General features: G+C 51.6%; 1 non-coding gene and 1 pseudogene across 1 annotated transcript; both read right to left on the bottom strand.

Annotated features, from left to right (window-relative positions):
• Positions 1-21,471: 21,471 nt before the first annotated feature.
• LOC144115310 (uncharacterized) lies at positions 21,472-65,598 on the bottom strand (annotated as a pseudogene).
• On the bottom strand, positions 27,977-28,076 carry LOC144116858 (U6 spliceosomal RNA). The gene has a single exon (XR_013311980.1). It is a non-coding gene; the product is annotated as a U6 spliceosomal RNA (small nuclear RNA).
• Positions 65,599-72,089: the final 6,491 nt, after the last annotated feature.

Raw genomic sequence — 72,089 nt, 5'->3', positions numbered from 1 at the left:
TCTTATATGCGGTAGCTGTTGCGTAAACAGGTTTGCACGTGCTGTGTACTCGTAGCTATCAGGCCTCCGGGGCTACCAAGGAAGAAATGCTCGCCTCGTATCGACAGCAGGAAGCAAGTCGCCGGAAATCCCCCGGTGCAGTCATATTTATATACCAAGTCAAGGCAAGGGTAAAACAGCCAAAGGCCTGGCGGGCCCGCTATGAGAGAGAGAGAGAGAGAGAAAATTCAGCCGTGCATGACGCGTTGGCTCGCGCCGCATTTATTGCATAGTAAGTTTGCGCCTCTTGCGTGATGAAAACAAAAAAGGAACACAAAGCATTTAGATGCATACCACCTCCTACAAAAGTTCCAGGCCAATTGTGTACGGATGCACCCCATGATTGGTGAAATAGCTGTGCTAATCCATTCGCGTGAACCAAATATTTAGCTGGCGTTCGTGGCGGCCGCGGTTTCCGTGCTCCTGCAGCTTAATTATGACGGAGCAAAGTTGCGAAAATATCAGATCTAAGCTCTGGCTCACTAAGCCCGTGCTTAATATTGAGTTTTCCGCAAGCTTGCTTCGTCGCAGAGCGCAGGAGCGCAGAAAAAAGCGGCCGTCGCGCACGCTAGCTAAATATTTGGCCTGCTGTACTCTTTGCTGTGCTGCTAAACTTTCGCGTCACACAACCCGTGTTGTTCCCTCCACGGTGACCGTCAGCCTTAAGAAACATGCGTCAGCTTTCTTAGCGAGGTTTTAAGAATACTGCGTTTATGGTATAACAGGGACCGGCCAAGTCTTTCCCCTTTTGTTCTTTCTTTATGGAGCCGAAATGCTTCTTTATCGACGACACGGACCGACAGTAAAGAAGTGAAACGTCTCTTTCCAATGCGGGCTGCTTCTTAGCTGCAATGCTTTTCTGTAGGGAAGCATTAGCGATTACGTGCAGGCGACTAAATATTGATACTTGGAAGTGGAAACATATATCCTTAATGTTTCAATAATATTTGGAAGGAGAAACATATATGCTTATGCGCGTAAATTTCCGTTTTCGCCAAGCATTCGTTTTTAGTTCCGCTGTTCCCCTTAACTGCATTTGACTTGTACATTTGAATTTTGACTCCTGCTCCTCCTTAGCCTTACTCAACTTTTTACATGACCTCTGGTCCATTATGCACAGCTTCGATACTATCATTTGCTCGTGACCCCGTTTTCTGCCTTTATGTTCCAGAATATAATCGACTACACACTATCTCTCAAGTTTTTTTTTTTTTTTTTGCAGCGGTGTGAAGACTGTGGCGATCTTAACCAATCAGAATGCCATGCACTTCAAAATGTTTTCTTCCGTGCCTCTCTTCCCGCGACTTGTGCCTCCATCCAGGGGAAGGAAAAAAAAAACACCAGTGTCCAGCTGCTGCGCAGGACACTCGGCCACCGACTCAGCTATAGAGAACTAGAATACTGTCCTAGTGGCGCGAACGGAAGGGTGTGGGCGTGCTCTTTGGCGTAGAAGCCACCAGATGGCGCCACTGCAACTTTTTCTAGCGGCGCCGTCGCTGCTGCTTCAGGAGCTTGTGTATGTTTCTCCGCATCGTTGTAACAATGGGGTGCATAATACGCTCCTAGTTAAGAAACCTGCATGCCACTGGCTTCAACAACAACGTAACCTCCTAGGCACCTTTTTTCTCTTCGTGCTTCTTTGAGTTTTTTGGCGATGATGAAAAATCGCGTCGCTCTATGTCGTCTGCTACCGACAAAGGGCAATGCGAAATGCTCACAGTTTTGCTGGCGGATGTAATTTGTGTAGGTGCATGTCTTACTGAGCTGATTTTGTTTACATGCGAGTATTGAGCTACCCTAGTGATTCATCTGTGAGGGCACTGTACGAGTGATCTCCTAAATAACTTTTCCACTTTTCCTGAAGCGGTTCATCGGCCTCAGAAACGCATTTTATTCACAAAACGTTACACACGATTAAAAACATTTTCACCCCAGTTCTAGGCAAGGCTTGCATTGTAAGTGCAAATATTTGTAAAATAGAAATTAGAGCAAATCTTGGCTTCCTGGCAGATGCATTCTTCGAGCAACCAGCCGAAATTATGTGAAATGGAATTTCACCCTAACAGGTCCTTTACAGGTCTAAGCGCACTGACTAATTTTCTGGTACTCTGAATCTTTTTATTTCCGGTTGTTCAAAAATGGAAGGCGGTTTTGTTACGTAAAAAGTATAGTGATAGCTAGGCACTACAGCAGTGAGCTCGGCTGCCGAGTTTTCAAAGTAGCCATAGAGCCAGATATCTCTGTTTTTGCCTTAAACACCTGTACAATATCAGGGGTACTGTCTGCATGTAGCTTTATAGGAGGCTAAAGCATGTCATGTAAGTATTTTCCAGGTCAGCTACAATTTGTAGAGGGGGCCCTGGAGAGGTACGACGGTCACCCTTGTCGTTCATGCGAGTGAACTCGGCTGGCTTGAGTTCGCTGTCACTTCTTTGGTCATTAGAAGCAAATTCAGACAGCCTTCACAGCCTGTCTTCAAGACGCCATCTTTTTTTTGCTACATCACTGTCCAGCTAACAATACGAAACAGCGCTAACAATACGAGCGCGCATAGACGAGACGTACACATGAGCGCTCGTGTGTGCAATCGATCGCGATGGAAAGAAACGCGAACAACCCGGCGCCTACGCGCTCCACTTTTGCAATTCATTTTGATCGCGCTTTTACCTTTATGATAGGAAAAAGACGTTAGAGTCATCCTAGAAAGCATTACGGACGACTCTGCATGGCGTCCTTTAGCTACCGCCGAAGTAAAAGCGCGATGAAAAGAAATGCGAACAGCGGAGCGCCTATAGGCTCCGCTCTGTTTGCGTTTCTTTCGATCGCCACTCAAAATAACATAGTTTGGCAAAGCCGAAGAAAGCCTCACTTGTATAAAAGTGCGCAGGAAAGGGTCGCGTTGATCTTGAAGAAACATAAATCTTGACACCACCTGCCTCAGGTACAAGTGTGGCAAAGAAAGACCCCCTTTTCTCGAACGCAGAAATCAATTATCATGTTTAGTCCTCTCCCATGAGGACTGTCAAACAAAAACGGCGAAGAGACGATGAAACTCTTGAATGTCAAGTCGAGAGCACGAAAGGACCTGAGACAAATAGCACAGTTTTGAAACCAGATACACACTACATATGTTTGCGCGCGCGAATATAGACAGCTTTTTTCCCGACCATTTCTTTGTACGCGTGGACAGTTCTTGAATTTTCTCCTTCCAAAAGTGATCGTTATCTCGATACTTGTCAAGAGGAACACCTAGGTACTTGGAAGGGACATGTGACCATTTTACACTTGCATGAAACAAAGGCGCTGTTATCCAGTTCCCATGCCAAAGGCCCGCACATTTGTCCAGATTAACAACGCTATTGGTTACATCACAATACCTGCGAACAACCCACGTCGCATGTTCTATGCTGCTGTGATCGCTACAAAAAAATTGCCACATCGTCGTCATCAGCCACGACTTGTCAATTTTTAACCATCAATAAAGGCGCATCTCTTCCGATGCAGAAGTCTCCGCGCTTTCACTACGTACATCCTGGCCTAACAGAGCTAGGTCATCAGCAATTTTTTATTTGTTTTTGCGTTTGGAGGTTTGAATTAAAAGGCATATGCTTCCGCCTGCTAGAACACTCTCTCGCGGGGCGTTCTCATGACGGTCGTCCTGCCTGGACCAAGCAGTGGTGCGCCAAGGTTTCTTCACAATGCACCAAAGCTACGCAGCGCAGCATCTTGGCTTCTAAGGGGCATCAGGCGCCCGTCGGCACCCACTCGTCTCCAGCCGTCGTCCGCTGCACGAGCCGCAGGAACCCTGGCTAGAAGCCCGATCATAACAGGACACTAACCAAAATTGTTTACTTTTGACCACATGGGCCGTAAACGTGGGGATATGTGGCAGGACGATTAGGCGATCGAACGCAGCCATATTTATAAGGAACCAAGTTGGAGAGGATGAGGAACTATGGAAATAGAATATAAGGGCACATATATACACAAAACGCACGACAATACAGAAAATAAGGTTTCAATAAAGGGGCGGGAGACCGTCCTCCGGGATGTGCGTTGCTCGCTGTAACTTTTAAAGGTGAAGGGAGGAGTGTATAATCGCAGCGCTGTGCTCGAAGGCCACTCCTTATGGGACGAGGACCAGCTCGGCTACTTCCATTTCCGCTTTCTAGCCTGTCCTGTAATGACCGTAGAAATTTTCGGGAATTCCTTTACAACAACATGCGTACATAGGGGATTGTGTGACTAGAGATCTGGGAGTGGTCGGAAGCAATCAATGGAAGGGTCACTGCCACTATAGCTGGAAGAAATCCAAGGCAGCAGCACTCGAAGCCCAAATGAACCTGAATGGGTCAGGGCTCTGTATCCAAGGCTAGGCAGCAAATTAAAGGAATACTAGTCAGGCCGCCATGATAACAGCATTTTCCCTTCATCTCTGCACATTTTCCCGAGAAAGCACATTTAGAACACCGGTCTTTAGCGAAACCAAAATTTCCCACGTTTTCAATGGGTTAGTAAACAAAATTCCCTTTTTTCCCTCAGTGGCTTGATTTTTCCACGATATGGGAAATTTCCCACGATTCGGCAACACTGCTCCAGACCACCAGAGCCGGTATTCGTACACTACTGCGCATTCCTTCAGCACCACCGGCTCAACCGACACATGTACCCCTCGCCACACAAACACTTGACGCGGAATCGAGGAAGGTGGCGGTGAAAACTATAATGGATACAGGGGAGTTTAGGACACGCAGGTCTTTGGGCCCCCTCGTCACCACTGCACGCGAGGAAGCGGTTGCATGGAAACTGATCCACACCAAAGCCTACCGCTTTCTTAGGCTCCCCAGCTGACAGCAAAGACCGTAGGAGCTCTGCAGCTAGGGAGGGTTTCTCCCCGCACAGGGGGCAAAAAAAAAAAGTTCATCACAGCTGCCATCACTCCCTCTTTAAGCCATTCCCTGAAGGCGCGATTGAGGTGTCCACAGAGAGTGAGTCAGTTGGCGCTTTCAATCGGAATTAATTTTGCCTTAGCGCACACCAACAAGAGGGGACGCTCTTTGACAGCTCGCGGTTATATGTGTCGTTTTGTTGTTATTTTCGAGATGCGTTGATAAATAGGATAAATGAATTAAAATTTATACGCAAGTTAAGTAAGTAAATGTTACCTGTGTGTAGTTGAGTCATTTTACGCGACTACAAAGATGAATTTAGGCGTAGCTTAAGAAACGTAACAAGCCTCTGAAAGGTTGTTCAGAATGGCCTGAAGCGATGTTTTAACAAGCCGGCATCGGCAAAATTGGACAGTGGATGTCATATAGGTGACGGTGGCACACACGTTTCTTTGTTGTACAAGACGGTCGACTGGATATACCGGCGCTATGATATTAGCCACGCTGGACCCCCTCCCCCTTTTTTTCCGACTATAGTTGTTTTCTTCAGGATGTGTGTTTATTTTTGTGAGGGAAACACCCTGGGAATGTTCCCCCCCCCCCCTTTGAATGTCCCTCACCGCGCCCTGTCTCGTTGGCCTCGGGAGGGCCGATTCTTCTTTTGATTTTTTGATTTTATTTGTGATGCATTTGTGAAGTGTACAGTGTGTTTAAAATAAGGTTATGTTTTTTTTTTTTGGGGGGGGGAGGTGGCCACCCACTCTGTATGTTTTTTTGTTGAGCCCTCAGTCATGAGTGCATATGCATCGGTCGTTTTGTTTGTTTACACTGTGCAATAAACTTCTCTTTGTGTGTCCATGTTATATGTTTAGAAGTAATAAACAACGCTTTGTGTGTGTCCATGGATGACAGTCCGTGCTATGGTGCGTGCGCGAATAGCGCATTTGCTTCTGTGTTATAACAGAATTCAGGCCTGCAGGCCCCTGGGTCCCCGTACGACCCAGATAGCGCTTAAATGTTTGCTACCTGCTTCAGTCCGCAATGCTGGATGCCTTTGGTACCTTTGTCACATTGTAAAAACCGCCCCTTCGTGACGTAACACGTGTGCTGACAACAGATTTTACTGGTTTGGCTCGTGCTGTTGATGGACAACCACGGGAGAGGCGGTTTTGCCTTCCCAAATTTGGACTTCGCTTCCTCGTTGTTAGCTTTGAAGGGTATTTTACACAAGCAGCGTAAACCCAGCGTCCCTCTCGTCCCATGTCAGTCTTAAAAAAATAAGAACGTGGATTATCTCAGCTAAATGCTGTCGGAGTTCATTGTGTTCATTGCCTTTGGCGTTGACAACGCTCTAGACGGCGATGATTTTTGGGTAATGAACCGCGCATAACTGGCTACCTGACTCAGTGGACGCTTCATTCGCGGTTTGAGGTACGTGGCGTAGGGGTACTGAGAGAGAAAACGAATGGTTTTTCCAGAAAGGAAATGGCCCAATCACTCGCACATATCTCGGTGGACACCCGAACCGCGCCGTAAGGGAAGGGATAAAGGAGAGACAAAGAGAAGAAAGGAATAAAGAGGTGCCGTAATGGAGGGCTCGGGAATAAGTTCGACCACCCGGGGATCTTTAACGGCCCGCCGCGGTGGCTCAGTGGTTAGGGCGCTCGACTACTGATCTGGAGTTCCCGGGCTCGAACCCGACCACGGTGGCTGCGTTTTTATGGAGGAAAAACGCTAAGGCGCCCGTGTGCTATGCGATGTCAGTGCACGTTAAAGATCCCCAGGTGGTCGAAATTATTCCGGAGCCCTCCACTATGGCACCTTTTTCTTCCCTTCTTCTTTCACTCGCTCCTTTATCCCTTCCCTTGCGGCGCGGTTCAGGTGTCCAACGATATATGAGACAGATACTGCGCCATTTCCTTTCCCCAAAAACCAATTATTATTATTATTATTATCTTTAACGTGCACTGACATCGCACAGCACGCGGGCAACTTTAGCGTTTCGCCTCCATCGAAACTAGGCTGCCGCGGTCAGGTTCGAACCCGGGTACTGAGAGAGAGAGAGAGAGAGATGTGTGCTGCATGCATTAGCGCTGACAAGGTTGTGGCAGTCACGCGGTACTCCAGAAATAGCGTGCAGCGTTCATTGCGGACCCAACCTTTCGCACACACCTGCTGGTGTATGCGGAACGCAAAATTGAAAATTGGTTTTTGAGGAAAGGCTCGCATATATCGGTGGACACCCGAACCGCACCGTACGGCAAGGGAAATGAAATGAAAATTGGTTTTAAGGAAAGGAAATGACGCCTGTCTCGCATATCTCGGTGGACACCCGAACCGCGCTGTAAGGGAATGGTGATGAAATAACTTTAATTGCACCCGTCAAGGAATCACGGGGCGGTGAAGTCTTGAGTCTTGACCGCCGTCATGTTCCTCCCCTTTCAGCAGGCTGTCAGCAGTGTCCAGGTCCAGACGGATGACTTTTTAACGCGACAGCGTTAGGGTCGTCGTAATAATGATAATAATTGGTTTGGGGGGGAAAGGAAATGGCGCAGTATCTATCGTTTTTAAGCGCCTGGCGGATCCGCCTCGTCCGGCGAACGGATAGAAAGTTGAATAAAAAATAATTGGTTTTTGGTGGAAAGGAAATGGCGCAGTATCTGTCTCATATATCGTTGGACACCTGAACCGCGCCGTAAGGGAAGGGATAGAGGAGGGAGTGAAATAATAAAGAGAGAAATAGGTGCCGTAGTGGAGGGCTCCGGAATAATTTCGACCACGTGGGGATCTTTAACGTGCACTGACATCGCACAGCACACGGGCGCCTTAGCATTTTTCCTCCATAAAAACGCACCCGCCGCGGTCGGGATCGAACCCGGTAACTCCGGATCAGTAGTCGATAGAAACTTGGTCAACTTCAGCTTTCGGATGGGCGAGCGGGTCCAGCCGGCGACCGGATTGCAGCTATTGGCTGCTTTTTCCGTGACGTCAGTGACGTCTCGAGCCCCTCCGCCTCGGTCTGCCGTGCCAGGGCAAGATAGCCGGCCGTCGACTGAACTGGCGAGCGAGGCCTGGACAGTGGCAGCGATGTCGCGAAGCGTATTATATTGGCCACATCTTGATATTACGAGTGTTGAGAGTGACTGCGAACTTCGCCGCGTGCAGCAGTGGCGAGCGACAGTTTCCCTTGTTGAATTCTGTAATCATCTACGATGATGGAGTTGACAGAGCGCCTCTTCAAACCGACGCAAGACCTACGCGTTGGCGGTGTCACGAAGTGTTTATATTGAGCTGTTTGTGGTTGTTGCAAGCGTTCCTAATTCCTGCGAGGATCATCACGGACAGTGGCGAGTAACAGCTGCTTACGGTGAATTTCTTGTGCGTGCATGAGCTGCATGAGCTGCATAGCACAGTGACAAGTGTCCGCGTAGCGAACGTGATTGCTATCGGAGCGAGCGCTTTTACGTCAAGGCAGCGAAATGTGCACCTGCGAAAGCTCACGACGGACGCCGTGCTTTCCGAATGCTGAAATTATCGTGGCGTTGCGCAGCTAATCGCATTCGTGGCGATGGTTGCAGTGATCGCGACCACACGACGTTATTTCTGCTACGTATCCATTACCATTTTGATTGCGATTCGTGCGGGCACTGTGCTCGAGTACTGCCGTGTGTGCGACGTAACACGATCTTGGCTGCACGGCCGTCGGACTGTTTTCTGCGGCGACAAAAGCAACGCCTCAATCCCTTTGCGTCTTGGTGCTCCATTCAGTACATTTTGTGATTATGGGTGCTCGGGTAACGAGTGGCCGGCGGCACTGTGTGACTTGTGTGAAAACATGGGTGTGCAGTGCTGATGTATGTTCGGGGGCGTCATTTCTTTTTATTTCCTGCCCACTGTGCGGACATTCGTCTGCAATAAATATTTGCGCGATGAATGAGTGACTGAACACTTCCTCAAGCCATTTTGGTTTAGGTTATGCACGACAACATTGTATTACGCGATTACGAACAAGAATCATTGCCGCATTTAAATCACGGCTAGTTCACAGTTTATAATCTCTAATATGTGTTAACTCATGAGTCTACTTTTCAATGAGCATTCCACTCTATGTTACGCAAAAAAAAAATTAACTGTGGCAGCAGCTTATGCGGTAAAAACTGTCCACAGAACAAGTTCCGCATAACGAGTCTTGATGAATATATATATATATATATATATATATATATATATATATATATATATATATATATATATATATATATATATATATATATATATATATATAGAAAATCTTTCCCATTGCTTTCTTTCTCTTTTTGCTTTGACAAATTCTTGGCAAGGAATCTTAGTTTCCATTGTAATCAGAAAAATTCGGTGATCTTGAAGCGCATCATGAACCGTGACACTGTTTGTTGTTGATTTCACTCACGGTCGCTTTCGATCAGATCAGCGGTACGAAAGTGGATGTGTGCACAATGCTACTGTTGCAGAGCAGCTTATGAACTCTGCTTTACTGGTGTTAAGTGGTTATTCAGCAGCACTCCCTGGGACAGCCGCACCGGTTTGTTTAACAACACAATTTCGAAGCCTTAAGAAGGAGATGTCATGAATGCACATGCACCCTGCTACCTTCATTTGCCTGTGACTGCTTGCTACGGACATGATTACTTTTCTGCTGAGTGACGGCGATGGCGAGCACAATCAGCTGTGTATCGACAGTGTAGAACGCTTCCCAGATTTCCTTAATCCTCCTTACATTTTACACTAACAAAAATTTATTTGCTGACATATAGACGCATATTTGCACCTTCCTCTGTGATCGGCTGTTTCCTGGCCCACTTATCCTTTCAAATTTGTGTGGTCACGACAGTACCATTCCTGGACAGATTCAAAGCTACAATAACAAGGCTTATTTCAGTTCTTTGAAATGTGCTAAGCATTGTTGCATGGTGGTTGGTCATTCAATACCGATGTTGCCCTGTTTCTGAGAGTCCTGTAGTATCAATGGAACCGCTGACCTGCCAAGGCAAAGACCACATTTAATTTGAACCCATTTTTTTACTTGAATGAAATGGCTGTTGCAGCTAGTTCTTTGAAATGTGCTAAGCATTGTTGCATGGTGGTTGGTTCTGCAATACCGATGTCGCCCTGTTTCTGAGAGTCCTGTAGTATCAATGGAACCGTTGACCTGTCAAGGCAGAGACGACATTTAATTTGAACCCGCTCCTTTACTTGAATGAAATGGCTGTTGCTGCGCTTGCATTAGCAGATTCCCCGCTTTGCACCGGCGCCTAGTTCTGTTCTTGCCCGCTTCGCATGCCTGAATCAGGAGTGTTGCATTTTTCTTTTTTTTCTGTGGTGTACTCAGTACAAAAAGTGCTAACCTAGCATTGCGGGCTGCGGGTAGGCATATGTGAGGGTAGGCATATAAGCAAGCGATTCTGTTGTTTTTATTTTAAGCAGGTTATTTCATTTTGTGCAATGAGCAATACAAGCCAGGATGTGAGCCGCCGAACCCTGACAGTGATTTTTACACTAGAAAGAGAAGTGCTTTGACAACCAGAAAGTGTTGAGCTGGTTAGAAGTCAGTGTGCCTGGCAGTCCACAGGTTAGCATAACAGTCTGTGCAGACAGTGGGGCAAGCATTGTGATGGCAGTTCCAGTGTGCAAGAAAGGTATATGATTCAGGCAGCGTTCGATTTGTCTGCTCAAATCCAGTTTTAAGTCTTTTCCCTCTGCACATTAACGGGACAAGAACACATGCGACAATGGGCCGTACGCATTTTCACTCTGTACACTCTGATCAGCAAGTTTCTATGTTACCCAGTTGAAAAATACACCAGGATGTTTTGGTGTGGTCTGGTGTTTTCTGGTGTGAACACCAGACAGTTTTAGTGTGTTCTACTGTTTACACCAGACTGGTTTGGTGTGTGCTGGTGTGCACATCCTAGTGTGTTAGTGTGTTTTGATGTGCACACCAGGGTGACTTGGTGTGTGCGGGTGTACACATCCTAGTGTGTTAGTGTGTTGTGATGTGCACACCAGGGTGGGTTGGTGTGGTCTAGTGTGCACATCAGACTAAAGTGCACATCAGAGCGCTGGTGTTGGTAGCGTGCACATCAGAGAGATGGTGTTTCTTGAGTATGTAACACTGCCCACAGAAGCGAATTAATTAAGTCTTGCGGTCTTTAATTATTGGAAGATCGGTGCAAGAAGCAGAGACTAAGAACGTTATTTCAAATAATTCACGGCGAACTCATACTTTTTTTTTGTAGTCAGCGCGTAGTGATCAGAGACCTGCCATTCTTCCTGTAAGGTACAGGCATTTCATGCCTTTTCGCTTTTTCAAAATGTGAGGAAGATGTGGTGCTTGGCCGAGGACCGAGAAAGGCACAGGCGGTAAATGAAACAAAAAGACAGTAAGGACTGGAGAAGAGATACTGCCAGCGGGCCTCGCTCGAGAAAGAAGAGTAAACTGTACACACACAAAAGGCGATGCAGCGGCGCGGCCGCTGACCGGTGTCGCGTAAACACGTTGCCGCGCAGGGGCCGGCCTCCGATGAGTATCGGGTTAATGCTCGCGCTTTCAGGGTACCCGCAGGAACACATGCCTGGGCCGACGTTAAGATTATGGCGTAGTCTCTGGCATAAGCTAAGGCATGCGTTCCACGGCGTATCAGCGGCGCCATCCCTCGCCTTTTCGCGTTATCACACAATAATTCATTTCGCCCCCCCCCCCCTTCACACCTTTTCACTACACCACGTACTGCACCCCCTTCTGTACCCGGTGCGGACCGCACCCCCCGCACCCGCCCAGCGACGCCACTGGGAACAACATCAAGATTACCCCACTCCCGAAGAACATGCACCCTGTGCATCACGAAGATAGGAAGAAAGGCAGGGTTGAAGCACTTCGGCCGAGATTTCAAAGGAGAAAAGGCTTGCTATACGTTGACGCGGCCGAATACTAAAGAGGAAGGTACAATGTATCGGTTGCTTCCGACTAGAACAAGAAAATACATGCCTGCTGCACGGTCAGGAATAGTTCCGTAGTGGCGGCATAAGTGGCCATAGCACTAACAACCATCTCGAAACACGCCAAGGTCATAGTAAGAGACTCGAAGAGAGCAATTAACATTTACAGCTGCGGTTACGTCTCTGCAGAGCAGCAAAACTCCTGGAGAAAAACCAAGTCGAGGGCAAAATTTTTATCTGGCCCCCCACACACCAGGCTTTGGCAGGGAATGAAGGGGCGAACGAACTGACTCGAGGTCGCACTTTTCGAGCTGGCTCCCATCCCCCCTCTCACACACACAACTCAAAGGCAGGCTGATAGGATAGTGGGATATAGTTCAGCGCTATAGACTAAACCAGAAGCTATATCCGGAAGCTGATCGCAAGCTCAGGAAAAAGGTGGAAGCAATTTTGAAGCAGTTAAAGACAGGCACATACCCGAATCCGCACATGTTAAGCAAATGGTACCCGAGTCAATACGACTGAAAATGCAAACTTTACAAGGAACAGGCAAACGTGATCTACGTGATATGGAGATACACACACTTAAGAAAACAATTCAGGGACCATTAGAAATGAAGAAACATAGGCTCTGATGCTCGGCTCAGACCCAGATATGCAAAAAGAAGTCACCAACCAAGCCCAGGAAGCCGCCTTCCCCCAAGGGATCCTGGCCAACTCCTAGCCGTGGAGGTGAAAACCTCCTCGAATTTTATTGAAGAAATAAAGTTTTCTCTTTCTCTGCAAATATAACCAGTGAATTAAACGCTAGGTATACTTTCAAAACACCATTCCGAGCAACCTTTTTAATTACTGCAATAATTGTTTGAAAAATAGTCCCAACACTGCTCACATATTCGAAAAACTTTCTGTTGCCTTCGTTGGCCCTGACTGGACGAGAGAGTTCCACCTTTCGCAGTGTTGCAAACAAGTTGTGAGATGAAGTATAGTTACTATTTCAGTTCGTCTTGCATGTGAGGGTTTCATCCAACAAAGTGATGAATTAATTGTTCGCAGTAGCAGCAGAGGTTCACTCACGAGAGCTGTAGCTGGAATTAGATTACATCATTTCTTTTGATACAGGTATATACATCTGCACAATAAAGGGGTCACAAAACAGAAGCGCGAGGAGTTTTGTGCATGAATATCCCTGTAATGGCAGACCTTATCACGGCACGCGTGTGTGGTGTTTTGGTATGCAGGGACCGGGGGGGGGGGATATAATAATTTACTCTAACTTCATTCCATTATAACTTTTATGCGGTCATACGTGTATGCAATATATGCACCCGGACAGACAGCACCGATCACTCACACAGCTGGGCCATTTTCCAACCTTTCCAACATAACCACTCCGCAATCTCACGCGATAATATATGCCATACAGGAAGGAAGCATCTATACTCACTAAACACCAGACCACTAACATCAACATCTATAACCCCTCCAGCAAAGTCATCCGCAATATACAATGCCGACCACAGGAAATCCACCTACATGACATTCAGTTAGAATCCTATAACAGCAATCCGAACATTACAGTCACCCTGCGTTGGATATCTAGTCATACCGCGATTGAGGGAAATGAGTTGGTTCACCAACGGGCCCGCGAAATCAACATCCGGGCGCCGTCGTTCGCCAGGTCAAATACAACATAAGCGGAATACGCCGCAACACACAAAAAGCAAATGGCTGAACGCTACCAGAACACCGGAAAAAATCGCACAGTTTTACCCCAACCTCATCTGTCACCCCGTCACTCAACACGGAACAAGCACACGTCCTCCGCAAAGTTCTAACACTCTCATCACCCCCACTAATGCTCTACAACTTCGTATGGCGTAACAAAGCTCAGTGTCCAACTGCCCACAGATCGAGGCACACAGAACTCATTCTGTACTCATGTAACACTGCCATTACCGCTCCTTATTTTTCTTAACCTTCCCCTCATTCTCGAAGTGCTTGGCTTCACTAGGGCTGTGCAGATGATCAGCGGGCCTTGGCGGAGCAAGCACTTTTCTTGCTTGTGTGCTCAGTGTTGCGACTAGCCGACCTAGTAGCGTGTTTCACCAGGCGTCGGGTACAGGAACACCGCCGCTGTACCGGTAGAGGGAGGAGCGTGGGCCGGAGACGGGGAGTAGGAGAAGCAAAAGAAAACTATATTAACATATTTACAACATTGGTTACAAACAAAAACAAACAAATTAAAAACTGAGATGATGTCTCAGGGAATCGCTGCTCGACGAACGTGTCGACCGCTTTAACTAGCCTCTCCCGTCGTTTTCCCGGCTTTTTCGTCCAATTACAGGGACTTCGTCTTAGGTGCCGTCTTTGGGTGGAGTCAGAGACATCATTGGCTGACTTTTCCAGCTTGCCGAATCCTGGCATTCACTGACGGAGCTTCTATATACATCTTCTTCCTCGTCCGAGTCACAGGCGTAAATCTCCCGAAAGTGTCCTTTCCTCGGGTCAGCTCCTCGCCTACAAGTGGGCGCCGATAACCAAACGTAGCTGGCTTTTAGTAATCAAAAGCCCATGGCTCTACAGGAAGCCGGCGGGGGGAGGGGGGTGGGGTGTCCCGTGCCTTGGGTCAAGGGCCGCCAGAAGATGAACACCTGCATCGGCGGCACCGTCGACAAAATAGCGAAGCGCGGATGATTGACAGCCCCTCGTACCCGTGCGTGGCGCCTCCATGGCGGTGGTCCATTATCACAGGGTCGTTACTACAGGAAGAAGTCGGTTCGCGGCCGGTCTTGAGTGGGGCGCGCATCACGCGCTCAGCACGCGCGCAGCACGGCTAGACAGAACTCCGCTCGCCGTGTCGTGCGCCTCATTCCTGGTCGCATGGGAGCGCGTATTCTGACAAGCACCAAAGTAGGAGGACCTAGCACTGCCTTTGGGACTGGCTTAATTGACGACTACTGTAGCGGGAACACACGGGGGGGGGGGGGGGGATAGAGACAAAACATCAGCGATGGTTATCACAAATAGCGCCTTGTTTTTTACACAGTGTTGCGACTCGGATAGCATGGCCGGGTCGGAGATAAGACGAGGATTATCGGAGACTGGGTAACGAGGAAGGCAAGGAAGACTTTATACAACTAATTACGTTATGTACACGTAATGCAACTGAGAATGCTTCCCAGTGAAAGAGTCTCGATGTGAGGAATCTATTTGATGTAAGGGGGCTCTCGATGACATGTCGCTCTAAATGAGATGTAGCTGCTCGGCCGTACTCTCCGCGCAATTTTATAAGGTTTTTCTTCCCTGAGGTCGGAAGAAGACGAAGTTGTTCGAGACCAGAACGCTATCTCTTTTCCTCTGAAGTTTTATCGTTTTTTCTCACAATCAGGTAGGCGCCGCTCCCTCTTCGTGACGGCGATGGAAGTGGAAGACGCCAGGCCTCCCCTGGAACTCGGTGGGTCGGCGGCAGCCACCCAGAGGAAGCGCTTCTACCAATCGAGCGAGGCAAGCAGCCAGGCAACCGTGCTGCACTCAGCCACAAGCGGGGACTCCTCGGCGGACGACGGGTTCGTCCCAGTGATGAGCAAGAAAGCCAAGAGAAGACTGCGTAAGAGTGAGGACTCGTCCTCATCAAGCACATCTACCGTCATCACGACGCGTGGTGCATTGGCGCATACAGTCCTGTTTGCGCCTGAAACGCCCACCGACAACCTCAACCTGCTGAACAGACAAGCTACGTCGGTGTTCCTCGAGGCACGCGTCCCGGGGGTGATCAAGGATATCAGGATCAACAGCCGAAGGAGCCTCCTTGCCATCGATGTAACGGAGCGGAGCGCCTTGGAAAGTCTAGCCACCATCAAAAAGATCGGAGACATCTCCGCCCGCTCACTTGTTCTTGAAAACAATGGCACAACCGCTGGCGTCATTTACGACATCGATGCGAACATCTCTGACTCCGACCTGCTGATACTCAATAAACCAGCGACGAACAGCATCGAAATAACCAAGGTTAAGCGCCTCGGCAAGTCAAGGTGCGTCAAGCTCACTTTTAAGGGCGATTGTATTCTATCGCACGTGAAGGTTGGCCACTTTCGACATGAAGTTCGCCTATTCGTCCCGAAGCCGCTTCAGTGCCGGAAGTGCATGAAAATTGGGCATGTAAGTGGTGTTTGTAATAACACCATAGCGTGCCCGCGTTGCTCTGAAACACATAGCGGTGACAGTTGCCGCACTACTGTCTTGAAGTGCGTCAACTGCCGCGGCCCTCATGACGCTTCTTCGAAAGTCGGTCGCCGCCTGAAGAAAGAACGGGCGATGTTGAAGCAAATGGTGCGAGACCATTCAACGCACAGAGAGGCCGCAGCTACGGTGCGTCGGCGTCGTTCTCGTCGCGGACGATCTACTAGACAAAAGGCTGACAGCGGCAGGGAAGCCCCTATCGTTCCTGCTACTTGTCCTCCCCCGCCACCGAGTAATGTAAGCCCGGTGACTGGTGAAGCCGGAACGAGTTCTTCAGAGGTTACATGGCCAACATTGCCGAAGCCACGCTCGACCTTGGTGTCTGAGCAGGCACCACGCCCCCACTGTCCGACGCCTACAGCTGAGCCAGCCCAAGGCAGAGATCCAGCCCTAGTTAAGGAAGTGCAGGTGTTTGCCATCTTGAGGTCCGTTATGAACACCATGCGTGTGATGCTGTTTAGCTTTCACTCGCCAGCAGCACGGAATGCATTGCAGGTACTGGACGCGCTAAATCCAGTCTTTGCAGCTTTCCTGTACCAGACGCATTGGCTCTCCCAGCGTTACCATTTGAAAGCCAAGTCAGAAAAGCATACATTTTCCAGTGGAATGCCCGTGGACTCAATTCCGGCATTTCGGACATTCGTGAATACGTCTATAAATGCAGATTTCCAATCCTTGTGATTTGTGAGCCCGATTTACAAAATCCCATCCGAATTTCTGGCTATGAAGCATTTGCATCCGCCACTCACAGGGAAAATAGCAAGGTCATCCTCTACATTCGAAGGGAGCTTACTTATGTGCACCACACGGTTACCCCTCACAACCGTAGCCAGTACGTCTGTTTAACGGTGAAAAGGCGCACCCTGACGTTTACGCCTGTGGGCGCGTAGTTATCTCCAACAAGGTTTGACGCCGGCAGACTGTGGGACTTGTTGGCTGTAACACATGAGCCTTGGATCGTCACTGGTGACTTTAATGCGCATCACGCCGTGTGGGGAGGCACCAGGATGAATTCGAAGGGAAGAAGTCTTGTCTGTTTCGCCTCTGACTACGACCTACAATGCCTTAACGACGGTTCTCCGACGCACATTCGCGGGCTGTCTTACAGCAGTTGTCTGGACTTGGCGTTTGTGTCTCGATGCTGTTGTGCCCGCGCTTCCTTCCTGCTGTGGAGTTCGGCGAAGTTGGGCATGGGGAGGATTCCCTGAGGACCACCGCGAGGGTGGGTGAGCCCTCTGGAAGAAACGTGGCTGCGGGAACATCGGGTGCAGAGACAATAGCGTCCCCACGTGTTCGATCAGGAATGCCAGAAGCAGCGACGACCTAAGCGTATTCGTTCCGGTCCTCAGACGACGAAGTGCGGTATCAGTGTGGTCCCCTTCGGTCACTCTGGGGTTGAACAATTGCCCGAGTGCCGCACCTTCGACAGAGCCTCCGCGTTCCGATCACCAGCACAAGATCTTTCAACCCCTGCTGGGAGACAGCCTGCATTCCTGTGTCATGCAGGCGCCTTCCGGGTCAACATGGGCGCGGTCCGGACACACGTGCGTGCCCACCTGGAGGGCGCGTGGACGACAACGTAAGCGGGTCCTGTTCCCTTTCCCTCGACCGAGCTGCGAGGAAACATCAGGACCGCCGTGCCGTGGGTGGTACCATCAGTGCCATCGTGTGATTGGACATCATTCTTCGAACTGTATTCCCCCGCTAGGAATCTGGGGAATACGAAGAGTATTTAAGGAGCTGCTGATTTGGTACCAGGAGAGAGCCCCTTCTTGAGAGATACCAGAGACTCCCGACTTCTAAGAAGCTCTCTTTACTGAGAAGCACTCTCGTTGCCCGTACTTGTACATAATGTAAATAGTCCTTGTATAAATTTTCCAGGTTTTCTTCCTCCGATCGTCCTCGTCTCTTCTCCGGCCCAGTCACGCTACATGAATCCTAACAACTGGTGGCAGTGGTGGGATGCTGCTACCTGAATCCTAACAACTGGTGGCAGCGGTGGGATGCTGCTGCCTGAGATCCAACAGTGCCTTGCGAGACGCGTCCGATGGTTTGCCGACGTAGAAACGCATAGATGTGACCACATCCACACATATATTATTGTTCCTGGTCTCACTGGATGCAGAGCTGCCAAAAGTTCGCAAAGAATAGACTGGTCTATGTTTAAAACCTTTATGGAAAAGCCTGCAGAGAAGATATTACAACATGCATTGAAGAACGCATCAAGGAGGCTATGGAATACGCGAGATGCTTCTTCACTCCAGTGTCAAAGTTCATAACTTCGATGTGGAGCTGCAGCGCCTCCGATCACTTCGACGAAGAGCAGAAAGAAGATACAGGCGCACAAAGCCGCTGCACGACTTAAGGGATGCAAGGCGCGCACAGAAGCAAATCCAGCGCAGAATTCAAATCTTGCAGGCTGTTTGTTGGAAGGCATTCTGTGAATCACTGGATCCTCGAAAGTCTCTCTCTCGCATCTGGAGTGTGGTGCGTGGTTTCCGAACATCTCCTCAGCAGCTCCAGCCATTCAAGTATCTCGCACTTCACCTAGGACGTAGCGAAGTGGAGATCGGCGAAGATTTTTCGCAAGAATAGCAGGTCCCAGGAACCAATCCACAACTCTGAATTGCAGCGAAGTGCCTAGATCTAGGGATTCGCGAATGGACCTTCTTTTCTCCATGGAAGAACTAGACGCCGCCATTGCCGGTTGCAGACGGTCTTCATCGCCGTGGCCCGATGGAGTAATTTCTGCACTTGCGAACCTTGGTCAGGAGGCTCAACGTGTTCTTTTAGACCACTTCAACTCATCATGGTGTGCGGGTACAGTTCCGGACGCCTGGAAATCAAGTCGTCTGGTTCCAGTCCTTAAACCTGGAAAATCGCCGCTTGACCTAGCATCGTACCGTCCAATCGCATTTTCTAGTTGCGTGGGAAAACTCATGGAAAGGATGGTACTTACGCGAATTGAGTGGTATCTGGAGCGCTATCAAATATACCCAGATGTAATGTCCGGGTTTCGGCGGGCACGTTCGTCTATTGATTGCGTGATTGACCTGGTGTCATCAGTTCAACATCAGAAGCATCTGAACCACTTGACCGCGGCGTTGTTTCTGGATGTTAAAGGGGCGTATGATAACGTCACTCATCAAGCTATTTTGGACTCTCTGGAAGCAGCAGTACTTGGTGGTCGCATGTTCTGCTGAATACGCAGTTATCTATCCAACCGATCACTATTTATGCAGACTGAGGACGGATCAACATCTTCACATTACACTTCCCGTGGGGTCCCACACGGTGGAGTGCTTAGCCCAACGCTTTTCAATCTTGCGCTTGCCGGCCTTGTCGATGTACTACCACAGTCGGCGAGAGTCTCAGTCTATGCAGACGATATTTGTATCTGGGCATCAGGAGTTACGCGATCCCAAGTTCGAGCAAGGCTTCAAAAGGCGGCAAGCGTTCTTGCGGCCTACCTCCGCCTGCAAGGCCTGGAGGTTTCTACTGAAAAATGTTCCGTTGTTGCCTTTACACGCAAGAGCATGTCCCATTACCCCGTACGCATAAATGGGTCAACAATACCCTACGAAAGAAGCCATCGCTTCCTTGGAGTAATCATCGATCGTAATCTAACATGGAGCCCACATGTCTCGTACATGAAAAGGCGACTGACATCGATCGTTCACATTCTCTTTCTCGGAGGGAAGTCGTGGGGAGCACCAGTGCCGTCGATGCTCCAGCTGTACACCGCATTATTCATGGGATTCCTTCGGTACAGTATCCCTGCACTAAGAAACTTGAGGAAAACGAACATGCGGTGTCTGCAACGTGTTCAGGCTCAAGCTCTGCGGACTTGCCTAGGACTGCCAAAATGCGCGTCTACAGCCGCAACAGTACTCATCGCTCAGGAGAATTAAGTGACTGCCTATGTCACAATCGAAGCCTTGAGAGCGCATATTCGTCACCTCTCTCGGATTCTCGCACACCATATTGCCAGTCTTCCTGCTAACCGGCCGAGTAGATTGTTTACGTAAATTATTGATGCCCATCGCGACTTCTTACCAACCCAGTTTACACCAGCCTCTAGACCGTCTTCTCCATTATGGAGTCTGCACCAACCTCGTGTGCTTCTTTCCATACCGGGGATCAAAAAGAAGGCTGATTTATCGTCGACAGCACTAAAACAGACCACTCTAAAATATTTGAATGAGAAACACGGACACCGACTGCACGTATACACCGATGGCTCAGTGACCCCTTCCAGTTCCTCGGGCTCTGCAGTCATCCCCGTAAGGACCATAGTTAAGAAAGTGAAAACATCACACCGGACTTCATCGACTGGTGCAGAACTTACGGCTATTCGTGTCGCCATTGAGCACATCAGTGGAGAAACACCCCACCAATGGTCCGTTTTCACTGATTCAAAGGCAGCCCTCCAAGCGTTACAATCTGCTCTTCGCCATGGGTCTCATGAACAACTTGTCGCGGAAATCCGAGAGCTTCACCACACAGCCATCAACAAAGGGCACGATATTGTATACCAATGGCTGCCAGGACACAGCGGCATCGCAGGCAACAACCGCGCGGACGAGGCCGCACGAACTGCTCACCATGAGGGCGATTGTGTGTCCATCCCCTTCTCGAGAGCCGACGCAGCGGGTAGGCTTAGACCACTGTCGCGGGACATCACGCTTGCCGCGTGGAGTTCAGGCCAATTCTCGCATTCCCGTTTAAAAACCTTGGACCCAGATCTGAAGCTTCGGCTTCCATCCGGCCTACCACGACGTGAAGCAACTTTGTTGTGTCGCCTGTGGCTTGGCGTAGCTTTCACCAAACACTACTCCTTCTTAATAGGTATGGCTGCCAGCCCTGCATGTGCCATCTGCGGGTGTGATGAGACTATAGCCCACATTCTTTGTGAATGCCCTGCTTACAGCGCCGAAAAACAGTCTCTCTGCCGTGCACTGGAGCATGTTGACCTGCGCCCACTGACCGAAACGAAGATTCTCGGCCACTGGCCGCGGCGGTCGTCGGCGGTGAAGGCCTCCAAGGCACTGCTCCGCTTTTTGAGGACTTCTGGCCTGCACGATAGGCTGTGACTTTGCATAGTGACTAATTTCCTGCTACTCTCTTTTCTCCTTCATCTTTTCATCCCCTCACCCCTTTCCCCCCGTGAAGGGTAGCAAACCGGCTATTCTTCTGGTTAACCTCCCTGCCTTTCCTCCTCCTCTTTCTCTCTGAAATCCTATAGGGAGGCCGGGTCTCCTGAGGAAGGCGTGTCCAAGTTCACTGTGGCAGATCACGCACTCTCTCTCCAGGGAACACGCCCCCGTCAAGTGTTGAGCTTGAGAGGAGGTTGCCATCTACATCGGGCAGACACAGGAATCTGCACGGGTCACGTCCCCACGGCTTGCAGGCGGTCGCGCGTGTTTTTCATCAATGCAAGCTGCAAGGCTACGCGGAAGGGTACGCGGTGTCCGCTTCCCCTTTAGAGATGAACGCCGATGTCAAAACATGATGACTGAACTCCGCTGACCCCTGGATGTTCTCGAGACGGTCAAATACGCTGGCAGAGCTGCGCCGGCGGCTTTCAGGGAAGGCCAACTGGCGCGGTTGTCGAGGATAAGCCGCGCTTGACCCCGCATCGCTTCCCGGTACTGATTGGTAGCCCTTGGGAGAGTCTGTCGCATTCGCGCAGGCCTCAGTCTTCCAGCGCCCCGTTGAAGTGGCCAACAGGTGTGATAGAGGGCACCCGGTATGCAGCCGTCGCGCGGTTGTCGGCTTTGTTGACAGTTCTCGGATGCCGCTTGTTCCGGCCCGCGTGGCCAGAAGTACGATCATAACAGGCCCACACAAATGATCTCCTTCGAGATATGTGATGATAAAAACTATTTTTTATTGACGCCCTTAAACGCGTAAGTGGAACCCGGAACATTGGTCCATGCGGCGGCAAGGGTGCCTTCGACAAACAATTTCTGACGCTCAGGGGCACCGCTGCTTAGTGCGGCCTCCCACTGCGAGTGTTCGGTGTTTGGAATTGTGTCTACATTGGGATTGTGTTGGCATGCCCAGATGATGTCGTACAAAATGCCTGGTTGCCACAGTGTAAACACTCCGGGTGTAGTGTTCTGGGTACTGTTATGCCCGGCCACCCGCCCGGTGCTGCGCCGCATGGCAATGGCACACTGACGCTCCCTTGACAAGCCACGGTGCTGTGCCGCACGGCAGCGGCGCCCTATGGGGAGGCATGAGCAAGCGGCTTGACCAAACGTGTAGCGAGCTGCGGGACAGCGAGGCGCCGGTTTTCCTTTCCCCTGGAAGTAACCGCCCGCGGCAAATTTGAAGCGGGTGGCCAGCGTGGTCGCTGGTTGGACCTCTCGGATTGCCGTGAAGTGCTGCCTTTGTATTGGACCGTTTGTCTGACAATCGTTTTTCGGGCTTTATAAGCCCCAGCGCTGCCGCTTGGAGGGAGAGACCGACTCACCGTGAGTCGAGTGCTGCTCCCGAGTGGAGTGAGATGTGTGACGCGCTGGAGTCTCGCCGGACGTCGTTGTGCGAGAACAGTCGTGTTTGCTGGTAGCTCTCGGCCCCCGTGCCGAACTTGATCTGCACAAATGCCCCGTGTATAGTGTATAAAACGCCTTTTGTTGTTCTCACCGACGCCTGACCCGGAGTCTTCGCTACCGCCAAGAGAGCTGGCAGCGCTCAGTCACGAAACGGGTGGCGAGCGCTGCGGGACCACCCCTATTGCACGACAGTACCATATACTAATGTTGGATTGGATTCTTCTGTTTACGACCTCTTCGTGTTTAGGGAATGATTTGGGAGTGAGCGGGAATGTTTTTCTTTCTGTTCTGTAGTGTTCGAGGATTTATCAGTAGGTGATCAGAGGGGTGGCGTGGCGTACGTGTGTTCCCGTCAGCCGGGCGATCGGGGGAGGAGAGCTCGAGCATTCGGGTGTACGGCCCAGTTAAGGATTCCGTAAGTACATGTGCCCGGGACATCATGAGATGTGTACGCTCTCAATTTGCGTCCTCTTAAGGATATTCATTTCGATCCGGCCAAATATTCCTTGATGAAATTTTGGAAATAAGCTTGGGAGTCTGTCAGTATGACTGTGTCTGGGTCTCTAGTCATGGCTAGGGCGATCGCTGGCTCTTCGGCGATGAAGGGGTCCTTGGTAATTACGCTGGTGCTATTTGCGAGTGTTCCTCCTGGCGAAGATACTTCAATCGTCATTTTGCCGTCGATCCAAGTAAAGAGTGTGTTTGCCCCGCTCTCATCTTCTGAATAGCATCTTCGTCCGAGCTTCTTTTCTGCCGTTTGTTTATTTCAGGTCACATGCGTCTGGATATTGGAGATATGAAGATATTCTTTCAGACTGGTTCTGGGCAGAACCACTGGTTCTGGGCAGAATCCACTACCTACTGTCGTAGGTAGTGGATTAATTTTTGAGAGTTTCCAGGAGTTTCTGCCCGACGTGCGTTCCGAAGTCTTAAGATCTGATTGACGCGACGTGCTTCCACTAGCTCGTGTACTGTGTTACAAGTCTTTAATCTGAGGAATTTCTCAGTTGAGGTATACGTTGGCAGCCCCAAGGCCGCCTTGCACGCCTCCCTAAGCGTTGTTTCGAGCGTTGCTGCTTTTTATTTCCAGATATTAAGGTATGGAATTCCGAATGTGATTTTTGGGATCCCGAAGGTCTAGATGGGTCTCATTGTTTGTTTTCGTTAAAGCCGTGCCTTCTCGATGCCATCCTACGAGTCATGCGGGCGATCTGGTCCGGGATGCTAACTATCTTCCGGACCATGGCGGCGCTGTTTATGGACTGTTACATTAGTAGGTCCACAATTTTAAGTTTATGCTTAGACTGTGTCATATTATCCCGAACAGGGATAGGACCAGCTCCTCATCTGCCGTTTTGGGTCTGTCTCCCCTCCCGTAAATCGTGAGCAGTTTTCCGGCGCGCAGGAGAGTCCGCATTCGCTGGCAAAGTTCTGTACCGCATTCGTTGCCTCCTGTATGCGACGTTAGACCTCCCCCATGTTTCCATTATTGCACCAGATCGTAATGCCATCTGTATATAGGGCGTGTTAGATTCCCCGTATGTAGCTCAGGACGCTCGAGGGGTCTTTCACGACGAGATTGAACAGCAAGGGGGATACGACCACCCCTTGCGGCCGATGTGCGTTTGAGACGTAGTGTTTTTTTTTTCGTATAGCTGTTTTCAGTGTTTCTGGTACTTTCCTCAACAGCAGAACATGAGCTCACTTCTTTGAAAGCGCGTTACAACAGTGCTCAAGATGAGCTTGGAATGCTCAAAACAAGAGCGGCCGATCTTATGACCCGGTGCGAAAAGTATGAGAATATGAAGGACGAAATTGCTGCCAGGATTAATAACCTTACAGCACGAATGCGCGAGGAAAAAATATCAAAACTGGAAAAATCAAGCAGTATAGAGCAGCGTGTACAGCCACGTTATAACTCGTTGGTACAAACAGTACGGACTCCAGAGGCTCTAGGCAGAATGGCCGATGGTTTGAGAGCCCAGAAGCAAGAGGTTGAGCAGGATACCGGCAAGGGGCTATCTCAGAAGACGAAAGATCTGATTCAGAAACGCCAAAGCATGAAGGCGTCTAGCCCTAGAGACAAAACAGAACTAGCAGAGCTATCGAAGTTAATAAATAAGCGCAAGGGTAGCCGACATAAGGAAGTTTAATGTGTAGAGAATCGAGCAAGCTCTAAAGAACGGGGGTAGACTAAAAGCGGTGAAGAGAAAACTAGGCATAGGTAAAAACCAGATGTACGCATTAAGAGGCAAGGAGGGCAATGTCATTAGCAGTATGGATAGGATAGTTAAAGTAGTCGAAGGGTTCTACACAAATCTATTCAGTAGCCAATGTAATCAGAACGATAATAAACGAGACAGTAGCGAACAGCGATGCGTCATCATATCAGTTACGAAAGAGGGAGTAAATAAAGCCTTAGGAGCAATGAAAAGGAGGAAAACAGCTGGTGAGGATCAGGTGTAACAGCAGATCTGTTGAAGGATGGAGGGGAAATTGTGCTAGAGAACTAGCCACCCTGTATACGCAGTGCGGTGACCTCGACCGTACCAGAAGGTTGGAAGAACACTAACATTATCTTAATTCATAAGTTAAAGGAGACGCCAAGGGCTTGAAAAATTACAGACTGATCAGCTTACTGTCCGTTGCCTACAAGGTATTTACTAAGGTAATCGCTAATAGTCATGGCAACCTTAAACTTCAATCAACCAAATGATCAGGCAGGCGTAAAGGATATTCCACAATATATCATATTAGTACTATCATTCAGGTCATAGAGAAATACGCCGAATATAACCAACCCCTATATATAGCCTTTATCGATTACGAGAAAGCATTTGACTCAGTGGGAACCACGGCAGGCATGCAAGCATTGCGGAATCAGGGTGTAGAGAGCGTTATGTGAAAATACTGGAAGATGTCTATAACAGCTGCGCAGCAACCATAGTCCTTTATAAAGTCAGCAATAAAATTCCAATACGGAAGGGCGTCAGGCAGGGAGACACGATCTCGCCAATGCTATTCACCGCCTGTTTACAAGAGGTATTCCGAGGCCCGAATTGGGAACAGTTAAGGATGAGAGTTAACATAGAATACCTTAATAATCTGCGATTCGCTGATGACATAGCCTTGATGAGTCACTCAGGAGATGAACTGCAAACCATGATCAATTAGTTAGAGAGGCAGGCCTAACAACAATGGCTTGTCGCCGTCGAATCGCGAGTATGTGTTTATTTCATAAGTTTTATTACAGCTCACTTCATCTGGCGCAGTACATATCTGTCCTCCAGCACGCATTTCGCCTTGTATTGGTCATACCCTTTAAGCTGCCCGGACGTACGCGTACTACATTTGCCACACCATTCTTTCCCCGATCAGTCTCAGACCGGAACGGCCTTCCACACGACATCGTCGCAATCACTTGCCCATCCACATTTTTTGAAATTTATAGCTTCCGCGCTTAATAGCGAAGTTATGTGTATTTCACTTTTTTTTATTGCACTGCTCCAATACATGTAAGCCACCCCTTATGTAATACCCCTGATCCTTCGGGCCTTTAAGGCAATAAACTGAAGTCAAGTGAAGGTAGCAATTCTTCTCAACCCAGCCGTATACGCGATGAAGACAGGGACCCAGTCCCCCTTGAATACCACCACCGCTGAGTTCGATTTTTGTAATTTTCTCGCCCCTAAGATAATATGGGTGCCGTCTTGAAGGTCCCCTGCCGATTGTTTGTCTGATGCATTTTGGGTCGACCTCGTGTACGACTCCTTTGCATGAGTCGTCTGGGGTGGCGACGTATGCGTTGACGCCGTAGGTTTTGCCGTTTATTTCCATACGGGCAATGCTTGCGAGTTCGTCCGTGTCCTCACTGTGTGAGGTGCCGGTGATCGCGACATTCTCTTCTTCGGTTCTGAGGTAGGGAGCCGCTATTAGCCATACGCCCTGGGTTACATCGACGAGCGCCTGGCTGATTGCATGAGAGCGTGCGTTCCACTTATTCAGGTCTAAATGGTCCTTCCCTATAAGTATCACTTTCAAAGCAAGCTCTCCCACATCCGTCAGTCTGGGAGCTCGGCTTGGGCTTCTTCGTGTTGATTCCATCTTCCGCTGGTGGCCCATGAAACCCAGAGCGGCCGCGGCAGCCCCCCGTCAAAAACGCAGTTTCCCATCCCGGTTCCTGGGGTTTCGCGTTTGACACAATGTCTGCTTCTCCGGTCACCCAGCTGAATGTCCCGGCAGAGGGGTGTCGTGTCCTTTCGCCGCGTTGATTTCCATGCTACGGTGGTCCGCCGTCACGGAGTCGACGCGTGCGGGTTTATGCCTAACTCGGCGCCCGGCGGATCCCACCGGCCGAGCTTGTCGTTAGGGTTAGCCACGCGATTTATAGCGAACGAGGAGGCGCCGTAAACTCGACCCACTAACTGAAAAACTCCCGCTTCCAGATTAGCGCGGAGACCGAAGAGCGTCTCTCAGCCACAGCGACACGCCCGGAAAGAACATGTCGACCCGCAAAAACAGAAAAAGGCATCGTTGAAACTACAGGTAACCGCCGGCCAAGATCGCGCCGATGGCCTATAAGGTCAATCATTGCCTGCGTGTGCGCCGGCTGGAAGAAGCATCTCAAATGGAACCAGAAGCGCGTTAGCCGCGAGGCAGCGGCAACGCGGAAAGTGAAGTTTATCTGCACGGTCGTGGATCAACTATAGTGGCAGCGATTTGAAAATTTTTAATGTCTTGCTGGTCACGCGGTATGCGTCGCCTGCCCAGTCGGCTTCGCCTTTTGTGCTGCTACCACATGCAGGCAGTGCCATATAACAGACAGTGCAGTTGACACAGTCTTTGCGCACGTGCACTACGCTACTTTCGTCGCTGCATGGGCCCAGCTCCGTCCATGCAGGACGACATATGGCGCTGTCGAAGACACCATGATCAGACGCATGCACTAGATTTGCGCAACGCGTCGGTGATGCAGAGTTGGTCGGATGTTGTCTCGAATGACTACGTTCGCGCGGACAACATCGCGGAGCCGTGCTCTGACGAAGCCGTCGTACGAAAAGGACGACCACCCCCCTGCCGTTAGGAATGTGATTAATTTGACCGACCTGTCACCAGCTTCCGTGGACACTTCAACCACGACTGGTTTTATTCCGTCCTTAAAGCAGATTTTTGGCAGCAAGGATCTCGGCGAAGAGAACATGACCACCTGAAGAGCCTGGAAAGCACCGTCTAAGGCCTTCTTTGAAGAAATTGACGCGCATCATGCAGTTTTTAAGGAGCAAACGCCATTTTTTGCGTGTCATCCTTGCGCAGGGGCCATGCTATTCTTCTTTGTATCGTTCCAATTTTAGTATATGTACTTTGGAAGTACATACCCGCCACGGTGGCTCAGTGGTTAGGGCGCTCGGCTACTGATCCGGAGTTCCCGGGTTCGAACCCGACCGCGGCGGCTGCGTTTTTATGGAGGCAAAACGCTAAGGCGCCCGTGTGCTGTGCGATGTCAGTGCACGTTAAAGATCCCCTGGTGGTCGAAATTATTCCGAAGCCCTCCACTACGGCACCTCTCTCTTCCTTTCTTCTTTCACTCCCTCCTTTATCCCTTCCCTTACGGCGCGGTTCAGGTGTCCACCGAGATGTGAGACAGATACTGCGCCATTTCCTTTCCCCAAAAACCAATTATTATTAATAAACGCCAGTTTTGGTGGGCTTAGTATTTTTGGCTGTAATGCAGGAAGTCCACTTAATACGAACATCGGATACAACGAACGCAATCCGCGTTACTGCTAGGTTCGAAGTGTGCTTATAAGTTATACAGGGTGTTTCACCGAAAACTACAAAATTTAAAAAAATAGGCTTTTTCAGTTAGAAGGGCGTTTTTTTCGGCATAGCATTGTCAGCCGTGTAGCACATCAGAATACTGCTAAGAAGTGCTAACGAGCAGGCTCGTTAACTAATGTTGAACAGTTAATTTTTGAGTATTACTGTTAGGCTCCTTAATTATTGAGACGTGTAGTCCACCGTAAGTTATATTCATATCAGTTTTTAGAGTTTCGAAAACGCGGTTACCTTCGGCGCTGTGGCCCAACAAATTTTGGCTGTTTCGATGAGTCACGTGACCCCGCCGTGATGGTTCAGTGGTTAGTGCGCTCGGCTACTGATCCGGAGTGCCCGGGTTCGAACCCGATCGCAGCGGCTGCGTTTTTATGGCGGCGAAACGCTAAGGGGCCCGTGTGATGTGCGATGTCAGTGCACGTTAAAGATCCCAAGGTGGTCGAAATTATTCCGGAGCCCTCCACTACGGCACCTCTCTCTTGCTTTCTTCTTTCTCTCCCTCCTTTATCCCTTCCCTTACGGCGCGGTTCAGGTGTCCAACGATATATGAGACAGATACTGCGCCATTTCCTTTCCCCAAAACCAATTATTATTATTATTATTATTATTATTATTATTATTATTATTATTATTATTATTATTATTATTATTATTAACATCATTATTATTATTATTATTATTATTATTATTATTATTATTATTATTATTATTATTATTATTATTATTATTATTATTATTATTATTATTATTATTATTAGTCATGTGCACTGGAGAGGTTGCCTTGCCCGCGAGCTTCTCGAAAGCGCGTGCATTTTGGCGCTTTATCGCGCCAAAATACATGCCAAAATACATCGCCAAAATTCTGTCGACCCACAGCGCCGACGGTAGCAGCGTTTTCGAATTTCTAAAAACTGATGTCGATATTACTTGCGGTGGGCTACACGACTGTCACTAATTAATAAGCCTAACATTAGTAGTTATAAATTTAACCAATCAATATTAGTTAACCAGCCTGATACTTAGCACATCTTAGCTGTATTTTGATGTTCTACACCACTGACAATGCTATGACGAAAAAAGCGTTCTAACTGAAAATGACTATTTTTGAAAATTGTGTAGTCTTAAGTGAAAGACTTGGTATATGTGTCATACGTGTCTCGTATGTGTGTGTTTGTTGGATATAAGTCATATGTGACCACGTATGCCATACATGCCCACGTATGTCATGTGTCCATGTATATGTCATGCCTGTCTTATATGCGTAATTATGAGGGGAGAGAAATGCATGGGGGAATAAAAGGTATTTTCAGCTATTTAATAACTGCCATACAATTTTGGAAATTAAACCAAGCAAAATAAATGGTAAAACGGTAAAAAAAACACCAACAGCATTTGGAACACCATCTATACAGATCTACAGCTGAATACACTAACCGCTACACCATGGCGGCCTTTTTTTAAATTTATAGCATGGGAAAATTGCCGGGAAGAAAAAACAGCATACTCGGGCTTCCTCCAATCACCGGAGTCACGAATTTGTTTTCTCTCTCTCTCTCGTCGAGTCGATGTTGTTGATCCAGATGCTGACGTGGAGTTGTAGAGGGTGTCTCGTGAGCGACCTTGGGGACGTATTTCGCGACTGGTGAGTTCAGACAGGTGTGCAGGCCTTCTGACGGTGAGGCACTTGGAAGGCTTTCCTCAAGAAGTTATTTATTACAATACGTACACAAGTGGTTTACATATGCCGAAATATTTCGACCCCTTCGCTTTAACTAAACCTATAACTTGTGGAAATATAGGGGGACAAAGCCTTTCGCCACGCCCCACACTCCCACTCCGCGGATGCAGCGTTCCCGCTCGTTAACCGCGGATGGGGTTCGTGCTCGAGAGACAAAGGGAAGGGACGACAATAGCGTGAACACTCATATGCTATTTATTACACTTTCAATTAATACATAGAGTGGGCCAGCTAGCTACAAAACATCAACGAGGCATTCCTCGGATATAGAAGGCTACTTAAGAAGGACTTCCGACTTACCGGCTGGGGCAGGGGTGCGACTTCGGAGGTATCGGCGGCGAACGTTTGTATGCGCCGATATTGGCGGCCGGGTTTTCCCGTGCGCGCCGCATTCTTGGGGCAAAGCCATTCCCTAGCATTTGCTGGGGAAGACGACCAGGGCGCGCGTTTGCTGCGCTCGCTTCGCTGCCTGGAACCGGAGGTCCGACGGCAAGGCACAACGGATCCCCGTGCGCCTGCCACGGAAGGTGACGAGAGCGTGCGGCTGCCACCGCTCACGACGCTGGCTGGATCCCGAAGAGCCTCTCTCCGGTTCCGCAGAATTCCGCGTAACCTACGAGGTGGCGCTCCCGTCGCCGTTCCCTTTCCCCCATGAGGGACACTTCCCTCCTCACCGAGCCGGGGGCTGTCCGTCCCGACGGCCGACGATGATGATGGGCCGCATCGAAATGGAGGGGGGAAACAGGTTGTCCACAAACTTCAACCTTCCATGACTCCGGACCACCGTTGGCCACCACACGGCCAACCTGTCCGGCCGCCGTTCAAGGAACTCGTGTCTCCGACTCCGCGGCCCCGAGACCACCACCGGCCGCACATGACCGATCCGTCCGGCTGCCACACACCAACCTATTGCGCTCTCCTTAGCGCGCACTCATCTCGTTGCATTCCCGCCAAAACTACGTCCTCAGCTAATAGGCTCTTATACCGCCAAAATTTACTCTTTTTAGCCAATAGATGACTCTACCGCCATCATCCAGCCGTAAGATGTCACAACGCAAAAGAAAAGTACACAATATCAAACACACGCCTCGCTGTAAGCCGCCGTGGCTAACTAGGAGCTACTACAACGAGAAGAGACAAGCACAATTTTAAAACACGCGCGTTACTGTTAGGCGCACTGGCTAGCGAGCAAGAAGGATAAAAAGAAACGCACAGCGCCGGTCCACCCGAGCCGTCCTCTCGCCGTCTCGTGTTTCGGACCAACTTCGAAAAACAAACCATTCCCCACTCGCTTACGCCGAGGAACACGAAACGCTCGAACACGAAACGCGCGCGCGGCGCCGTTTTGAGTCTTTCCCCCTTTGTCGGCACATTCCCCTGCTCCCCTTCGGCGGCACTCCTCATGCTATACCTTCGTGACAATTGGGCTGCTTAGTACGAACCCGCCGTATCGCCGCACTTTACCACCATCACAAACATCCAAATTCTGGGAGGCACACAAGTACATCAAGATTCTTACAGTGCAGTATACACACCCCGCACCAAAGCGCACTGCCCTCGGAACACGCACTTCGATGACTGTTGTGATTCGGCATTTCTTTTTCCAAAACAAAAACATGTTTATTTACTAAAACGTATAAACAATGAAGTGTTAAAAACAAAACAAAGATAGTCTAAAAATTTTAACATCGGTGTACGTACATATCCAGACAAGGATTAAAGTAACCTAGAAAGGAGGACAAAATGTACACGTAACTATGAGAGGGCGGGTGGTGGTGGTAGTGATTTTATTAAAAATAATAGTAAAAAGGAAAAGATTTTTTGCTAGCCCCGGCATCTGCCATCGATACTGAAGCACCTGAGCTGGGGCAGCGGAAATAAAGGATAGCAGGCAGAATGGAGAAATGAAATGAAAGAGGTGAGGGGACAGGAAGAGAGGATAGGGGGAGAAGTAATATGTACAAACTATTTACACAATAAGAAATGTGTCCAGGTTGTGCGCGTGATTAGTTCATTTTAGAGGAATTAAATCACACACGCGCACAGCACTGTGTTGGTTACAATTGGAGTGGGGCGTCCAGTCATTAATCGTTCAAGGTAGAACTCGCGGAGCGTTCGGTCACTGCGTGTAACTACCTGACGGAGAACAGACGGGACGTCAAGCCCGTGTGTTCGAGGGATGCACAGAGGCTCACCAAAGTTCGCTCACGAGTGCGCGCACTGTCCTGCGGCCACAATAGTGCCGCGAATATTTGCAGTGTTCGTTTTTCAAATCTGCCGCGACACCACTTTATCGCTTTGTTTGCGACGCAAGACGCGACTAGATTTATCTCGATTGATCGCAGCCAGGCAAAGCTGATTCTACGTTGTTCCGGAATGTTCTAGTAACTTTGCGCTCTTTATCTCGAATGTTCGCTATCAGCTTTAAATTGAGCACGGCTGACAGCGGCGGGTATTCTGTTCGACGACCGCCGAGCACGCTTGTCGCTTCGCCGCCGCCGAGTGATTAAGTCCATTTTGGGTGCAAGGCAGCCCAATAAACAGCTCTTTTAGAAGATCCTTTCGTCCGTCTTCATCGCTGCTTCGACTGCCGTCACCACTACGTGACATCTGGTGGAGGTGCTGGGTAGCATTCCATGTTCCGGACGCCCCCTTCAAGTCGTGAAGCCAGCCCTGAGCGCTTCGCACCCGAGGACGAGCCAGCAGCTCAGCGAGCCAGCCGACGTCTCCAAGGAGAGGAGCCTGAGTTCGGGAAACTGCCGGACCGCACAAGACAGCGAAAAGACGCGGCTACGAGCACCGCAATCTCGCCGAAGATGTCGACACCGATCATACTGCAGCAGCCGCGGGTGCCGCCAACTTTCAATGGATCCCTAGGCGAAGACCCTGAAGAATGGTTGGATCAATTTGAGCGCGTGGCGTCATTCAACAAGTGGGATGATGCGGCAAAGATTGGACACGTTTTTTTCTCATTGGATGGCTCCGCACGCACGTGGTACGAAAACTACGAGTCGTCCCTTACGACATGGGAGCTATTCAAGAGAGAACTATTGAAGGTATTTACCAGTGTCGTGAGGAAAGAAAGAGCCGAACGACTCCTCGAGTCCAGGATCCAGCTTCCGAATGAGCCCGTCCGCAGTTACGTCGAGGAGATGAAGCGCCTATTTCGCCGCGCCGATCCCGGGATGACCGAGGAAAAGAAAGTTCAGTTCTTAATGCGCGGCGTAAAAGAACAACTCTTTGGCAGCCTCGTCCGTCAGCCGCCAAAAACGGTCGAGGAATTCATGCAGGAATCCTGCACGATTGAGAAGACCCTCGACGTCCGAGCTCGGCAGTACAACCGCCCTTCCTCTGCCTATGCAATCCGTTCGGACACGCCGGCCACCACCAGCGACAGCTTGCGGGACGTTATCCGCGAAATCGTCCGAGAGGAGCTACGCCGATTACTGCCATCCTCCCCACAGCCACAAGCATCGACTCTGATGGACGTGGTACGGGAAGAAGTGCAACAGGCACTTGGCACCCCGACGGCCACAGAACCCCAGGCCATGACCTACGCCGCTGCAGTAAGGACTGCTCAGCCCCAACGACAACCCCCACGTCCTCCCCGAGATGAGATACTTGGTCCACAACGCCGCCTCCCAGCCCCCGCCCGCCCAGCCTATGACCGACCCTCAAGCCCCAGGAAATGCGACGCCTGGAGGACTTCCGACAACCGGCCGTTGTGCTTCCATTGCGGTGAGGCCGGCCATATTCTTCGTCACTGCCCGTACCGACGTATCGGTCTTCGAGGATTTGCCGTTAACGCCCCACGACCACGCTTCGGACAACGTCCGCACGAAATCGACGAGTACCTGCGTCGAGAAGAGTACACGCCGAACCGCTTTTCGCGCTCACCATCGCCGTCAACCTCGCGCTTTGCGTCGCCACGCCGCAGCTACGCAGCCGCGGTACGAGGAAGGTCGCCCAGCCCCCGTAGGGGAAACTAAAGGCAGCAACCTCTGGAGGTGAGGTTGCTCACGAGCTAAACGCCGAAGATCCTCCACCGACCACGCCCCATGAAGACGCTGCACCCGCGACGCCGCATGAAGAACCGACACTCGCTGCACCGACGCCGCACACAATGAGAACCTCGACCACGACGCAAGCTACCTTGAAATCGACGCCGCCACCCAGAGGAGCTTCGACCACACGCCCAACCCGTGACTCGCATACGCGACGAAGCCGTGACCCGACGCCGAGAGCGACATGCAATGCAAGAGCCAGGACCCTCGACCTAGAAGTGACTATCGACGGCCGGAAAGTTACCGCTCTAGTCGACACAGGAGCCGATTACTCGGTGATGAATGGAACATTCGCTGCGCAGCTCAGAAAAGTCACAACGGCTTGGGACGGCCCACAAATTCGCACCGCTGGGGGCCACCTCATTACGCCATCAGGACAATGCACAGCGCGAGTGACTGTCAAAGGACATACCTATCCTGCGACCTTTGTTGTGCTACCGCAATGCTCCCGCGAAGTGATCTTGGGTATGGATTTCCTTAATGAGCATCAGGCGATCATCGACCTGCGATCCAAGCTGATCACGCTTTCGACGGACGAAGCCATCGCTTCGATGAAAACTCGGGAAAATCACGTTGCCCTAAGTGTCCTGGAGGAAGAAGTGAGCGTCCCACCCCGTTCAAGCGTTATCGTGACCGTAGGCGCCACGAAAGCCATAAACACTGAAGCCATCATCGAGGGGAACATGCAGTTGCTACTAGACCGAGGAATCAGCATCGCAAGAGGCATCGCACATTTCCGCAATGGCCAGGCCGAAGTACTGCTGACTAACTTCAGCGAGGAATACCGGCATATTAACAGAGGAACGACGATTGCTTTCTACGACGAAATATCTGACGTACGAGATTCCTTCGCCCTCTCCGACCCCTCCGCAGAAGATCCGCCTGACCAAGAGAACTCGCCCACTTTCGACATCAACCCAGCCCTGCACCGGAACAGACAAGACCAGATCCGCAATCTGCTTCAAAACTACAGTGAGTGCTTTTCGACATCGCCGAAGGTGCGACAGACGCCAATTGCCAAGCATCGCATTATAACGAATCAACACGTCCGACCTCTCCGTCAAAGCCCCTACCGTGTGTCTCCGCGAGAACGACAAGCCATCCGGGACCAAGTCGAAGAAATGCTTCGCGACGACGTCATCCAGCCTTCAAACAGCCCATGGGCGGCACCGGTTGTCCTAGTGAGAAAGAAAGACGGCGCACTTCGATTCTGCGTGGATTACCGCCGCTTGAACAACATAACAAAGAAGGACGTCTACCCCCTCCCCCGCATCGACGACACACTGGACCGCCTCTGCAACGCCAAATATTTCTCATCGATGGACCTCAAGAGCGGCTACTGGCAAATTGAGGTCGACGAAAGAGATCGCGAGAAGACAGCATTCATAACTCCGGATGGGCTGTTTGAGTTCAAGGTGATGCCATTTGGTCTCTGTTCCGCACCAGCGACGTTTCAGCGAGTAATGGATACAGTGCTGGCAGGCCTGAAGTGGAAAATTTGTCTGGTATATTTAGATGACGTCGTTGTCTTCGCCTCGAACTTTGAAGAGCACCTCAAAAGACTTCGAACAGTACTAGACGCAATCAAGTCGTCTGGCCTAACCTTGAAAGCAGAGAAATGCCACTTTGCCTACGAAGAGCTGCTGTTTCTAGGCCACATCGTTAGCAAGGAAGGAGTACGCCCAGACCCGCAGAAAACAGCTGCTATTGAACAGTTTCAACCGCCGGCCGATAAGAAAGCAGTGCGCAGATTTCTCGGACTATGCGCATATTACCGACGATTTGTGAAAAACTTTTCGCGCATCGCCGAGCCCCTGACCCAACTGACGAAGGCAGAAGTGCCGTTTAAATGGGAAGCGCCGCAAGCAGAAGCCTTCAAAGAACTTCAGCGTCGTTTACAGTCCCCACCAATCCTTGCGCATTTTGACGAAAACGCCGATACTGAAGTTCATACCGACGCAAGCAGCGTGGGACTAGGCGCCGTTCTCGTTCAAAAAAGTGACGGGCTGGAGAAGGTCATCGCATACGCTAGCCGTTCCCTTTCTAAGGCCGAGGCTAACTATTCGACCACTGAGAAGGAGTGCCTTGCCATCATCTGGGCTACGTCGAAATTCCGCCCCTACCTCTACGGACGGCCGTTCAAGGTGGTCAGCGACCACCACGCGCTCTGCTGGCTTGCCAATTTGAAGGATCCCTCTGGCCGACTCGCTCGATGGAGTCTGCGTCTCCAGGAGTTTTACGTCACCGTCGTTTACAAGTCCGGACGCAAGCACACTGACGCCGATTGCCTCTCACGAGCCCCTGTAGATGCACCGCCGCTGGACGACGATGAGGACGCCTTCCTGGGACCCATCAGCGCAAGCTCTTTTGCTCAGCAGCAACGCTCGGACCCCAACCTAAAAGGCCTCATCGAGTACCTGGAAGGCAAGGTTTCTTCACCCCCCGCTTCATTCAAGCGAGGACTGTCTTCTTTCTGTGTGTAGAATGAGGTCCTTGTGAAGAAGAACTTTACAGCGAACAAAACAGCCTACCTCCTTGTTGTACCTACTTGTCTCCGCGAAGAAGTTCTACAGGCTTCACACGACGAGCCGACAGCTGGACATCTCGGGTTTACTCGCACCCTCCGCCGCATTCAAGACAAGTATTACTGGCCCCGACTGTCTGCCGATGTCGCACACTATGTGAAAACATGCCGAGATTGTCAGCGACGAAAGACTCCTCCCACACGACCAGCAGGATTTCTGAACCCCACTGAACCTCCCTCAAGACCCTTTCAGCAGATTGGCATGGACTTGCTTGGCCCTTTTCCAACGTCAACATCTGGAAATAAGTGGATCATCATAGCGACCGACTACCTGACCCGCTACGCCGAGGCGAAAGCCCTACCGAACGGAACAGCAGCAGAAGTGGCCAAATTTTTCGTGGAGTGCATTCTTCTTCGACACGGCGCCCCCGATGTGCTCATCACGGACAGAGGAACAGCATTTACGGCGGAACTCACGCAAGCCATCCTGCGCTACAGCCAAACCAGCCACCGGAGGACAACTGCATACCATCCGCAGACCAACGGACTGACCGAGCGCCTGAACAAAACCATCGCCGATATGCTCGCTATGTATGTCGATGCCGAACATAAAACGTGGGATGTCATCCTGCCTTACGTCGTCTTCGCCTACAACACCGCAGTGCAGGAGACCACCCAGATGACGCCTTTTAGGCTCGTCCATGGCAGGGATGCCACGACCACGCTAGACGCCATGCTGCCCAACGTTACAGAAGAAGAGAACGTCGACGTTGCCGCCTACCTTCAACGCGCAGAAGAAGCTCGAAGGCTTGCCCGATTACGGATCAAAGATCAGCAGTGGTCCGACGCCAGACGCTACAACCTACGAAGACGCAACGCGGAATACAAGCCAGGAGACCAAGTCTGGGTGTGGACGCCCATTCGCCGCCGTGGATTGAGTGAAAAGCTTTTGCGCCGCTATTTCGGCCCATACAAGGTTCTTCGTCGGCTGGGTGAACTGGATTATGAAGTCATCCCTGACGCAATGACTGCATCCCAGCGACGCCGCGTACGACCAGAAGTTGTCCATGTAGTCCGTCTGAAGCCGTATTATGCGCGCTAAAGGCCGCTGCATTTCCATGCTCTATTTTCGCAAGATCCGTTTTTTTCCCTTACTAGTCGCATTATTTGTTTTAATGCATCGGGCCGATGCTTCTTTGAGAGGGGAGTAATGCCGCGAATATTTGCAGTGTTCGTTTTTCAAATCTGCCGCGACACCACTTTATCGCTTTGTTTGCGACGCAAGACGCGACTAGATTTATCTCGATCGCAGCCAGGCAAAGCTGATTCTACGTTGTTCCGGAATGTTCTAGTAACTTTGCGCTCTTTATCTCGAATGTTCGCTATCAGCTTTAAATTGAGCACGGCCGACAGCGGCGGGTATTCTGTTCGACGACCGCCGAGCACGCTTGTCGCTTCGCCGCCGCCGAGTGATTCAGTCCATTTTGGGTGCAAGTCAGCCCAATAAACAGCTCTTTTAGAAGATCCTTTCGTCCGTCTTCATAGCTGCTTCGACTGCCGTCACCACTACGTGACAATAGCGTCTTGATGGAGTCTGGTAGTATGCCCTGTGTCCTATAGGCCGCGAGCATATCGCGACGAGCATCGGCGAACGCGGCACAGTGAAGGAGCAGGTGTTCTAGTGTTTGCACTGCACCGAATCCGTCACACACATCACTCGTCGTGATTCCGTGACGCACCCGTCGTTCCCCGGGCCACACGCAGCCAATACGCGCGCGGAGGATCATTGCACGTTGTGACCGTGTAAGTGCGCGACAGCCGGTGACACTGTCGATGCGCTCACCTCCCGCGATGCGTGGGTCGGGGTGGTGCTTTCGGAGATGGTCGTGGATGGCCGCACGCATGTCCTCCAGCGCAAGGGGCAGATCGCTGGCAGGTAGTTGGTGTGCAGCGGTCGCGAGGTCGTCAGCTTCGTTGCCGGCGATGCCGCAGTGACCGGGCACCCACTGTGCACGCACGGCACAACCTCTCTGCGCGAGGCGCTCGATGCGCAAGCGAATTTCCCGCACTAGTGGGGTACCGCGGCCGTTAGATTGCAGGCGGCTGAGGGCGGCGCGGGAGTCGCACAGCAGAGCACTCCTGGGCGGCGGAGGGCCGAGGGTGAGCAGCAGGTCCAGCCCGAGCCGGATCCCCATCAACTCCGCCGTGGTGGAGGAGCCCAGGAAGGCTGCGTGTTGCTGGCTGCGCAGTCGCAGGGCGGGGATGGTGGCCGCCGCAGCAAGGGATCAGCTGTCGCGGGCCACTGAGCCGTCGGTGTACACGAGGAGATGGTCCTGGAGCTCGAGATGGTCCTGGAGCTCCTCGTGTATGACGGCTCTGGCCAGCTGCTGCACAGCACAGAGGGGTGTGCTCCGCTTGCCCGCATGCCGACGATCTCTCGCTGTACCTCCGAGGCAGCAGGCCAGGGCGCGCAGGAGCCGCAGGGGGGTGGGCCTTGTGTCAATTGCTCATACTCGAGCAGCGCCGCGCCCATTCGTGAGCGCGGGTGCGAGCGCATACGCTGCAGCAGCGAGCCGCCGTCCGGTGCGCGGTGAAGCCGGTCGATGTGATTCAATGCCCTGCGCGCTGCTTGGAGCTCAAGTGGCCACGCACCGGCCTCGGCCAACGTTGCGGCGCACTGCGAGTTTTTGGGCAGGCCTAGGCACAATCGGAAATGGTCAGCGTTGTGGGAGAGAGAATGGAGGGCTGAATCCCGCATACACCGAGGAAAAGTTGGCCGTGAAAATGAAAAAGAGGTAAATACAAGAAAGTAGGAGGGAAGGGTAGAATATTCAATCAGGGATTTTCCGAGTTGAGAAGCCAAGGGAACTGATTGCATTATTTTTGTATTATAAGTCTCCAACTATTTTTTCGCCCGTTTGTTTCTTTCTGTCAAGTGTATCAATAGCGGCCGTAGCTACGCGGTCGTCCTGGAAGTGTACCAAGCCTTCTTGAAGGCTCTCGAGATGTGCCACCGATATGGTGAGTCTTTGATGTGCATTGTGGTGGGCATCGAAACATCTTGGTATCTCGTAATTTCTCAGCGCCGGCTTCTTGGTCGTGCTCTCATAGCGCACGTATTTCTTGTTTCGAGTGGAGCTCCGCCGCAAAAATGACTGGTAACATACGATATGTAGCTTTACAGCCACTGAACAAAGCACCGAAGGCCATATTTACCTTCAAAGAAAGAGGGAATAGGCAGAGAGACACGGAAAAAAGTCTTTGAAACAAGAACTGTGTTTACTTCTTTTTTTCTCACGAAGTGACTCGTCGCTTGTTAGTCCCCTGGTTGTCGTTTCTTTTCCGTGAGCTTCGCGAAACTCGTGCGAGGTTATACGAGGCTTTCATAAGCCGCTATGTTTCATACGAGGCATATGTGTGTTGCTACGAAACACAACTGAGCTCTTGTATGCACACGTGTGTCTCGTGTCACTTGAGGTGTGCTACGTATAAGTACAAATGGCAAAACACATATCTAGAACGACCGAACTGTGTGCTCCGCAAATCCCAAAGCCGCTCCGTGCAGGAAGGCAGAAAATGACGATGAAATTCTATGAGTTTAACTGCGCCTGCTTACATCCAGACCATTTTTAAACCAAATGTTATCTCTAGATATCGCGTGTTCAGATCGAATCCCGCCCATAACGTGTACTATAGAGAAGCGTTTTGACCTCTTTACATACGGGACGGATGTGTGTTGATACAAGAGGTAGCTGAGCTCATGTGTGTACACGTGTGTCGCGTGTCAGTTGAGGAGTGCTACAAAAGTCGATACGAGACACATTCATGACGCGTGTAGATAGCATACAGCACGTATGATTTCATACGAGACAGTTTTGTGACACAAGTGAATTCGTATGCAGCACATACTGGCTCCATACGTGCGACACTTGTCACACGTATGGTTTTGCATTCAGCATATATGAGTTCATATGAGACACATTTGTGACACATATTACTTATATGTATCACATTAAAATTCAAACGAGACACATATCTGTTCGCTTTGGAACGTTAAACCACCATAAACCAGTTCACGTGAGATTTTTTCCACAGGGTAGCTTTCCGTTTAGGCAACAGGAAAAGCTTTACCAACGCACGAATTTCTTGTCGCGAAGGAATTTTGTGTGGCGGTCACAAAGGTGGGTGGATCTTCACTGCAGACGAGTTGACACCTGCCATAATGAGAGCTCCCTCACATGGCTTTGAGCAGCTGTAAAGCTAACTCGCAGAATTTCTCTTAACATCCATTATCACCACATCCCCGCAGATACGTCTCCACACATCAATAAAACTTGTCGACGTCAGTCTTCTCCACATCGTGTGGTAGTCTGTTGCTCGTTTCAATCACACCGGGAAGAAAGGAATCAGGTCCTTTATTTTCCGAAGGCAAATATTTTCTATAAGAAAATAAACGCTGGTTTTGACCCTTATTTTCTGAAGGAAAACAAAAGCCTCCGCTAGTCATGTGATGCATCACGTTGGCGCACCAGAGCAATCCCGGATGCGGAAGAGAGAGAAGACGGAGAGTAAGTGTGAAAGCGAGGAGATCAGCGGCAACATTAAAGAATGGCGCCACTTCCTCGATATAAAGCGACCTTAGATCAAGCGTATGCGGGAGCCGTGGCGGTACATAACTAGTTTTCGAGTTGACCTGTGAAACTAATGTTTTTTAGAAAGCATTCGGTGATACCTTTCGACATAGGTCGGCGAACTCACTCATGAGTGGACTCACCCGCGCTCACTCACGCTCATTTCAGATCATAATTTCAGTCGTGAGTGAGTCCAGATTCACATTAAGATCATGATCTGAGTTGTGAGTGAGTCTGTACTCACGTTCAGATCATGATCTGAGTCATGAGTGAGTCCGGCCTCACGTTCAGATCATGATCTGAGTCGTGAGCGAGCTCGGGCTCACATTCAGATCATGATCTGAGTCGTGAGTACGGGCTCACATTCAGATCGCAATCTGAGTCATGAGTCCGGGCTCACATTGAAATCATGATCTGAGTTTTGGGGAGTCCGGAGTCACATTCAGATCATCATCAGTCGTGGTCAGTCCGGTCGAGTTTCCTGTGCACTCGTAATACTTATTAACCTTCTAATCCAGATGATGCTGCAAAGCAATTTCATTGTTTCCAGATATGTAATTTTTGTGACTGTTGCACTCTAGGTTATTAAAACACGAGAAATGTTTATTGGCCGCCGCGCTTGGCCTCGGTGGATGTTACCTGTGTCTGGCTGTAACGCGCTGGCTGTGGTTCTTCTTTTGCTGTTTCTTAATTATTTGCAAAACGCATGAAGCGGCCCCTTACGGGCAGCTACTGGCCTCTAGGCCTCTCAGGGAGGCCTCCCTACAGGCTAGCTGCAGTTAAGAGCTCATGGAATCACAGTGCTAGCATTTTTGTTTCGCATTTTAACTTTAAGCAAGTCATTAGGTCTTATTTTTACCGAGTTTTGTTACCCACATCACCACATTTTTGACCTTTAATTCTTTCTTTTTATACATACAATGTCACTAAACATACTCCGTCTGGACGCACGGTCGGAAGGCTAGACCTTATCTAGAAAAAAGGAATTCATACATGCGAATGTCGAGACTAAATGCGGATCTCTGTTTTGTTTAATTATTCCGCGCCATACCGTAGTAATGGAAACGCGAAAATTAGCCTTACATTTACAGAGCGACACGGAATCGACCAAACGCTGCACCAAAGGGAGAGAGTCGACGTGAAGACAAGCACGCGCGAATATTTCATGCGAACCATTTATTCGCTCACTTCTCCTGTTTCTCAGTGACTGGCATATCTTAAAATTTTCATGGTAGGGCGCAAAGTGGCCGAAAGAAGGAAAGCGATGATGTGTAAGGTGCGGGTCGATGGCAGGTTTTTTTTTTATTCTGGTTAGGGGTCGTTTGAATGTGCCAAGATTCGAGTAAGAGGCTTGTTTTTTGGTAATTTGCTACGGTCCCGAGGATAATGCTTTCCTCAAAGTTGATTCTATGATCTGAGTCCTCGAAATGTTCTGCTATCCGACTGTGCTCCCTTGTGGAGTCGCGAACGTCGTTTTTCTGTTGCCGCAAGGATAAGTTTCAGACTATTGAGCGCGCTCCAAATGAAAACCCTTGTTCGCAGACAAAATGTTCACAGTCTTGTTCGAAAAGAAAGTGGGGAGGTGCCTCTTCAGCTCTTCAAAAGGGGAGTTGTTGAAATTACACAGGAGGAAAACCCAGAAATATTTCCAGTGAATATCACTTTACGGGGTCCAGTGATATTCAACACACGAACCGCGTCTTGCGAGAGAGATCACAGCAATGTCGCGTGGAGCTCTCCTACGGCGGCGTCGCTGTCCATATCATCCTGAGCGCGCCGTGACGCCTTGCTTGACACGCGTCCCCGGAACAGGGTGATTGCCTGTTTCGCTCGAGGAAGACTGCAATAAACGTGTCTTTTGAAGCTAGAGCATTACTTCGCTTGTGTGAAAACCAGGTCGTAGCCAGAAAGCCGTGGCTGGCACACGTGGCAGAAATTCGTGGCAAAGACGCCGCACGTGCGCGAGTGACGTAACCATCATTATTGCGACTTTCTCCTCCCGAGAAGCGGAAGACGACTTCCGCGATGAATGGAAACAGGTCTGGAGGCGCCCCTCCTCCCGCCTGGGGTACAATACTCCCTCACTCAGATAACAAAACAGACCAAGCTCAAGCAAAGTTCTCCAGAGGGTGTTGGCTCAAGATGGGAGCGGCTGACCCCCTCCGCCGCATGGGTGAAATACCACTGTCGCGCATGACTTAATATACATGAAAGCAGTGGCGTGTCGCCTCCGCGAGATACGATGCGCCCCTGTCATAAGCATGTATTCATGTAAACATGGCTAGAGATTACACAAAAGGGAAAGTATACTCGCCGCCGCGGTGATTTGGCCTTCAGCTGAATAGCTCAGCCTACACCATCAGGCGGTACAGCAAAGCGTGACCGGAGGCAGCAGTTCATTGCCGATTAAGTACGCGACGAACGCAGCGAAAGTGCGAAGTGAGCCGCTGCAGCGAAACAACGTTCACCTCCAAAGTCTCCGACAAAAACTCAGAGAAAATCAGTGCTCTCGCTTTTACGCATCGTAAGAATTGCTTAGGTGCCCGCATAACTTTTGTGAACTAGGGGGCCTGTTTTCGGAGGCGAGCCTCGCCTCTCTCCTACCTGCAGATGTGTGCGAGCCGCACCGCTGCACAAGCGTTGTGTGTCCGTGGTGAATCGGTGAAGCTTGGACCCAAGGTGTTTGGTGGGCTGATCACTCCCTAGAAGGCACAATTTTTATTCACCTCCATAAAGTGCGGATAAGAAAGAAAACGGCAGAAGGACACAACCATGACAATGAGGCTAAACAATATACTCCAGATGGGATTCGTGAAGGGATAATAAGGGAGAAGGGTCGCAGAGGAGAAAATCTGTATAATAGGAAAACTAGTTTATAACAAGTATATAGCAATAATGTAAATAACAATAATGTAGCAGTTCTAAAGTCCTTACGGGAGGCTCTCGCTGCTCTTGAGAGGGGGCGTAATATATGGTTCGAACAGAGAAACAGCCCGATTTAAAGGCTTGATAATAGGATTGATTCTGGAGAAAGGGTAGCACAGCATAGAAACAAAAAGACAATATAGTAAAAAAATACAGTCAAGGGTTCGACGAAAGCTCGTCTGGTCAGGCATTAGTAGAAGCAAAAGATTACAGTCACTGACCAAGTCAAAGTAATAACAGTGACTGTAATCTTTTGCTTATAGTAAAAAATATTGAAACACCAAAGCAGTACTCATCTTTGTTCTAAAATTTGGCCAAATTCGTCAGTGAACTCTAGAGCACAAAACCATAAAAATGGCTGTGGCTTAGCTCTGGTTAAACCTGGAGTAACGCGATAGCTACATCTGGCCGAGTGGAACTCGCTCAGTAGAATTGCAAAGTCAGTCTTTCGCCGCTCTGTTTCGCTGGGCGTTCCTTCCTCTTCATCCCTGGCCGTGCATTCTCCACCCCCCACTCGGTTTCGCGCCGTGTCGATTTCGAACGGCGGCGGTGTGGCGGTCGTTTCTAGTCGGTGGCGGCGTCGTCGGCGGCTTCGGCGGCGCGGCGCCTGGTATTCATCGGCGGCGGCGCAAAGCCATTTTTCGACGGCGACGGCGTGGAAAGCAAAACCACAAATTTAAAAAGCTATTTCGCTACAGCCTTCTTTGCTGAACTGATTCAAATTTTAGGGCATTTCGTGCTAAGTGCTGAGAGGACAGAATACAGAGGGGTTGAAGGGTGAGAGAAACGCAAAATGTTCTGTAAATTCTTTGTTTTTTATTAGAAAAAATATTTACATATGTACACATGCCAAGGTTACCGGATACATTGACATTCACAAGTAGACATGACGCTAAGCATGTAAGGCGAGCCAATTAAAAAGGCACCATAAGCATTTTTGAGAAACTAGCAGGAATTGCTTGTGGGCGATGTAAAACCGCATAGCATAGCGACTGACTGAAGATTGAAACAGCAATAATCTGACACGGAAAAAAGTCCTTAGCGCCAGTTTGGTCTAAGGACCAGATCAAGACGATCGTCGTTAACAGAAATGAATGGGCACGACCACTGCCGTAGAAACTCTTCCTCTCCCAAGAAAAAGCGTTCCTCCGAAAAGAAACTGCTCAGCTCCCTTCGAAGACGGCCAAGCATTGGCCACACAGCGCGGCGTCGAAAGCCGCCAGCGACCGTGGTGCATCGATTGCGCCATAAACTAAAAAATTAATGTAGATTAGCTCAGCTAATCCAGGATATACAAAGCGAAAGATGTCGGCGTTCACCGTGTTCATTGGCGTTGGCGTTGACAATATTCTAGATGGCGATGGACTTGAGCAAAGGAAGGGCGCATAACTGGCTCTCTGGATATGCGGACGCCTCATTCGTGCTTTGATACATGTGGCGGTGGTGAGAGAAATATGTGGCCTGAATGCATTAGCGATGACAGCGTTGTGGCTGACACGCGGCACTGCAGCGTTCATTTGGTGATCAATCTCTCGCGATCAAGCATTAACTGCATGCCACCTCCCAGGGTGGCAGGGAGGGCGCGCTGCCTATCCAGTGTGTGGAACGCAATCAAAGCGGGTTTTTGCAGTTGGACACCAACGCCACGTACATGAAAGCGAGATTGATGTCTTCACTAACCCACGGAGCGGTTGTGCGCCTTCCCTTTCGTGAAAATCAACGGCCTTTGAAAGTTGTCAACGCCAATGAACACTATGAACGCGGTCGGCTCACTTCTTTTGTTAGCTTTTTTGAGGAAAGAAAATGGCACAGTAACCGTCTCACATATCTCGGTGGACACCCAAGCCGCGCTGTAAAGGAAGAGATAAATGAGGGAGGGAAAGAAGAAAGAGAAAATTTAAAGTTGGATTTTGAGGAACGGCGCGGCGCTGAACAGCAGCGGAACACCTGTGGCTCGGTGCTACTAGTGGCGCATACGCAGTAGTCACTATGGAGCAAGAGAGAGAGAAATATCCGCGGCGAGGCGCGCGTTGTGACGTCATGTGTCTCCTCGGAGTACCGCCACGGCGATAGAATAGGATACGCTTTAATGCTCTAGCAAGGTGTTTCGGTCAGACAGAGGTCTTCATCTTCAAGCAGATGTCTCCCTCCGTCTTGCAGAGGTCGGCGCCCCTATTCCACGGCACCGCTGAGTTTGGCCGCTCGCTGGGCATGTATGACCAATCCTCTTTGGAGAATTGGGCTGCCGCTGGAGAGCACTCTCTCCCACTGCTCCGCACTCGGATTTTCTGAGCCATGGAATGCTTTATTTCTGTCACATTCCCAAGTAACATGGCATAGGGTGGGTGTTGCACCGCACCATGGGCAGATGTCCCGGTTCGGGAACATTTTGCTAAGGATGTGTATATTGGGGAAGGTTCTGGTTTGCAGCTTCCTCCAGTAAACTGCTTCTTGTTGATTTAATTTGTTGTGAGGAGGAGGATACTTTAGTCTCGTCCCTCTGTAATAACTTAGAATGTCGGAGTACGTCGGGATTACCCTCAAGAAGTCCTCAGGGTCTTCGTTCAAGAGTGCTCGGTTAGTGTACTCGCGAGCGACTCTATCGATCCTTTGGTTGCCTTCTATCTCGTGTGTCCCGGTATCCAGAAAACGGTGTGTCTAATGTGATTTTTGGGTAGGCCTGCGCGGAGGAGGATTTGGAGCGCTTTATGACCTATTCTGCTGTTAATGCAGTTACGGCATGCCTCTTTCGAATCTTTGAGGATTGTTAAGGACTTATTCGTGCGATAACCCTCCGCGGCCGCTAGAGCAACAGCCATTTCCTCTCCCTCGGTTACCGTGCAGTCCCGTGCCGACGCGCAAGTGCTCTCCTTATAGTCTGAGCCTATTACTATCGCGACGACTTCTTGCTCCGTTGTCCCCCATCTCCGGGGGTACATCGCGCGTCCCTGTAGACGGTGTTCGCCTTGACTGCCAAGTATTTTGCTACATATTTGGCTCGGGAATTTCGCCTAGATGCGTGTAAATATGGATCCATATTTTTGGGGAGCGAGCCTATTTTGATGGTGCTGCGGAAATTATCAGGCAGACGCGCTGTTCTCTGCTCTGCTCTAAGCGTTGCTTGATGCCCCAGTCTTATGAGGAGCGCTCTGCCAGTGGTCGTCTGTTGGAGCCTGTCTCGTTGCGACTCTAGTTGCGCTACTTTGAGTTCCTCGAACGAGTTGTGAAGTCCGAGTGCCAGCAGCTTCTCCGTTCATGTGGTGGCTAGCAGGTGGAGAGCTGTCTTGTAGGCTTTCCTCACGATGGCGTCGGCTTGGTACCTTTCGCCCTTGTTGGTGTTGTAGTACGGGAGGGAGTACGTGACTCGGCTGATCATGAGGCTTCTGACCAGCTTTATCGTGTCCCCCTCCCTCCTACCGCTTCTTCTTTGTGATACTCGGGTTATCACTCGGGTGACTTGCGTTGTTGCTTGTTTGAGCAGGCCGATTGCGCGTGTGCATCGCTGGTTGCTTTGCACCCACATTCCCAACACCCTAATTAGTTCTTTCTCCGGTATTTTTTGCCCTTCGAGGATGACGTTGAGATCTTCCTCCGATCGCCTTTCTCGCCTGACTCTCAGGAGCTCATACTTTTCCGTTGAACAGGCGAGGCCTCTTTTCTTGACGTATTCTTCTACGCACGTTGCTGCTGCTTGCAGGCGTTCTTCTTTTTGGCTGAGGGAGCCTTGGTTGGTCCAGACAGTGATATCATCGGCATATATGGTGTGTTGTATGCCTTCGATGTTTTCTAGTTTATGGGCCAATCCTATCATTGCGATGTTAAACAAAATCGGTGAAATGACGATCCCTGCAGGGTTCCTTTGTTGGGGGTGTGGAACTTGTCACTTCGCAGGTCTCCTAATCCCAGCGTTGCCGTGCGATTTGAGAGGAATGCCTTCACATACCTGCGTATTTTCATGCCGCTGTTTAGACCGTCCAGCCCTTCCAGGATGGCTGCGTGGCTGACGTTGTCGAATGCGCCCTTGACATACAGGGCCATTATCACGTTCTCTCCGTTATATAGAATGTTGCTAACGACTTCTTCCTTGATCTGTAGGAGGACGTCTTGCGTAGATAATTTGGTGCGGAATCCGAACATGCTGTGGGGGTACAGATCTTCGTATTCCATGTGCTGCTGCAGTCTTCTTGTTACCACTCGTTCGTAAAGCTTGCCAAGGCATGACGTAAGTGATATCGGTCGGAGATTTTCTAATTTTCTACTTGTAGTTTCTTCCCAAGCTTGGGTATCATTACTACTTCCGAATGTTTCCATTCTTCCGGCAGTTCCCGCAACCCAGTGCGCATTGAGGAAATCCGTCAGCTGCGTGACTGCCTCATTGCTCAGATTGCGGATCTGTGCGTTCCTAATCTTGTCTGCGCCCGCTGCTGTGTTCCGCGTTGATGCCTTGATGGCCGCAAAGACCTCTTCCCTGGTAATCGGCCTGTCCAGGTTTGAGTTCTCCCGGCCGCGGTATTCACCCGTGTACGCTTCGGGTCGCTCCGCTCCGTAGCACTTGACACGGACTTTTTCCAGAAGTTCTTCGTTTGTACCTTCATATTGATGGACTAGTCTTTGAATGACTTTGTTGCTCTCCGATTTGGTCTTTGTGGGGTCCATTAAGCCTTTGAGGATACGCCACGTTCTTGCTGTGCTTAGGGTGCCGGTTAGCGAGCTGATAAACTGCCGCCAGCTCTGTCTTGCAAATTGCGTTGCGTACTCCTCTGCCTCTTTGGTGATTTCTGCAATCTTCTTCTTTAGCTTCCTGTTTAGTCTCTGCTTTTTCCACTTTTTGGTGAGTCCGCGTCTTGCCTCCCATAGCCTGAGGAGCCGGGAATCTACCTCCGGTGTTTGTTCCGTTCTGTCCACTTCTTGAGTGTAGCAGTAGAATTAGTAGAAAACATTTATTCCAAAAAGGTAGGATAGAGAGGCGAAAATACAGATTTTGGGTGCAGTCCTTATTTCAGGGCCCCATTGTCCACCGCAGTTGCTCTTGCTTGGGATATCAGCTTTCGCTGCGTCGCCAAATCAGAGCTGAGCAGGGCAGACTCCCACTGTTCCTCGGAGTGACGTTTGTCTAGTTCGGGGGCTTGGGACCGGAGCAGCCCCATGTTACATGATATGTTGTTGGAATTCCGCCACACCAGGGGCAGATGCTGTCATATCTGTCGGGGAAGATGATGTGGTACTTGTGTAGGTTAGGAAAGGTGTTCGTCTGTAGTTGTCGCCATTCCCTCGCCTCTGCCGCCGTTAGCTTACGGTGTGGTGGGGGATAGACTTGTCTTTGTGTTCGGAGAAGGAGGAGGCGCTCGCCGTACGTAGAGGGGAGAGGGGTGAGGTCGGGGAGGTTAGTCGCTCGGTTAGAATATCCTCGAGCTAGGCTGTCCGCGGCCTCGTTTCCATCGAGCCCCTCGTGCCCAGGAGTCCAAGTGATTTGGTGCTTGCATGTGGAATTTTGAACTTGTGGGGTAGTCAGAATGGGAGCGACGGAGTGTGGAAGTCTGCCAGAGAGGAAGAGGCGACACGCGGACTGGGAGTCGGTAATAATTTTTAACTCATTTCCCGTAGCATCGCCGTGCTGGATTGCGAGGGCAATTGCAGCAGTTTCTGCTACTGTGGGAGAGCAGTTTCGTAGGGAGGCGCTGGCGATTTCCTTGGAATTGGTGTCCAAGACGACCGCCACCGCGTTTTTTGAATCGGGATACATGGCTGCGTCGACGTATGCAGCGTTTTGTGCCTGTCGATGTGTGCGGCGCAGATAGTCCACTCGCGCCTTTCGTCGTCCCTTTTGTGAGTCCGAGTGCATGTTCTTCGGGAGTGGAGCTACATACACGCGAGTTCGCAGAGTTGGTAGGTCTCGGTTGTCCTGGACGGCGCGTATGTCAGCCGGGGAACCCACTCTTTCCAAGATAGCGCGTCCAGCTTTGGTGGTGAGGAGGCGTTCCTTTTGCGATGCTAGGACGGCTTCTCGAATTTCTTCTATTGTGTTGGTCAGTCCCAGGTCCTCGAGGTGTCAGTTGGCCGTGTACATCGGGAGGCCTAACGCATGTTTGTAGGTGGTACAGATGATGGCGTCTGCTTTGTCTCGCTCTTTCCCCAGAAGTGGTAGGAATGGGAGACCGTATGACAGGCGGCTCATAACTATAGAGCCTGTATCAGTCGAATTGTATCCTCCTCTCTCATGCCTTTTCGGTTGCGGGTGATGCGCCGAATCATGCGGGAGATCTGGAGGGCAGTTGTCCGGAGACGCTGTAACGTGTGGTTGGCTTTCCTGTCGCTCTGAAGCCAAAGGCCCAGGATGCGTATAAGAGGGACTTCCTTTATTCTCGTGCCTTCGAGGTAAACCTCGATGTCACCGAGAGATTCGTAGGCATAGCCCTGAATGCGGATAATTTCGGATTTGTCGGGTGCGCAGCGGAGGCCGCAATTTGCTGCTTGTCTTTCTACGCAATTGACTGCCTCTTGTAGGGTGTTTTCTTTGTCGGCAAGGAAACCACAGGTGGACCAGATGGTAATATCAGCGTAGATAGTATAGCCGATGCATTCAATAGCCTCGAGTGCTTTTGCCATGCCGATCATAGCTATATTGAAGAGGAGAGGAGAGATGATAGAGCCTTGGGGAGTGCCTTTGTTGGGTGTCTGCTCTGTGCCGGAGCGGACATCTCCCATGCCAATCGTGGCCGTGCGGTTGCTGAGAAAGTTTTTGATGTAGTTGAAGGTCTTGGGTCCGCAATCGTGGGCGTTGAGCTCTTTCAAGATGGCGTCATGAGAAACGTTGTCAAAAGCGCCTTTCAGATCAAGTGCCATAATTAGGTGCTCGCTGCCTCTCGGGATGTTACTGAGTACTTCTTCTTTGAGAAGGAGGAAAGCCTCTTGCGTAGAAAGACCTTTCCTGAAGCCGATCATAGTGGGTGGAAAGAGGTTGTTGTCCTCTATGTAGTTTTGGAGGCGGGTCTGGACAACGTGTTCGTATAGTTTGCCCAGGCAAGAGGTGAGGGAGATGGGTCGTAATGCTTCCAGGCTTGGTGGTTTGCCTGGTTTTGGGATAGTCACGATTTCGGAGTGTTTCCACTCTGCAGGGAGTTCTCCCGCCTCCCATAGAGTGTCATTTATGTAGGTAGTGAGGACCTCGATCTGCGACTTGCCCAGGTTTCGAATCATCCGATTTGTGATCTTGTCCGCGCTGCAGCTGCCGTGTTGCGTGTGGCAGATCGAGCCGCGGCGTAAACCTCGGCAGTGGTGATGGGGGCATCCAGCCTCTCATTTGGGCCTCCCGTGTACGAGATTGTGCCGGGAGGATGGGGGGCGCCGATGTATTTGGTTTTGAGGGCGGTGAGGAGGGCCGCGTCGTCTCCGGGGTACAGATGGGCGACTTTCTTGAGTGTACGGTTAGTGGCAGACCGCGATGTTTGCGGATCGACGAGGCTGCGGAGGATCGCCCAGGTGCGGGAGGTCCCCATCGTGCCGCGTAGTGACTCGCAAAATTCCTGCCAATTCTGTTGAGAGAGGTGTTGTGCATACTCTTGTGCTTCTGCCGTGATCTGTGATATGCGGAGTCTCAAGGGACGATTGAGGCATTGGCGTTTCCCTCTGCGAACCAGAGTCCGTCGGGTCTGCCACAACTTCAGAAGGTGACGATCAACCGCCGGATTATCGGGTGTGCATTGTACTTCGGTGGTGGCCTCCTTGTGTGCTTTCCGAATCGGCTCACTCCATTCACTGATTGATTGAATGGGGTCTTCCGGAACGGGCTGTGCACGGTATTTAGTCCAGTCCGTGATTTTGGCTGTTCCCAGAATGCGACGAATGCCTGCGGAGGTGATAGACGTGCTTACGATGTAGTGGTCGCTACCTAAGCTCTCTCCGAGATTTGTCCACGTAGCGTTATGGATGTTCTTGACGATTGTAAGGTCAGGGCATGAATCGCGCGTGACGCTGTTTCTTTCGCGGGTTGAGTATAAAGGATCAGTAAGTATTTCCAGGCTCAGGGCATCCCGAGCTCATACCATGCTCAGACCACGAAGCGAGTTCGTTTTGTAGCCCCATTCTCTGTGGGGGGCGGTAAAGTCACCGAGTGCGATAAGCTGATGCGAAACAGCTAGCTGATCTGCCTCTTGAAGTATGTCAGAGAAATCGGCCTTGGTTGCTCGTGGGGTGTGATACACGTTCAGAACGAAGGTGCTCTTGCGGCCCCTCTTGTTGGGAATGACCTCGATCATGTTGTAGTTGATCTCCTGTTCTCTCAAGGAGTGTTCGACCACCGTGATGGCCTTAGAAACAAGGGTGGCAACTTTTGGCGAGCTCGCGTTGTGGACTGTGTAATATCCTGGGAGAGTCGGCGCCGGGTCGGCTCCTACCTCTTGCAGGCAGATTATATCGGGTCGAATGCGGGTGACATTGATGTATTGTTTCAAGAGGCTTTGTTTTCTCCTGAAACTTCGGCAATTCCATTGCCAGATCCCTAGGCGGTCAGGAATGCCTGATTTCCAGAGCGGAGCCATCCAGGTGGCTGGTAAAGCTCCTGACAGATTCGTTGTCGCTACTCATAGTGACCGCCGCGGTCGCGGACTGGTAGGTTTTTGATCGAGGGTTGTCAGAGCTGGTAACACGTTTTCTGCTAGGGGCTTTGGTGTTTATCAGTGCTTGTAGGGTAAAAAATTGGGCGTCATGTGCATCCAGGCGCGCGCCTATTTGTGCGATTTGGGCTGAGAGCTGGGAGGTGAATGTTGTGAGAAGGGGGTTTATGTTGTTCATAATGTTCTTCAAGAGACGTCCCTCTATTTCTTCATATGTGTTGGGGAGGGGGGTGGTTGTCGGTTGGCGAGGTGTGGGAGTGGGTGTCGCCACTGGTGGTAGCAGTGGTTTGGGGGAAGTCGCAACGTCCCGGGGCGCAGGAGGTGGGGTAGGTTGAACGTGGGGGGTGGTGAGAGGAGTGCACTTGCGGTCTAGCTCCGCTACCTGGGATCGTAGCTTGTCGATAGTGTGTGCCATTTTTGCGCAGTCTGAGCATTTGAGTGGAGTGGGCGTGTTTGAAGGAACAGTGGGAGAGTTCTTAACGAGCTCTGCCCAGCTCACCTTTTTGTCCGTGGCCTTGGCTTGCCCCTGGTGTGGCCGGCTAATTTTCTTTTTTTTCTTGGGTGCAGGGGGAGGAGGGGTTGACCGGTTGGTGGAGGCGGATCTCGATCTGCTCCTACTGCTGCAGCTTTGGCTGGATGACTCGTCGTCCGTGCTGAACCAGCGCGGCGTCCGAGTTCGGGCCTGGTTGTCTTTCCTGAACCGGTGTTGTTCCTTGATGGGCGGGGTGGAGGATCGGACGGATGGTGGCTTTTGCTTGAGTGGTTTGAACCGATTGGGGCACTCCTTGCTGCCGGTTTCATGTGTACCTCCGCACAGAGCACACTTCGGCAGGCACTGATGTCCGTCAGGAGGATTTTGGGCCCCGCATTTCCTGCAGGCCGCCAGGTCTGGTGTGGGGCACACATCGAAGCGATGACCCGGCTGCATGCACACATAGCAGAATTGTAGTGCTGGGCGGTACAGATGGCAAAGAAACTCCGCGCTCTTGAAGTACACAACTTTGGGGGTGGTCGGGCCGTTGAAAGTGATCAGCATCGACGATGTTCTGCCCATGCGTCGTACGTCGAGTACGGTGGTCCCGCGTGAGCGGATGTATAGGCCCGTCTGAGGAGCTTCCGGTGCCACGTGGTCCGGAATTCCGTGGATTACACCCCGTCTGTCGTGCTCTGTGAAAGGTATGTAGGCGTTCACGTCATGAGTGAGGTCTCCAAGGGACAGCGTCTTGATTTGTCGAAGTTCGTTGGCAACTTCTGCGTGCGGAGTGCTCGCTACGATGATATTTGATCCGTAGTGGGGGCGGAGGAGGTACCTTCCTTCCACCTGCTGCGGTTCTGGACAGGCGTTGCTTACTGCTTGGGCAAGATCGAGATTTGAGAAGTTCTTTAAAGCGAGTCCTCGGCGAGGTCGAATCACGATTTTGATGTCCGTTTGCGGTAGAGGCGGGAGGCGGACTCGAAGGCCGCGTTTCTTTGGCGTAGGATGTCTATGATTTGGTGGGGGGTCCTGGGAGTCGGTGCTGCCCTGCACTTGGCTGTTGGTTTCAGTCCGGGCTGCTTTGTGAAACTTCCTTTCTTGATGTCTGCTCAAGGCTATCTTCCAGCCGTTGGGCAGAGGGGTAGCAGGCGGTGGCGAGGCCGGGGACGAACTGGTCGTCGGACCATTTTCCGTTCGGTCTAGAGAGTCGGTTAAGTCCATGTCGGAATCCAAGCCTTCATTTGTTCTGGGTAGCAGGGACGCCTCCGAGCTCATTTTCAGCGCCGCGCAGCGTGGCGCGGGGCGAGGCGTGGGCTGGAGGACCGCCCTTGTTGTGCTAGGCACAACGCGTGGCCTAGCGTTCCGCGCCTGGCTCGGAGCGTTAGAGTCTTTTTCGGGCAAAAGTGGTCGGAATTGCACATAAAATGGTGGGAACGGGTGCCGAACACTTTCACTTACCGATTATGGGTGGTATCAGTCCATTTCAGGTCGAAAATTCGCCGTCCCGAGTAAAAATCCACGGAGCCGAGGTGAAGTGTGTCCGCTCACGGCGTTCATTCGTTGGCTCTCCCTTCTTGAGCGTTTCTCTGCTGTATGTCTTTCAGCTGCCTGCACCAATCTTCTATGGAGGTTATCCCCCCTTCCATTTGCTTGCAGTCCTTTTGGAAGGCGTTCCAGTCTATTATTCGGGTTCCAATCTCGCGCTTGACGTTTTCTGCTGACACTTGCGTTCTTATTATGTAATGGTCGCTTCCCGGGTTCTCCAGCAGATTTTCCCACGTGGCCTGCCTTGCTCCTCTGACGTACGTCAGATCTGGGCATGTGTCGGGGCTAACGCTGTTCCCTAGGCGCGTTGGATGATTTTCATCCGTTAGGAGGGTGCAAATTGTGGTTTCAGCTGCCTCGCTGACCTGCGCCCCCTTTTTGTCGTCTTTTTGATACCCCCAGCTCTGTCCGGGAACGTTGAAATCTCCGACAATGAGCAGAGTATTAGATTTTGCCAATTTGCTTGCCCCTGCAAAGAGTTTCTGGAAGTCTCCGTCTCTCTGCCGCGGCGGACTGTACAGATATATAACGAATGTGCTTTTCTCTTTCCTCTTTTTCTTGGGTATTACTTCCGTCATGATATGTTCTATCCGCGTGTCCGGGATTTCGTCGTGCGCTATGGTGACTAGCTTTTTGCTATCGAGCGTAGCCGTGCGACCCTTTTCCTGGAACGTGTATCCCTTGAGCGCCGGCATCGTGTTCGTCTCCTGCAATGCTATTATGTCGGGAGAATTTTGTTGCGAATTTATGAATTGTTGCAGTAGGCCTTGTTTGTTGCGGTAGCCTCTGCAGTTCCACTGCCAGATCTCTAATGTGTCGTGTCTCGCCGTGGTGAATTTTCATTTGTTTGGGTTGTGCTGTGATTTTCAGTACCGAATCTTCTCTCTTGATAAAGCCTGTCTCTGGCTTCGCTAGTTATCATCTGCATGTTTTGATTTTTTATGTAGTTTCGGAAACTTTGGTCCTGCATCGCCATTTTCTGGTTTTGCAATGCCATTTCCTGTTTCGCCACGGCGAAATCGCAAGTTCGCGGCCAGTAAAGCTTTCGCATTAAAAGACCAGCAACAATTAACAGGCGAGCAAAACGGCCGCTGGGGAAGCGGCCGCCGGAGACAAAGCTCGAAACGCCCTGCCCACGGAATCCCCTCATGAACCACACGCCAAAAGACACGCACTACCACGCAGGTGACTGTAGCGGGGCGATTAGACCCCAGAAGCGGGCAATTCGGACAGGTACTGGAGCCTGAAACACCCCACCGCTCTAGCTGATCCCAAGTATGCAGCACTGCCCAACCAAGTTTCCAAACAAAGTCGCGTAGGTGGTCTGGGACCTGCCGCGGCAATTGATCCGGAGTTCCCAGGTTCGAACCCGACCGCGGCGGCTGCGTTTTTACGGAAGCAAAACGCTAAGGCGCCCGTGTACTGTGCGATGTCAGTGCACGTTAAAGATCCCCAGGTGGTCGAAATTTTTCCGGAGCCCTCCACTACGGCACCTCTTTCTTCTTTCACTCACTCCTTTATCCCTTCCCTTACAACGCGGTTCCGGATATATGAGAGATACTGCGCCATTTCCGTTCCCCTAAAACCAATTATTATATCCAACTAGGATTAACGTGCACTGACATCACACAGGATTCTTCGGTGGGCGCTCGAAGCGAGCGGACGTGTTTTTTAGCTCTCTGCTCCTTCGGACGCTGGGCCTAAGGCTTCGCGGCGTTGCGGGGTCTCCCCATGGAGGCCACAGACACCGTGAACGAGCGAAGGCCTGTGTTCGGCGGTGACAATGAGCAAAGCAGGGCGGGCCGCTCACGCTCACGATCACGGAGACGAACGCCATCCAGAGCAAGGTCGTCCAGCACCATTCGGCGAATGCAGGCGGAGATCGCTGATCTGCGGGACACGGTGAGGTGCCTGACGGCGGCGCTCATCACTTCCTCGGAGAACCTCGAGTCCGTCATCGGGACCTTGGACGTGTCGCCGGCGGACCCACGCGTTCTAGCCTTGAGGGACGCCATGGCGCTCGCTCACCAGACGCAGAACTCCATGGCGGCTCCCTCCACGCCATTTCTGGCCACCCCTGCGCTTCCTGCCGCCATTGCTGCACCTGGGGAACCGGCTGTGATGCCCTCTCCCCCTGATGCTGCTGCTGCGGGCTCACCGCGGACACCTGCAGCCGAGGAGAACATGTGCACCCCAAGGACGAGTCTGCTCTCCGGAAACGGCGACGCTCAACGGGGCCCGAGGAGGAGAGGGACCCGGAAACCAAAAGGGACATCGCGGTGGCCAAGCGGGAAGCTCGAAGCCCCCCCCCCCACCGTCACTGCTCCCTCTCCCTCCACACCTGAAGGAGCAGGGCCTTCCCAGCACGAGCCCCATGGAGCCCACCTCCAGCCTGCTGCTGATGCTGCTGCTGTTGCTGCTGGGGCGACGGCATCCGGAAGAAAGCCGGACACGACCTCACCAAATCCCGCCGCACGAGACCAGGCTGCGGCTGGGGCTTCGACTGCTGGCAGCGAGCGTGCTCAACTCCGCGGCGCGCCGCAGCAATGCGCCGGAGACAACGGCGACGCTGATGCTGGGGCCAGCCTGGTCCCCTGGCGCATTATCACTACCAAGGCGCAGCGGCATCGGAGAGCTGCCCTGGAGCGAGCCGCGGCTGCCGTGGAGGTCCCGTCCAGCCTGGTGGGGACGGTGCTGTTTCGGCCGGCGAACCGGGGCACCGCCTTCACCAGGGAACAGGGCTGGGAGTTGGCTGAGGAGATCGGATCCCGCCCGGGCGTCCTCGCCGTCCGGGCAAACATGCGGCGGAATGTGGTGGCAGTGGACGCGGGGAGCAGCGATGCTCTCAAAGCCCTGCTAGCCACAGCCGTCATCCGCGGCGTGCCGGTCTGCGCCAAGGAGCCTCCTCGGAATCAAAGCTCCGGCCTGGTCTTCGGTGTGGACGGGCGCAGGACGGCGGAGGAGCTGCTAGCGGCGGCGGAGTCAACGGTACCGATGGTGTCGGCGTCTCTGTCGGGCAGCACACTCGCTCTCCGTTTTGCGGCGCCTACACCCCCGGCGTTCATCACCATATTCAAGCGCAGGCTCGCGGTCCGCCCCTGCCGTCCCCGGCCGCTCCAGTGTGCCAAGTGCGCCAGCCTGGGGCATGCCACTGAGATGTGTCGTGCTCCTGCCCGATGCACACGCTGCGGTAGGCCGCACGAGCCTGGTACCTGCGCGAGCAAGCCCCGCTGCATTAACTGCGGGGGGCGACACGCAGCCATTGACCCAGCGTGCCCGCACTGGCAGCGAGAGCGTCACGTGGCCAATTTAATGGGCACATCCATGGCACCGATGTCCAGGCGGGTTGTCCGAGCCGTCGTCCAGGCTGAGACAGCGGCCCCAGCAAAGCAACATCAGCAGACGCCGCGCACGCTTTCTTATGCGCAGGCCGTCAGGGGAACACCCCAGCAGCAGCAGTCACCGAAGCAACGGAAGCGCCGGCAGCGGCAGCGGCGATCCGGTTGCCCGGCGTCCAGTACAGCGCGGCCCGAGCCTGCGGCTGCTCCTCATGGCCAGCCCCCTGACGCACGGGACGCGGAGATCGCGCGCCTAAAGCTGGCGTTGCGCGCCCTCAGCGCACTTTTCCCGGAGGGCACCGAAGGGCACCGGGCTTGCTTAGAAGCAGCGGGTGCTCCCGCACAGATAAGCCAGCATGATGGCTAGCCGCCGGATTCCCTCCCGCACACCATCCATCCTGCAGTGGAACGTGCGAGGAACCCACCTGTGCCGCAGTGCCCTATTGTGTCACATCTCATCGCCCCGGGAAATCAAGGTGCGCGATATACGTGCGGCAGAACGTTCAGCACACCCTCGTCGGCTCGGCGGCGGCGACATCTGACGCCCAGGAGTGCGTGGTGGTGACAGTGCGCGTCGGTGGTGTTGACACGTCCGTGGCCAGTGTTTATGTTCGTCCAGCTGTCGCGTGGAACGCGCTGTGTTTTCGTGCTGTGTCTTCGTCCTGTGCCCCGCGCCAAATCATCTGTGGTGATTTTAACGCCCACCATAGTGCGTGGGGCAGTGCGCGCCACTCCGCGCGTGGAGACGACCTGCACGACGCAGCAACGCAGCTGGGACTCACCCCCTTGAACACCGGCGAGCCCACCTTTCGACGACGCGGAACAACCGGCTCCTGCATCGACGTTGCCTTCGCATTCAGAGGCATCGAGGCGACATGGCGCCGATCACCATCTCTCTGGGGCTCGGATCATTACTCCATCCTAATCGAACCCACTGCTTTGGAGGCGAGCCCCAAACGTGCCTACTCCATTACCAACTGGAGTGCGTTCAGGCGGGCGGTCGACGAGGCGGCGGCCACTGGCGCAGATTTCTTTTCAAGTCTAGTCCGAAGCGCTCTCGCAGCCACCCAACGAGCAGAGGTAAGGGCAGGGCAGCCCACACCTGATATGAAGCTGCTCAATCTGCGCGAGAAGAGAGATCGCGCAGAGCGACGGGCGCGACGGACTGACAGAACCGCCGACTGGACTGTCTACAACCGCTTGGACGCAGCAGCGCGCCGCCACGCCATCAAGCTATACCGCCGGCAGTGGTCTTCACTATGCCAAAGGATGGAGGAAGGTTTCAGTTCGCGGAGGCTGTTTGACACCCTGCGGCGCATCACTGAACCACAGGCAAACCGTCAACCGCTGGCCGCCCTCGCAATCTCCAGCGGGCCCAGCTTTGTAGAATTGGCAGAGCGGTTTGCCGATCGATTCGCGCCGCCCAGCCCCGCAAACGCCGCTAACATAGCTGCTCCTGAGAGCCCCAGAAGCGACGCCAGTCCCTCGCCCGTCACCTCGGAAGGTCCATGTGATGCGCCGTTCACCGCGGCGGAACTGAACAATGCGCTGCAGCGCTGCCGCCGCCGCTCGGCGCCCGGACCGGACGGGGTGACATATCCGATGCTGCGAAACCTGGATGCGCAGCAACGACAGATCCTCCTGCAGCAGATCAACCTGGTGTGGGAACTTGGGGAGCTACCGGAGGATTGGCGAACCGCGGTCGTTTGTCCCATCCAAAAGCCAGGGCGCCCACCTACGGAGCTGAGCGGATACCGGCCAGTGGCATTAACATCGGCGGCAGGTAAGCTCATGGAGCATATGACGTTGCAGCGTCTGAACGAGCGGGCTGCGGAGGCTGATTTGTTTGACGAGTGGCAGACGGGTTTCCGTGGGATGCGGTGCACGCCTGATTCTATATCGGACGTTGTTACATCGCTGGAGCATGCCAGGGCGGCAGGCCAGGTTGCGCTGCTGCTACTACTGGACGTCTCGGGCGCTTTTGACAACGTTCACCGCGCACCAATTCTCGCGGTGCTTGAGGGGGCTGGTGTGAGCGGGCGCCTTTTGCGATACGTTCATGGCTTCCTGAGCGGGCGCACCATGCGCGTACGAGTAGGGGGTAAGCTCTTCAAGCCTCGCCCGGTGGACATGGGCGTGCCGCAGGGCTCTGTCCTATCACCATTTTTGTTTAATGTGGCCATGTCGGTGGTGCCGGCCTCCCTCCCCACGAGCGGCTGACACCATGTGTACATGTCCATATATGCAGACGACATAGCTCTGTGGTGCCGGGGACCACCGGGCGAGGCGTTCCGCGTGCGGGGGTGCCTTCAGGGAGCCCTGACCGCAAACGATGCCAGCTTGCGCGGCCTTGGTCTGTCGCTGAGCGCGGACAAATCGGTGGCCATGGCCTGCGTTTCGCGCTCGCGCGCGTACCTTGCGCCACTGTCACTGGACGGGACTCCGATTCCTTGGCGTAAATCGCTGCGGTACCTTGGCCTGGACATCGACTGGCGCCTTTCCTTCCGCCCCGCGGCGATCAAGGCCTGTCTGCAGATGAAGAGGACCACCGCCGCCGTGCACAAGCTCACCGCTCGAGGCCAGGGCATCTCCCAGCAAGCCGCGCTGCGTCTATACAATGCCGCAGCTTTGGGGGCGGTGCTCTATGCGCTGCCGCTCGTCACGGTGCGCAAGCCGTGCTGGAAGAAACTCGAGCTCCAGCACCGCAAGTCCCTGCGAGTGTGCCTAGGCCTGCCCAAAAACTCGCAGTGCGCCGCAACGTTGGCCGAGGCCGGTGCGTGGCCACTTGAGCTCCAAGCAGCGCGCAGGGCATTGAATCACATCGACCGGCTTCAACGCGCACCGGACGTGGCGGCTCGCTGCTGCAGAGTATGCGCTCGCACCCGCGCTCACTAATGGGCGCGGCGCTGCTCGAGCATGAGCAATTGACACAAGGCCCACCCCCCTAGGGCTCCTGCGCGCCCTGGCCTGCTGCGTCAGAGGTACAGCGAGAGATCGTTGGCATTGCGGGAAAGCGGAGCACACCCCTCTGTACTGGGCAGCAGCTGGCCAGAGCCGTCATACACGAGGAGCTCCAGGACCATCTCCTCGTGTACACCGGCGGCTCAGTGGCCCGCGACAGCTGCTCCCTTGCTGCGCCGGCCACCATCCCCGCCCTGCGACTGCACAGCCAGCAACACGCAGCCTTCCTGGGCTCCTCCACCACGGCGGAGTTGATGGGGATCCGGCTCGGGCTGGACCTGCTGCTCACCCTCGGCCCTCCGCCGCCCAGGAGTGCTCTGCTGTGCGACTCCCGCGCCACCCTCAGCCGCCTGCAATCTGACGGCCGCGGTACCCCACTAGTGCGGGAAATTCGCTCGCGCATCGAGCGCCTCGCGCAGAAAGGTTGTGCCGTGCGTGCACAGTGGGTGCCCGGTCACTGCGGCATCGCCGGCAACGAAGAAGCTGACGACCTCGTGACCGCTGCACACCAACTACCTGCCAGCGATCTGCCCCTTGCGCTGGAGGACATGCGTGCGGCCATCCACGACCATCTCCGAAAGCAGCACCCCGACCCACGCATCGCGGGAGGTGATCGCATCGACAGTGTCACCGGCTGTCACGCACTTACACGGTCACAACGTGCAATGATCCTCCGCGCGCGCATTGGCTGCCTGTGGCCCGGGGAACGACGGGTGCGTCACGGAATCGCGACGAGTGATGTGTGTGACGGATGCGGTGCAGTGGAAACACTAGAACACCTGCTCCTTCACTGTGACGCGTTCGCCGATGCTCGTCGCGATATGCTCGCGGCCTATAGGGCGCAGGGCATACTACCGGACTCCATCAAGACGCTATTGTGGCCGCAGGGCAGTGCGCGCACTCGTGAGCGAACTTTGGTGAGCCTCTGTGTATTCCTCAAACACACGGGCTTGACGTCCCGTCTGTTCTCCGTCAGGTAGTTACACGCAGTGACCGAACGCTCCGCGAGTTCTACCTTGAACGATTAATAACTGGACGCCCCACTCCAGTTGTAACCAACACAGTGCTGTGCGCGTGTGTGATTTAATTCCTCTAAAATGAACTAATCACGCGCACAACCTGGACACATTTCTTATTGTGTAAATAGTTTGTACATATTACTCCTCCCCCTATCCTCTCTTCCTGTGCCCTCACCTCTTTCATTTCATTTCTCCATTCTGCCTACTATCCTTTATTTCCGCTGCCCCAGTTCAGGTGCTTCAGTATCGATGGCAGATGTCGGGGCTAGCAAAAATCATTTACTTGCTTTTTATTATTATTTTTAATAAAACCACTACCACCACCAGATCCAACTAGGTGTCCAACAATATATGAGACAGAAACTGCGCCATTTCCTTTCCCCAAAAGCCAATTATGATTAGATGGTCTGGGAGAGGTGTCGACGCTATGCGCGCCCATTGAACACGGCGCATCAGTGAGCGGCGAGCCGCCGGCACAACAGGCAACAACAGCGAGCCCATAATAGACACTTTTAATTGGACGTACGCAGTGAGCTTGCGCACGCAACGACCACGGCCGCTTGATGCAAAGCGCGAAGCGAGGTGCGGCCCGCCACGTCGCACAGAAGCGGCGTCTTGGGCCTAGTTCTCCGCGCGCCCGCCGCGGCGCCACTGCTCGGGGACAACGGCTCGTGGAGAACCGCCGCGACAGCTGCGTCGGCACGCCCGGTGTTGACTGTTTGAGGGCGTAAACAGTGCGTTTTCTAGTTACTCATTACAGACTGCATTTTTAAGTCGTCATTGAAAGCGCCGATTATGTCACAAACCACATCTTTATCCATGATGGCTGCTTGCATGATGGACGACCGGGCTTGCGGCTCTGCCTTAGGATGCTGCGTTAATGCGCCTGAGGCTTTTAATCTGCTTTTATTCACTTCTCGCGAGCCCATGTATGATTCCTGTTGTAGCGGGTAAAGACGGTGAACGAGATGAACACACACACACACAGCGCTACACAGAGCCCATCTATGTAAGTTATTGCAATTTAGAAAAAAAACATTAATATAGGCGAAGTTATTGAGCATTTCTAAGCGCAACTGCAGCCGAGAAAACCAGAAAGTACTTCAACCAGCAGCTTGGCACTTTTATTGCACGGTGATGCAAAAAAGGCAGGAACCATTTAAAGACGGAGAACCTTCCTTGAGAGAGGTTTGTAACAAAGCCTCAAAAGTCGCTCCATTGTAGAAATAACACTCCCAGCCCAGTTAGTTATCAGAAGTCCCAGCAACTTGCTTAAAAATATCTTGCAAAGCTCCTCAGTGTGGGCACGGTCGTTGCTTTCACAGATGAGTTGCGGGCACCGTGTAAAGTGTGGCAGCAGTACTGACATCAACAGCTTGCACAGCTTACTGCTGCGCCTGACCTCTGGGAGTTTCATTACTCGGTTAACGAAAATGCACGTGAGTTGGCAAATCTTCCCCGCTTCCATTTTAGGGTACAACTCTCCACTTTCCATGTTTTTGATTAACCCGTAAGCTGGTCCGGTCGGCTCTGGTGCCTGCAGCAGGGTCTTGCATGACTCGCATGTCACCTGAAAACCAGTGCCAAAATCGCATAATGCAACAACTTGGCAGCGATAAAAATGCTCCGGCTCAAACTGTCATAACAGTATATGTAAACAGTTTTGCTGCACGAAACATAATGCACAGGTTTTCTACCAAGACCACTCAAACTATTAAAATTGCACGGTTTGTATCCACATAGAGAAAACTGTTCATACCTTTTCCTTACATGCTCTCGCAACGTAGCCAGCCAGAAAAGCAACTGGTGCTACCTCAAGGTCTGCCTCAGAACATGGCGTTAAGACCCCGAGCTCACTGCAAAATTTCCTGGTAGCAAATTCAACGCCAGCTGGCAGGGCAGATGTTTCGGCCTCCGGAACTGCCAGCCTCAAAGGTGCCTTCATTTCAAAAGAAGTGGGTGCATTACCACTTCTTGCGGCTTGAAGGATACCAATTTTAAAAAAGAGAAATGAGGCAATTAGATATGTTTCAGAAATTTTTTAAATAACAATATTTTTAAAAATTTTAACAGCAGTTTTTCCGCTGTAAAAACTGCGCTCCTGGCATGCACCCTGTCGTTGCCGCCATTGAACTGCCGAAGGCAGCGAGAGAGTGATTCCACAGGGTCGTTGTTTAGGCCGCGTGTCAAGACGTAGCGGAAGCTGCAATTAAATAAATTACTTCTATAACACATTGATGCAAATACCGAAAAGCAGAGTCGAAGAAAAGTAACCTACTTTATGTGGTCAAGGAGATATTCAATCAGTGCCACTGTTGACTTTGTTGTGAGAAGCGTCACTTCGTAGGTCTCCTTGGTCATTCGCTTCGATCAGGCCGCCATTCATCTGGAGATCTTCAAAGTAACAGATGAAATCTAGTTCCAGCCAGGAAAGCCGTTCATCATCTGTGACGAAAAACGGTTTCTCATGCTTTCCTCCTCGTGCCTTCACTGCACCGATATCATAGAGGGCATACCATTTCGCAACCATCCTCATAAAACTGATTGTGGCCGAGCTGTCCTTGAACTGGCCTGCATCAGGATGACAGTTTGGGTTCTCCTGAAGAAACTGGAGTGTTGCTATTGTTGGCGCAGAAAATATTTGAGTGGCCCTGCACACCTTCATTTTTTCCAAGTTGTTGGGTTCAACGTGTGCACGGGTAAGGAACTTGACTGGCTTGACCAGCAGCTGTGACTGAATTTCAAAGAGCTTCTTTAAGTAGAAACACCCTTGGATGAGTGATTCGCCATCTATCATTTCAAGCTCAAGAAATTTAGTGCGAAGATTCTTTATAAGGTGATTAGGGTCAAAGGACAAAAACAGTGGGTAGCCTGTGCGCAGAGGGTGAGGCACGGCATGCGCAAGCGTGCCATCTTCTGAGAGGCCTTTGAAAGGAGCCACGTTTGTTTGGTCGTTGTCGGTGACGATTCTTAGTACGAGAAAACCCACATCTTTGACTGCCTTCATGACTTCCATTGTCATTGTAGAGAGCTTGTCATTCTTGAGGCACCGCGAGAAGAAATAGCCAACCGGTATGACATAGGCTGTCGATAGTCCTTTTAAAACGAAGCACAACAAGAGGTTTTCCACCTGAGGGTCTGCACTTGGTTGATCCTCGGGGCCCATGTCAACAAGACTAAATATCTTGTCCACCTCTCGGTCGTATACAACTTTCTGAGATATTGACATCTCATCGACAATGAGCGAACAGTAAGCTTCCTGCTCCATACCTAGCCCTTCGTGCTCCATACGAAGCCGCTCTCTTATAAATGAAGTCACTCCAATTTCGCCGGTTGAATGCCCTACGTAATTTTGAAGCGTAGCACGACATGGGAGCTTCAAAAGGCCTCTGCTTCGAACGTGTTCATACCCTTTGTTTGAGCAGGCTTTCTACAAAACACATTTCCGCAGAATTCCTTCATTGTAGGCAGGCTTTTTCTTATTAAATCTAGCCACTTGGTTGCAGATAAAAACTGCAGCTTTGTCTCCTTTTTCTGCCTCTTTCAACACCTGTAGAAAGGCCTGAATTTCTTTGTTGTCTGTGTAGACTTGGAGGAGCTCTTTTGTGTTGTCAAGCTCAGTTTGCAATTTTTGTAGCTGGTTGCCTTGATGAGCAGCCTTTCTTTTCAGTCTGTTCTCCGCTTTCTTCCCCTCTTGCAAGACATGCACAAAGTCCAATGTAGTTTGGCAGACCTGATCAACCGGACAACCACGCGGTTCTATGCCGGCCACTGGCTCGAGCGCTTCTACCTCGTCGCTGGGGCAGTACACGAGACTTTCACTCACGTTGCCACTTTCATGGCCTACTCCAACCACTGTGCAATCAGTAAAGTTCCTTCGCTGGCGTTTTCTTGGGCCTACATTCTCCTTTTACATGTACTGAGGATATTTGTCACACACAGTCGGGACTGCAGTCGGAAGCAGAAGCCTGACCTTAGTTTTCTTTCTGTAGTCATTCTTTGTAAAGTGCAAAGGAACATACCAGAGACCTGTCGCTTGGCTCCCACTTGCTTCCTTTCCCTGACAGTCCTTGGCGAGAGATATTTTTAGCCACGTTTCTCGACGCTGTAGTTCACAGGGGAACTCGCGATACTTCACGGTGGGGTCCTTTCTTGCGTTTGTAGGACAGAGTGGCACACAGCAGTTGCGCGGCATCGCGCCGGGGGTACACGGCAGTGACTGCTACACACACACACACGCACAAAAAGCCCAAAGCGTGCGCGGCAAACACGAGTCAAACGCACTAACTCACGCGCACAGAAAAAAACCGCAAATCCAGCATTGCAGAGCCGAGGCAAAAGTGGTCACTCACGCGCACACGAAAGAGTCCCAAGAAAGCACTGCAAACACAAGCAGCACGAGGCAAACGCGCTCGGACACGACGCAGCAAGGCGCGCTTCAGAAGTCCACTCCCGGGAAGACGGGCGACTTGTCCCCGAACAGTGGTGCCCTCAACTAACACAGCGGTCGCAACTTTAAACTGCGTCGAGACGCGCGCGCCCATTGGCGGCGGCGCGACGTGGCTGGCCGCACCTCGCTTCGCACTTTGCATCAAGCGGCCGTGCAACGACACTGCGGGTAACAAATGCGCATGCGCAGAACGCAACGTATCTAGCCGCGCATTGCGGTAGCCCGCCCGCTATAAAAAGCATAGTGTAGCGTACGCAACGTGGGACGCTACGCGCTGCGTAGAGAATATGGCGGCGACCATCTCGCCCTCTTCGGAATAAATACATGTCGCTGCTGGATTCTCTTACGCAATAGCTCGCTCAAATGGTAGCGGTTGGCTTTTATTTCGCCTACTCTTGCCCACACGTACCGGTATAAGCGATAACTGGCCTCTGTTTTTCAGATAATTTGGCGATTTTCTAGCTCCTAGGCCTAACTAAATACGGTGTTTTCCTCGTAGCAACGACACCTGGCGCAGCTGTTTTCTAGCTTTTACTCAATTCTCACATTTTCTTCGGTTTGCATAGTTTTTGTTCTTGGAACAAAAAGGCTCGCAATTCACTCACCCTACAGTTAACAGTAATCACGTATGAAAATTTCTTAGTTGAGTGTTGATATGCTTTGACGTGTTGTCACTAGATGGCGCTACTGTTTACGCGTGCGAATAAGGGACGCTACGGCACGGCCAACTAAAAGTGTCATGTTTACGCTATTCACAGCGTACGCAACGCAGCAAGAGATGTGTACGGAAGCTTACTGCGTACGCCCCAACTAAAAGTGTCTAATGTCCACCACATGATCTGCAACGATATTGACATCAGGTGCTACTGCGCTTACATGTCTGAAAAAGGCCACTGACGTAGCATAGAAACCCGCCGTGGTGGCTCAGTGGTTAGGGCGCTCGACTACTGATCCGGAGTTCCCGGGTTCGAACCCGACCGCGGCGGCTGCGTTTTTAGGGAGGACAAGCGCTAATGCGCCCGTGTGCTGTGCGATGTCAGTGCACGTTAAAGATCCCAAGGTGGTTGAAATTATTCCGGAGCCCTCCACTACGGCACCTCTCTCTTCCTTTCTTATCCCTTCCCTTGCGGCGCGTTTCAGGTGTCCAACGATATATGAGACAGATACCGCGCGATTTCCTTTCCCTAAAAACCAATTATTATTATTATTATTATTATTATTATTATTATTATTATTATTATTATTATTATTATTAATATTATTAGCGTAGAAAGCGGGAGGGATTCAAAAAGCGCAAAGGGTCGAAAAAGTCGCTCACCAGGGTTCGCGCTGTAGACGCGTCCCCCGGCAGGATACGCAGAATGCACTTGATAATAATTGGTTTTTGGGGGAGAGGAAATGGCGCAGTATCTGTCCTACATATCGGCGGACACCTGAACCGCGCCGTAAGGGAATGGGATAAAGGAGGGAGTGAAAGAAGAAAGGAAGATATGCCGTAGTGGAGGGCTCCGGAATAATTTCGACCACCTGGGTATCTTTAACGTGCACTGACATCGCACAGCACACGGGCGCCTTAGCGTTTTGCCTCCATAAAAACGCAGCCGCCGCGGTCGGGTTCGAACCCACTTCAAAGCTAACAACGAGGACGTGATGGACAAAGTTGGAAAGGCAAAGCCTCCTCTCTCCCGTGGTTGTCCAAAAACAGCACGAGCCACAAGCTCGGTTCCGCCCGACCAAAAAAAAAGAAAAAACTGTAGTCTGCACCAGCCTTATGACGCGCAGGGGTGGTTTAACAATCTGGCAAAAGTACCAGAAGGAAGCCAGCACGACCGACTGAACCAGGTAGCGCCTCTCAAGCAGAGGCAGATCAAATGTCTGCGCCCTCCGCACACGAGATGTAATGCCCTCTACGACCGATAACCACATAGTGGTGGTGGTAGGGGATTTATTAAAAATAATAGTAAAAAGGAGCGAAAAGATTTTTGCTAGCCCCGGCATCTGCCAACGATAATGAAGCACCTGAGCTGGGGCAGTGGAAATAAAGGACAGCAGGCAGAATGAAGAAATGAAATGATAGAGGTGAGGGGACAGGAAGAGAGGATAGGGGGAGAAGTAATATGTACAAACTATTTATACAATAAGAAATGTGTCCAGGTTGTGCGCGTGATTAGTTCATTTTAGAGAAATTAAATCACACACGCGCACAGCACTGTGTTGGATGCTCGTCGCGATATGCTCGCGGCCTATAGGGCGCAGGACATACTACCAGACTCCATCAAGTCGCTATTGTGGCCGCAGGGCAGTGCGCGCACTCGTGAGCGAACTTTAGTGAGCCTCTGTGTATTCCTCGAACACACGGGCTTGACGTCCCGTCTGTTCTCCGTCAGGTAGTTACACGCAGTGACCGAACGCTCCGCGAGTTCTACCTTGAACGATTAATAACTGGACGCCCCACTCCAGTTGTAACCTACACAGTGCTGTGCGCGTGTGTGATTTAATTCCTCTTAAATTTAATTCCTCTTAAATGAACTAATCACGCGCACAACCTGGACACATTACTTATTGTGTAAATAGTTTGTACATATTACTTCTCCCCTATCCTCTATTCCTGTCCCCTCACCTCTTTCATTTCATCTCTCCATTCTGCCTGCTGTCCTTTATTTCCGCTGCCCCAGCTCAGGTGCTTCAGTATCGATGGCAGATGCCGGGGCTAGCAAAAATCTTTTCCTTCCTTTTTACTATTATTTTTAATAAAACCACTACCACCACCACCTACAACTGGAGTGGGGCGTCCAGTTATTAATCGTTCAAGGTAGCACTCGCGGAGCGTTCTGTCACTGCGTGTAACTACCTGACGGAGAACAGACGGGACGTCAAGCCCGTGTGTTCGAGGAATGCACAAAGGCTCACCAAAGATCGCTCACGAGTGCGCGCACTGCTCTGCGGCCACAATAGCGTCTTGATGGAGTCTGGCAGTATGCCTTGCGCCCTATAGGCCGCGAGCATATCGCGACGAGCATCGGCGAACGCGGCACAGTGAAGGAGCAGGTGTTCTAGTGTTTCCACTGCACCGCATCCGTCACACACATCACTCGTGGCGATTCCGTGACGCACCCGTCGTTCCCCGAGCCACACGCAGCCAATGCGCGCGCGGAGGATCATTGCACGTTGTGACCGTGTAAGTGCGCGACAGCCAGTGACACTGTCGATGCGCTCACATCCCGCGATGCGTGGGTCGGGGTGCTGCTTTCGGAGATGGTCGTGGATGGCCGCACGCACGTCCTCCAGCGCAAGGGGCAGATCACTGGCAGGTAGTTGGTGTGCAGCGGTCGCGAGGTCGTCAGCTTCTTCGGTGCCGGCGATGCCGCAGTGACCGGGTACCCACTGTGCACGCACGGCACAACCTCTCTGCGCGAGGCGCTCGATGCGCGAGCGAATTTCCCGCACTAGTGGGGTACCACGGCCGTTAGATTGCAGGCGGCTGAGGGCGGCGCGGGAGTCGCACAGCAGAGCACTCCTGGGCGGCGGAGGGCCGAGGGTGAGCAGCAGGTCCAGCCCGAGCCGGATCCCCATCAACTCCGCCGTGGTGGAGGAGCCCAGGAAGGCTGCGTGTTGCTGGCTGTGCAGTCGCAGGGCGGGGATGGTGGCCGCCGCAGCAAGGGAGCAGCTGTCGCATACCACATACCATCTCATATTCCAGCACAGACAAAGGTGACGCCTAAAATGCGCATCTGCGCACACCACTGCAAAGCTATCGCACATGTAATACGTGTCTGACGAGACCCAACAAAAAAGTACCGACTCTTCGAATAATTAAGGGCAACCCCCGACAAGTAGGCGTACTCACGAAAAACGTTTAAGGCTTCGAGCATACTGCGTTCATCACCTAAGTAGAGTGTGAAGTTATCTGCATAAGCGGTGACGCGTACTGCCTCACTGCCTGACAAAGCCAGAACTCAAATATTAAAGAGAGTGGTGATTAACTGCGAAGAGGAAAGGCTCTAATGCTAACACAAACAAAAGAGGAGAGAGCGGACAACCTTGACGGATGCCGCGGCCAACATCAAAGGCGGTACTTTCCCGGCAATCGAGGAGCAGAGTGCTTGAAATGTCTCTGTATATCTCTTTAATGAGGCACGAAAGAAGGTGGGAACCGAAAGCATCCAGTGTACCGTAAATATACCCATGCTCTAAATAGTCGAACGCCTACTCTTGATCGAGGGAAACAAGAAGTCCCTGTGCTCGCCGCCGTATAGTATACACTGGGATATCTTGCTTTAGGGAAGATAAACTATGTATTTCACGACCCGGGATGGAGCAAACCTGGTGGCAGGAAATGAGGGACGGGAGGAAAGCCCGCAGACAGCGAACGAGTAATTTTGCTAATGCTCTGTAATCTGAATTTAGTAGGGTGATAGGGTTCCAATCTGCCGGACATGTCGAGAAAGGAGACTTTTTAGGAATAAGGACAATGCGGCCTCTTTTAAATGAATCAGGAAAGACATGCCGAGTGAAGCAGATTTTTGACACATCTGAGAAAACGGGGCCTACAATATGCCAGAATTGTAAATATAACTGCACAAGAAGACCATCTGGCCCAGGAACTGAGCCTCGTTTCATGGAATCTAACGCCTCCTTGATTTCACCTGTTGTTGGCAGAGCCCTAAGGCCGTCATTATGTTCAGCGGCAACCTGCGCCAAGCCTGCAAAAAATCGGTGTGCGGAAACGGCATCGCGATCAACCAGAAGGAGCGACTGAGCAATATCCCGGAAATGGACTAAAAACGCTCTGAAATTCTGGCCTACTGGCTGAGCCACAGCCCTGGCGGAAGTTTTAAAAGCAGGGGCACTTTGAGGGCACAAGAGCTCCTGTCTCGCAAACCGAAGCACTTCAGGATGAGCAGTTGGACTGCGTCGACAGCGCCATGCAGCCGCTGTCCGCCGTTGTCCGCCGTTGTCTGTTACGGGTCCAAGTTGGACTTATTTTTCGAAATGTGGCGGAGAGTTTGAAGGATGCTTCACTCCCGCCACCGGTTGGCCCTGTATTGCACTACCTCCGGGATCGGCCTTTACTATCCTGTCTTTCTATCCCATCTTTCAACTCTCCTACTATCTGCGCGTGGTAGCGATTGTGGCTCTGCTTGAGCCAGTGAGCAGGCCTGTGCAGTTTCCTTTCTTTTCTTCCTGGCAGCAAGAGACAGACAGACAGCCGCTGTCAAAGAGGATGATCGTAAAAGACGCTGTAGACGCTCCGAAAGCTCCTCTTTCCA

This window comes from Amblyomma americanum, chromosome 1, assembly GCF_052857255.1.
Source record: "Amblyomma americanum isolate KBUSLIRL-KWMA chromosome 1, ASM5285725v1, whole genome shotgun sequence".
Classification (NCBI taxonomy): Eukaryota; Metazoa; Arthropoda; class Arachnida; order Ixodida; family Ixodidae; genus Amblyomma; species Amblyomma americanum.
Note: the sequence above shows the minus strand (reverse complement) of the source record. Positions and strands in the feature narration are given on the sequence as shown.